Below are 60,948 nucleotides of genomic sequence, written 5' to 3'. Positions count from 1 at the left end.
GAGAACTTCCTGCGCAGGCTGTGGGGTAGGCTCTATGGAAGGCTGAGCCTGGGACACTGGTGAACAACCCCCCCCCACTTTACTTTCACCTCCGCTAACTAACTGGGAATTAACCCCAGTGGTTGGAGGGTGTGCACTTGGGGAGGAGGCAGTGTCTACTAGAGCCCTGTTGAGGGTCAGGGCAGAAAGTGGTGACATTGCCCTAAGGCCTTTCTGCACACACTTTGACTCCTACTCCAAGGGCGGGTGGGGAGCCTGGAGGGAGGAGCACACTGGAGCACAAGCAGGCTGTGTGGTTGGACAGCTCAGTTGTTCTCCCGTTGCCTGGATCTCTGCCCCCTGCCTTCCAGGACCACAGGGACTAGTGCAGTCCCTCTTCTGTATATGAGCCTGCTGGATGCTTGAAGGCAGCACCCCCCTCCCAAAAGACTGGCGATAGTTTTCTGCAGTTTACCAGGCCTATCATCTCCGACCCTCACAGCTCTTCTGTGGAGTGTGCATTATTGTTGTTTCTATTTTACAGAAGGAGAAATAAATAGACTCGGAGAGAAGAAATATATTGTCCAGAGTCATACAGAATTTTAACCTAAATCCTTTTCAGCCTTGTCTTCCCCTGTCACATTCCCTTGAAACTTGTCTTCCTCAAGCTAAAGGAAGTCAGCTCAATTCCTCTTACTACCTTGACATATCCCTCACTTTTTCCTCACTGTGCCAGGATGAAAGACTCAGGATGAGAGATCTTGCCTTCTGGGCGGGGAGGAGCAGAAGCCAAAATAGAAGCTTGTTCTTGGGAGAGTGAGGCAAGATGGGTGCCATCAGGCTATAGAAGCTGCCAGATGCCTGGTGGAGTGAGGGAGGGGGGTGTAAACAGTAGTTCATTCTGGGAGGAGTGTGCAAATGAGGGGGGCTTTCCTGGCACAGGAGGGTGGGGGAGTCCCCAGGGAGAGGTCACTCCATATCGGCAGACTTACTGGGTACAGGCCTATGGGAGCAAGAGCAGGAAGTTGGTCCTGAAAAGGCATTTGGAATGGTGTGGCTGGAAGATACTTTGTGGTACAAATGGGGAAAGTAGGTTTTCCCAGACACAGAGAAGGGCAGAGACTTTCCCAGACACACAGCAGGGCAGGTGCCTAGGTCTAGCCACAACCCAGCTGCCACCCGGAGTTAGATGAGCCGCAGGCTCAGGCTGTGCAGTAGAAGAGAGAATGTCCTCACCTTGGTCCTGGATGGCTCCCACCACTCTTCAGAGGCAGGGCCTTATTTGAGCCACTTACACTCAGGACACAGTGACAGGGACCAGTGCCTGTCCTGTAGGGTTCCAGCATGCCATCAGAGAGGGCAGGAGTAACCTAAGGTCACACAGCTAATATGTGGTATAGCCAGGACCTCGTTCTCCAGGGTCTGGGTCTTAGTGCCTGCAGAGCCTCCTGGAAGAACACAGTCTCTCTAGCCCAGACTGAGAGCCAGAGGAAGAGGGTACAGATGTTTGAGGGATCTGGGGTCATCTCTGGCTTCTCCCAACTCTTCCATCTGCCTCCCATCCCACCTGCCAGCCTGTCAGCTTGTATTAAGGCAGACACCAGGGAGCTCTGCGGATGAGCTGGGAACTTCTGAAGTGCCTTCAGAATGGATCATTTCTATTTCCCACAACCTAAGAGTCTGTGCTTTTCACTCTTCACCAGGCAAACTCCTGCCCATCCTATAAAACCCGGCTCGGAGGCACAGCAAATAACCATGTACAAAGCCACAGAGGGAGTCACATCACATTCCAAAGAATCTTATAGACTGTGATCTCCAACCACAATGCAATATAATTAGAAGTCAACAAGAAAAATATAAACCTCCCATAGACTGAGAAACTAAAACCATACTTCCAAATCATCCATGAGTTTAAGAGGAAATGACAATGAAATTTCAAAATACTTAGAACTGAATGATAAGGAAAGCATAAGCAGTTTCTGTTTCCTTTGTGAAGTCACTGTCTCTGGGCCCACTGTCTCCATTGCCTCTCCAGCTACACTCTGTATACTCCACACCCTCCTCCCACCAGCTCCCTCCAGCTTTAGGCCCCTGAATGCCCACCTCTATGGGCTGCATAGACAGTCCCTGGTCCAGGGCTTCCATCGGATTTACCACCCGTCTTTTGCACCAGGATTGCTCTGAGCTGGATATGCCGGTGAAACAGGCCGCAGCTCCAGTCAGTAGCCCCCTGCTCATACCCCCCACCTTCACACCCTCCCAGCACCCCTTCACTAGGGATGACAGCTTCGGCCTGGGGTAGATAGCTAAGGACTGCTCTTGCTAGCCCTTCAGTGATATGCCAACCCTGTGGTTTCCCTGCACCCCGACTCCACCTCTAAATAGTGCTTTCTTTAAACTCTCCCCAAAGGGCCCAATTTGAGTATTCCATGTGCTTCCTGTGGCTAACCCCACACACACAAAGTGCTCGCCAGCAGTCCCTAACCGTCCTCTCACCGAGATGAGAACACGGTTCTGTGCCGGTTTTGTGATGACTGAGCTCTGACCTTGTGTTATCTCTCTGTGTGTGTTGTCCCTACCACTGACTTGTCGGCACCTGAGGTCAGCAACAGGGTCAGCTTCATCACCTGCTCCTCTTTCAGGGCACAGAAAGGGTATTGATTAGGATAGCAAACAGATGAAGGACTAGATTAGAATTCCTTCTGCATACACGAGAGCATGTAATTATTCACTTATAGGGGATTTGGGGCAGAGTGAAGACTCAGACATCAGGAAAAAAAAAGAGAGAGAGAAAATTGGACTTTAGACTGGGGCAAAAAACTAGGTGCTTAACAAAAGAATGAATCTTCAGTTCTATTCTGTTCTCATGCCATCAAGCAAACAGAAGATCCAGACACAAGAAGAGCTCAGTGGGGACATCAGTGCAATAGTAAATGTCTACCCTACCCCCACCCCACACCTGCTCACCTTCTGCACCCCTCCGGAGTGACTTCTGTAGCCTGTCTCTCTGCCTTGGTCCTCCCACCCTAGAAGGCCTCTAACCTTCCCTCCCATCCCAGGACAGAATCAGCCAACTGATCTCTGGGCCTAGCGGCTACCCTGACTTGAGTACCGGTTTGGGATGTCTGTCTGCCCCCAGGGGAGGAACATAAACTGAAAAGAGAGCAGATCACGTCTTAAAGGTTTGGATTTGAGAAGAAAGGTGGTAAATAAGATATTCCAAACTGGGCAGACCTAGAACAAAGGTTTCGTCAGGGGAAATAGGGTGACTTTGGTGAGGAGAATCTGCCCAGCCTGAGCGAAGACCCCAGCCCTGGTCAGGTGAAAGTCTGTCACCTGAGCACTCTTCAGGGCCCGTCCCTTCAGTGCTGGGTGAGGGGCTCAGCTTGTGTTTCCCAAAGCCTTCATGTACTCAGCAAATGGGCATTAAGGGTCTGCTATGTGCCAGGCACTAGGCCAGGATCTGAGGGTATGGGAGCGGAGAGGGCAGCCCTGATACCTGATTGAGCTCAGGAACAAATGGGCCACAGATTATCCTAGGAGGACAAGGAAACCACCATTACTTAGCAGCCCCTTTGCTTCTGCTTCACACACGGGCTGGATCTGTTCCCATTTTACAGTCGAGGAAGCTGAGGCTGCCTCTGTGGCAAAGTCCGAGGAAATACTGCCAGGGCCGTCTGCTCAGTCAGTCCTTTGCCCAGAGGGAAGCTGGGAGCACTCTTCGGACTTTCCGGAAAGGCGGGAGTGCGTCTGTGCACTGGGAGGGGGTCGGGGGTGTCCCCTTTCCCCGCCCCTTCCCCGCCAGGAGGCCGAGGCGCTGCCTGGCCCGGGAGGGCGGGGGCGGAGCCGGCGACGCCGCGGGGGCGGAGGGCGACCGCGGCCCGGCCGGGCGGGCAGGAGGACGGGCGGACAAGAGAGAGAACAGGCCCAGCCGGAGGACCGGAGAAGGCGACCCGGCGCGCCGGGGATGTGACCCTGCGGCCAGAGGAGGACCGAGGCGGTCCCAGTGAGTGAGCGCCCGCGCCCCCGCCGGCGCACGGCCCAGCTTCGCTGCCACTTTCATTTCTGCGGCTGTCCCGGCGTGGCCCCGTCCGGAGGCGACCTCCGCCCCAAGGCAGGCTGGCCGCGGCGCTCCGTCCGGGGTCCGAGGCTCCGAGCTCCGAAAGTCCGGGTTGGGGGTGGTGGAGTTGGAGGGGGGCGTGTCTTCGGGAGCGGAAACGTCAGGTCTGCGCCTCTGGGTCCTACCACCGGCCTGTCCCGGCAGCTGGGCGAGTGGGGGTCAGGGGGTCCGGGAGCGGCCTAGGGGTGGACGCGGGGGACCGAGCGCCGCTGGACAGAGTCCCGTCTCTACTTTTCTCTTGGATCTCTGCCCTCGGGGCGCACGCGCACACTCACGTCGCGTAGGCAGAGGCTGCATTCTTGGTTCAAACTGGGGCCAGACCTCTGCCAAGATCTTGGGCCAGGCCTGGGGAGCGGCAGGTGTGGCCCTGGCGGGGGGGGGGGGGGCTAAATGTCAGAAACAGGTAGGGCTACTCTGGTCTTAATTTGGGAAACCCAGATGCCCACCCAGGGAGTGAGCCATCCCTGGGCACTTTAGGAGTATAAGGACACCCAGAGTTAGGAAAGGGGCGGGGCTAAGAGGCAGAAAGGGCCCTAGTTTAGGGAGGGAACAGAGGTTTTTTTGAAGGACGGAAACCCAAATAAGGGCATGGGAGTGGAAAGCGAAGAAACAAGTGGCAAGTTGCTTGTAGAGATTACCCCCTCCCCTTCCTGAAGCTTGGGGAAAGACCCAGGGAAAAGACCCAGGTCTTGAAATTTTGTAGCCAGATGGTGGGAGTCTAGCTCACTGGTCAGGACACTCAGGGTGCTGTGGGGGGTTGGGGGAGGTTCAGCATGTGAGAGAACAGGAATTAGGTTGGTCTAATTGGTGGGAACATGCTTCCCCTTTCCAGTCACTTCCCTCTTTTCCCCTTACCTCCACCAGACCAGTGACCAGCCAGCACAAGAAAATGGTCCTTTACTCATTGTGATGGGCTGAGCCCCACCTTATCCCAGTTCCCAGTTGTGCTGTTGGAGATCCCCCGCCAGTAACTTGCTTTGTGAATGGTGGCTCCTCAGAAAGAGGGCCTCAGTTTCCCCATCTCTGCAAGAAGTGGGTTAGTTAGTTGATTTCTCAGGGCTCTTGCAACTCTGCAGTTCTGGATTCTAAGCTTTACTTAAACCCTGAGCATCAACTATATGCCAGGCCCTGACCTAGGCTGGAGGCTGGGTGGAGGAGAGGGACAACAGTGGCCAAAGAGCAGCCTCCCCCGCCCCCCAGGTGAAAGATATCTGGGTTTGGTAGAGGGGGTTGTGGGAGGAGATAACATTCAACCTGACCATGTATAGTCAGGTATATAGACATATATAGACAAAGAGACCAGTGTGACAAAACACACAGTGGCAGGAGGGTGGGGATAGGTTCAGGGATCACGCAACAAGCAACAGCACTGAGCTGGTGGAGAGGGGGCTCTTGGAGGAGGGAAGTGGGCAGGAAAGATAGGGTGAGGTGATGATTGTTGGTAACTGTCCCTAAAGGGGGCTGTGCAAAGGAGGAGAACCAGGAACCCCACAGAACCACAGTAGGAGTGGTTTTGGAAGCACCCGCCCCAAGCAGAGTTTGGAATACAGGTGGTATATGAAGTGTGGAAATCTCCTCTGGGGTCAGGAAGCTCAGCATCCACACTGGGGACTTCTCTGGGTAGAAGTCAAGGATCAAGGAATGGAAGAGATGATGTTCCACATATTTGAGGGATCTTTTCAAGAGGACAAGATCCTGCCAGGAGACCTGCCCCTGCTCTCCAAACACCTGTCATTTACTTGACCATCCCCATCCTGGCCTGCCTGTTATGGATACAAGGAAGATTCCTTGTTCCAAACTTCTCCACTAGCTTGACTTGTTGTCTGACATGACACCTCCTTCCAACTGTCGCCTCGTTCCTTCCCCTCCATCCTGCCCCAGCATTATAAGAGATGTGAGAAGGTTAAGTGCTCCTATGTCAGGTCTGAGGTTAAGGCAAGGCTTTGTTTGTGGCTGTATCAGCCTCAGTTTAGGGCTAGAGTCAGGACTCAGATTGGCCAGGGTCAGGGCCAGGTCAGAGGTCAGCGGGGAGTCACAACTCAGTCCTTATCCTACAACTCAGCCCTCTGTCTCTGGCTAAATTCTGGCCTCAGCGGGTACCTGGGTCCACCTTTCCCAAGGGCTCACACACCCACAGGGGAGGTGAGATGACTACCACATGAGTCCCAGAAAACTGGCCTCTACGTGCCTGACCCAGGACATTGTATGGGTCAGACTTGTGCTTGCTCTGGTCGTCACCCGGCCATGGTAGAGCTGAGACTAGAATCTAGGACTCCTGCCTCCAAGCCTGAGGCTCTGACTGCTGTTCCGAAGTCTGTTCTGAGTCTGGGATCCCTCCATCTGAGAGGCAAAACAGATTTGTCTGAATTCTAGAAAGGCCCAGCTGGGTAGATCTGACTGCATTCTCCTACCTCCCCATGTCAGGTGCGTCGTCAGTACTCACAGAACATGTACTGTCCAGAGCAGGGGGAGAGGCCACTGGCTTATTTTGGTTTGGGGCTGGAGGAGGCTGGCTTCATGGGGAAGGATCTCTAGCCACTGTCAGAAGAAGTGGCCCCCATCTGGACCTGCCACCTCCCCCTCTCTTCCAGGGCCTGTAGCCACACTCAAAGGTCACCCAGCTGGCCCTATGAGGGCCCTTTCCTCTTTCAGGGTAATAAAAGGAAAGTACATTTTTGGTAGAAAAGTCCCTCCTGCTCCCTGGGAATCCCCGGTGGCCGGATGGACTACGGGATATCCCAGAGGAAGCTGAAGGCGGGGCCTTGCCCCTACCCCGACCCCCAGCACAATGCAGCCATGCTCTCCCACGCTGCCATGGGGCAGCCCCGGGGTCGTTTCATCCAGGCTCCCACCTCCTGGTGGCCTGCAGGAAGCCTCCCCACACCTCTCCAGTGGGCAACAAGAAGTCAGATGAGCACCTGTTTGGATCCCAGGCCCAGACCTCTGTGAGATGCAGCGAGAGGGGAGAGGAAACAACATGAGCCAGGAGAGCTGAGGCCACTTGGCAGGGGGAGCAAGGGTAGCCTGGAGACAGGGCAGGAGCCCTGGCCCTGGGGATGGGGAGAGTTTAGACTCCAGGCAAAGGCTGTAGAGACAGGCCCAAAGCTGAGGGCATGAGGGAAATGATGTGTAAGGGAGTCAAAGCTTCTCCGTGAGGACCTGACCACCACGCTCCCTCTGTGCCCTTGGCCCTGGCAGGCCATCCACAGGTCCCACCCCTGGACACCTGGCCAGCCGCCCAGCCCAGCCATGGCACTGTGCCTGAAGCAGGTGTTCGCCAAGGACAAGACATTCCGGCCTCGGAAGCGCTTCGAGCCCGGCACACAGCGCTTCGAGCTATATAAGAAGGCGCAGGCATCACTCAAGTCGGGGCTGGACCTGCGCAGTGTGGTGAGGCTGCCACCAGGGGAGAACATCGACGACTGGATTGCTGTGCACGTGGTGGACTTCTTCAACCGCATCAACCTCATCTACGGCACCATGGCCGAGCGCTGCAGCGAAAGCAGCTGCCCGGTCATGGCCGGCGGGCCCCGCTATGAGTACCGCTGGCAGGACGAGCGCCAGTACCGGCGGCCCGCCAAGCTCTCGGCGCCGCGCTACATGGCCTTGCTCATGGACTGGATTGAGGGCCTCATCAATGACGAGGACGTCTTCCCCACTCGTGTCGGTGAGTAACCCCCGGCAGGCAAGTCAGGCCCAGCTGGGGAGGGAGGGAGCCCCCAGAGCCCATTCTATAGATGAGGCATTTAGTTTGCCATAGCAGTTCTCTAAGGGGTTGGGGTTGAGGGGCAGTTATGATTTTCATCCCCGTTTTGTAGAAGAGGCAGCTGATCCTCAGGGAGGTTCAGTGTCTGCTCAAGATGGGGCATCTTGAGCTGGGACTGCCTGACTCAAAGCTTGGGACTCTTCTTATCTGAAGCTTAAATGTCCCTCCAAGAGCCACCCTGGCCAAGACCACTGTGATTCTTAGAACCTTCTTGAAGAGGTGCATCTAGGTGCTCCTAGCCCATCACCCTGCCTGGGCTGACTGACTTGCAACCTACTGTTAGTTCTGACTCTTCCCTCCAGGAAAGAGAAGGGGGTGGGGATTGGGAGGGCCCAATTAGATCTCTATCTCAGAGGAGTCTGAGGGCAGAATTTTCCCTCGTTAGGCCCAACCCATGGGGACTTTTCTTATCTCAGCTGGGCAGCCTGGTGAGGGTGGCGAGAGTGGATGAGTGATGTTACACCAGCCTGGCTTCCCCATCCCAGGGCAGCAAGAGCAGGTGTTGGCCCAGGAGCTGAGCAGGCATGACACCGTATCCATCACAGCATCGTCACCCCCACCTGGCCCCCGTTCCTCTGTGTTAAGGCTACAGGACTCAGAGATGGGTGGGGCAGGGTGGGCAAGCCCAGAGGGGAAAAGTGTGAATACGGAGGGAGGCTGGGCACTGAGTCACAGTTCAGTGCTCACAGCCCCTCCCCATCTGGGGCCTGCCATTTCCTGCACTATCAGGCCTGACAGTGGGCATCCGCCTTTCACACAGGAGGAACCGAGACCAACAGAGGGACCGTGCACTGAATCGGTGATTCAGAACTGCACCTCGGATCTCTTGGGGTCCGGGCCCCCACGTCTAGGTGGTCAGGACAAGTCTGAGGATCCTGGACTGGGCCTGCAAGGGCTCACAAGGAAGCAGGGCTCCACCCCACCTGAGAGCTGTGAGGCCCTGTGTGAAGCAGGGTGAACCAGTGTGGGCCCGTGTCTGGGCTCTTATTCCTTTCTAGCCTTAACCCTCAGGCCTAGGACACCTCAGGTGTCCATGCCTTAACCCTGCGGATGGCTCTGCCATAGCAGAGAAAAAGGCATAGTCACCAAGATCTCTACCCTGAGTGCAGGGGACTGTGCAGAAATGGTGCCTTTTTCACAGATGCTCGAGCTTCTCCCAGGCAGGGCAGGGGCTGTGGTGTTTATCTCTGCAAGTAATCCTGCCTCCAGTCTGTACTAATTCCTAGTATGGCCTTGGGCCAGTGGGGTCACAATCATGCCTAGAAGGGTTTCCTTACCCATATCATAGGAGGCAAAAGATGCAGAGGACCCAGCACAGGGCCCATATCAAAGATGGAAGGTTCTTTGTGTTATTGAATAGTTAAAGCGATGAGAGGTATCTGAACTAATTCTTGAGGATTTTGTAATTCTCAAGATGGGGAATTTGGGGACTGCTGCGTGAATGGTATGAAGAGGAAGGAGTTGGGGTGGAGCTGGCGAAGGAGGTTGGGGTCAGATCATGAAAGGCTTTGAGCAGGCACCATGCTGTGAAGTTAGAACTTAGTCCCAAAGACCTGTGTTTTTAAATATGGACCAGAGACGTTGATAAACTCCCCTTGGAATTATATCCAGGATATCACTGGGCAGCACCTATGGACACACATATTTCTGTGGGGAATCTGGGCATAACTTCCACTGTAGTCGAAGAAAGATTGGTCAGTGATCCCCGTATGATTGCAGGGTCTGGCCCCGGGTGATGGGAAAATTGGGAGATGATTCTTAGTTCAAAGGGGAAAGGCACAGTGGGATCTATGCTTTTAGAGGGGAAGCAGGGAGAAAGGGGACCCTGATCTCTCCGTCCCCTGCAGGGTACTGGCAATCCTAGGTGAAGGGTGCCTGTTGTGGGAAGGGCAGGGTTGGGCAGCGGTTCATCCCTAAGATGGTGATCCCCCCACTTCTGCCTGTTCCCACCTCCTAGGAGTTCCCTTCCCCAAGAACTTCCAGCAGGTCTGCACCAAGATCCTGACCCGCCTCTTCCGGGTCTTTGTCCATGTCTACATCCACCACTTCGACAGCATCCTCAGCATGGGGGCCGAAGCACATGTCAACACCTGCTACAAGCACTTCTACTACTTCATCCGCGAGTTCAGCCTGGTGGACCAGAGGGAGCTGGAGCCGCTGGTGAGGCCAGGCCCCTGCTGCCTTCCCCTCCTTCCCAGGGCTAGCCACCAAGTTTTCAGATCCAAAGGCTACCTACTTTCAGAAAACCCAATACCCACGTGGATAAATTAGGGGAAGGCAATTCATGGAACCATGGATTCTATACTTTATTTTTTTTTAAGATTTATTTATTTATTTGACAGACAGAGATTACAAGCAGGCAGGGAGGCAGGCACAGAGAGAGGGGGAAGCAGGCTCCCTGCTGAGCAGAGAGCCCGATGTGGGGCTTGATCCCAGGACCCTGGGATCATGACCGGAGCTGAAAGCAGAGGCTTTAACCCACTGAGCCACCCAGGCGCCCCATACTTTATTTTTTTTTTTAAGATTTTATTTATTTATTTGACAGAGAGAGAGATCACAAATAGGCAGAGAGGCAGGCACAGAGAGAGGGGGAAGCAGGCTCCCTGCTGAGCAGAGAGCCCGATGTGGGGCTTGATGCCAGGACCCTGGGATCATGACCTGAGCCAAAGGCAGAGGCTTTAACCCACTTAGCCACCCAGGTGCCCCGATTCTGTACTTTAATAGAGAATTCATTCTAGTCTCTGTTTATAGACTCAGATCTGCATCCTGGGGTTGGGGTGGGGGAGGGCAGGAAGGGGCTGGATTCAGGCAGAACAGCCAGGCCTCATGGTTTGGGAAGGGGCTGCCTGGTAGACAGAACTCTGACTGAGCCCTACCTACCTTCTGTCTCTGCAGAGGGAGATGACAGAGCGGATCTGTCACTGAGCCCAAGCCTGGAGTTGTTGCCTGTCCTGTGGATCATCAGAACACAGAGTAGCTGGGGAGAGGACCCTCAGGAATCGGTGGCAGAGGAACCTGAAGTCCCTGGGACCCCTCTGCACACACCAAGCCGCTGGACTTGTGGTTCTCAGGAGTCTGCCCGTATGCTCCCTGACTGCTTATGAATGGAGAAGGAGGGGCAGAAGGAAAAGGACAGAAGGAGCTGCACCTCCAGATGAAGTCTAAGGGTGGGATGGGCTGGGTTTCTGCCCCAGTACTTGACCCTTCCTTGGCGGTTCCCGTGCCGGTGTGGGGCATGTGGGTGTGGCTGAGCAATAGTGAGAAAGGTACAAGAGCGTAGGCACACTGTGTGTGAGTAAGCGCAGATGACTCTGTGTGAGTGTGTGAGAGCGTGTGATTTTCACTGTGGGATGTGTCTGTAAGAGCCAGCTGCCTTAGACCCTCCCTGGCACATACTAGACCTTCCATAAATGTGAGGTAAGTAGAAGAACGGAGGGAAGGAGGGGTTAGGACCACCAGACAGTGACCACTGTGCAAGTGATGGCAGGTCAGTGGTCTGACCATGTGTGTGAGTGCACAAAATATGACTGGAGATGTAGCTCTTTATTTGAACCTTCATATTACCAGCTTCCATAAGCATGAGTTCTGGGGAGCCGTGGGGATGTAAGAAAGGAGTTCTGCCCTGAGTGCCTAAACCCTTGGCCCACCACAGACACAGGTTCTGATCTGCTTAGCCAGAGATGCCCAGGAACTGTCATTTTACTCATCCCTTTACCTCCAGGAAAGCCTGATTATAGACAGCCTCCAGAGGGCTGGGGATGATCCCTTATGCCTACATAGGTCCTCTAGTCCTTAAATTGGGAACCATACACTCCAGTCTAGCTCCCAGAATCTGTAGACTTGGGTCTCAGGATCTGAAGCCCAGTGCAAGATAATCCCCTAGCCCAAGGAGCTAGAGGAACTTGAATTCGGAAACCCTGGAGATTTGTATCCCATCCTTGGACAGGGAAGATGTATTGCTAGCGAATGGACTCCTCCAGGCTTGGAAAGCCCCCTATCCTGCAAGGACCTGCCTCCTGCCTGAGCCATCCCTGAGACATTCCAGCTGGTTGGACAGCTTTCCACAGAGAACATGGGATGTTCATTTGATACTCCATTACTCCATACCGCCGTGCCTAGCCCTGTGCCCAGACCCACCAGACTCTAGTACACTGGGAGGCCAGCATGGAGAGCCAGAAAGGGTCTGGGAATCATCCAATCTCACAGAATCATCTCTTTACATAGGAGGAAGCTGAAACCAGGAGGAAGGGAGAGAGAAACTATCCAAGACCTCCCTGCGAGGCTTTTGTGGAGCTGGAGTAGAAACCCCGGGACCTGACTCCCACCCCAGGGCTTGCAGATTGCTACATAGGGAAATGAACTGCATGTGGAAAGAGAGTTTGACAGCCCCTCTCTAGAGCACAACTGTTCCTGCTTTGAGCAAGGATTTCCAGTGATGTCAGAGTGCCCCACTGCCCCTTGGGTCTGCTGGGGCTGTATGCTGAGCCAAGCCTCCAAAATTAACCCCTCTCCATGGCCCAGCAGCTGCCTGATCTCTGAGGAAGCAGATGGGGCTCCTAGGCCGGCCAGCTGACCCCACACTGCTGCCTCTGGAGAAGTTCCAGAGGCAAACACCGACCCAGCAACTTCACCAGAGGCTCTGGGGTAGGGTGGGGTCCAGGGATCAGAGATTCCCTTGGGGAGGACTGTGGATTGGAAGATGGGTTCCAGGCTGTGGCCAGTGCTGACTGCAGAGGGGGTGGGGAGACGGGAAATCTATTTTTGTGAAACAGAGGGAAGAGCTTATTATTGTTATTTTTGGTAAAATAAAAGAGGCAAACTAAAGTGGCCCTGGTGGGAAGCTGTGTGGTCTGGATGCCACATGGCTCCTGGGCAGGCTGAGAAGGGAACTGGGCCAGAATGGAGAAGGGAGGGTTTTTGTTTTTAAAATTTTTTTTTTTTTATTTTCAGCATAACAGTATTCCTTGTTTTTGCACCACACCCAGTGCTCCATGCAATCCGTGCCCTCTCTAATACCCACCACCTGGTTCCCCCAACTTCCCACCCCCCGCCCATTCAAAACCCTCAGATTGTTTTTCAGAGTCCATAGTCTCTCATGGTTCACCTCCCCTTCCAATTTCCCCCAACTCCCCAACTCTGAGAAGGGAGGGTTTTTTGTCCTGAGATCCCAGGCCATGGGGAGGGCTGGCTGGTGTGGTCATGTCTGGCCTAGCTCTCCAGGGTGGAGATACAAAGGTTTTCCCAGGACTCTGGGAATTCTGGACCCAGAATTTCTGGCCTCGTTTAGGAGTAGGGAGGGCTTGCCCTTGCTTCGTGGAATTCAGTCTCTTGGGAGTCTTTCCTTGTTTCAGCTCAGGTTCCCTGGCATGGCTGTTCTCACCCTGAGTCCTTAGTCTGTGTGGTTTATTGGAGCAAATGGGTCAAGGGACAGAGCAGAAATATAGTCCTAGTCCTAATCACAGCAAGGGAAGCCTTTCTCAAGAAAAGGCTATTTGTTGGGTGCTGGTTAGAGCTTAAAGTGACGGTGTTAAGACATGGGCTGACTTCTGAGCTTATTCCTCAGGAGACATCTGAGCCCCTTAGCACAGGTCTTGCTGTGATTCCACTGTCCCTCACCCACCAGCTGCCCAGACAAGAGTCAGCAATGGGCCACCTAGAGCCCTTTCCTCTCCCTATGAGGGAAATAGCCTGGCTTTGTGCAGTGGCTCTCCTGGGAAGTAGAGTCCAGTCCCAGTCTGTTTCATGACCAGGTGTGGAAGTGAGGGACTGACTGACCTCTGAGCTCCTTCATTACTCACAGTCTGTGGATCATTCACAGTCATAAGAGTAATAGCTAACACTCATTATGTATCGGGCACAGCTCTAAATGCTTGACGTGTCATAGCTTACCAAATCAGGTCTGTCTTTGGCTAGCTGCCTGGTTCCCTTCCTGGTGCCCAGTATCTGTGCTTTCACTGCTTTAGAATCTGGAAAGCCCTCCACTCTGCCCTTCTTTATTCTGGCTTACCAGAGGAGGCCCAGCCTACCATCCTAAAAGGCGGCCCTGCTTGCACACCTCCTGTGCCAGGTCACCATTACCTCCTGAATGGCTGGACAGTTCAGGCTCAAAGTTCAGGCTCTGCACTCATAGTTGTTTTGGAATATACTGTGGCAGGGAAGGTAAATTTATCTCAGAACCGTGTGACCAAGTCCTGCACTTAAGGTGGGAATGTCTGACTACATCAGGAAGACATCACAAAATTGCTTTGAGAAATTCAGAGCAAGATGCTCCGAGAAGACTAGACAGAGGTGGAGAAAAAGGAGGATACACGAATAGAGAGTTGGGCTTCAGTAAGCCAGAGGAAAGCAGGCATTTCCCCTACCCCACAGGGCACAACTTAGCAGGAGAGGGTCCTGTGAGAGGCAGTGTGTTGGGGACAGAGGGCCAGTTTGGTTGGGCAGCCACAGCAGAAGGCTTTGTTTTCCTGTTTGTTCAAGATCCATAAAAGTATTTAGAGCAGGGAATGAGGTGGAAGCAAGGCACTCTTCCCATTTTGGGGTAGAGCATCTACCTTTGAGTAAAGGATACCCCGCCATCCTTGGCACTGATGAACACTGTAGCTGCTTTGAGGTTTCCTGCTGCCATTCCCACTGTCCCACCCCCAGAAGCTGTATGTAGTGCATGGTGAAGGGAGCCACTGAATCAGTGGAGGTCCACCTGATTTGGGGGAGCCCTCCTGGAGCCCTTCCTTCTCTGAATCCTCCAGAGCCCGCATCTAGTATTAACTGAACTATGTACTTAGAGACAGAGCAGTTTGAAGAACCTGGACTGAAATATAGGCCTGAGAGACTCAGGACCAGCTGGCTATTTCAATATTCAGGAAACGGAGAAGAATAGGCCAGCATGGCCACCGAAAGACATGAAGCTTGAGTGGGCCTAGAAGGTGATGGGTGGGAGAGGTCAGGATATACAGGGGCCTTTGGATTGGACTGAGGGATTCTCTAAGTGACTCAGTACAGAAGCTTGGGAGAAGGCCCCCTCTCCAACCTTCACCCAGACTGAGAAATGTAGCAAATTCCTGAATGTTCTCTCAGGTTCCAGACCCCCTTCCATCACACAGATGAGACTACTGAGCCCAGAAGAGGAAAGGAACAAAGCTTTATCAGGATGGTGGAATGGAAGTCTAATGGGCTCTATCAGCAGTGCTCACCAAACCCACATAACAATTCTGAGACAGACAGGGAAGGGATATTTTACTTCCATTTCACCAAGGAGGAAACACTCTCAAGAGTCAGGACCTGAATTAAACCCAAGTCAGCACTCTCATTCCCTCATTACACTTGCAGCCTGGGGGAGCAGAGGGGGGCTGGTTGAAATACTAATTTAAAAGCAGTTGTTTTTCTCCAAGAAATGAACTTTTAAGTGTTCGATTTTGAACTACTGGGGGTAACGCTTTGCCCAAGAAAACTCTTACGGTGAAATGACAGCTACACAAACATCTGAGGAAATTTTACAGAATTAGCCCTCGTTTTAGAAAAGACTGGCATTATTTTCCCATATGCAAAAGGCACTTTAAAACTTCCATCCTGGCACACGGAAGCTCTCGGAAGCTCTCGGTAAATGGTAATTACACCTGCCGCTGCTTGGCTGCCCCCATCCCGGCGCTTCCCCGACCTCCCGACCTTCACTAGAAAAAAAAAAATAACTTCAAGAGGAGCTAAGTCCCACCCCCCGCCCCAGCAATCTTCCCGCCCCTCTCTAGCACTTCTTCCCAGTTTACTTAGCTCGCCCCCACCCTTTGGCGGGGCGTAGCCATTAGGGCGCATGCGCAGCTCCTCCCCTCTCTGGTCGGGCCCGCCCCTCGGGTCTAGTACCGCCTCTTCCGCGTTCTCGGAGCGAACTGCCAGTGGGTGCGCGCGACCGGTCCCGCGGCTGAGGTAAAGGCGACACAGCGAGGTATCCCTCCGAGCGAAATGGGGCGGGGGTCTGTGAACGAGTCGGTGTGCCCGGGACAGGGCAGTTAGGGCCTTCAGAGTGGCCCGAGGTCACGATCCGAGCGTGCGGCGGAGGGACCATGGAAGGGGACGCTTCTTTAGAGCTCTCCTCAGGAACCCCGTCTGTGACCTGGCGAGGTTCTGTCAGTGGCGAGCTCAGGATGCGGCGTGTGTCCCCGGACGGGGCTCAGCTGGTGCCTGGGGTGAGGATTAGGTCGTGACAGGTGTCCGACGTCGGAGCTCCGTCGGTGGCCAGTTTGAAATCAGTCCCTAACACACCGTATGGCTGGGCTCAAGGCTCAAGAGTCCAAGATCACGAATAGATTTCACGTGAGGAGTTTACATCTGTGTACACTGCCTTATGTTAAAGTTAACTGTTTTCATCCCAAAGCTCTTGACATGTGTGGGTTCGCTGTACAGTGAGGAGAGATGATGCCTGGTGTATTCTCTTTTTAGGGAGTTTCCAGGCTACCTGTCAGATGGTCAGTGGCAGATGAGAGCCCAGCTCAGTTGACACGAATGAAATGTTGGAAGTGCTTGACTTTGGGGTAGGTAGTCTTGGGTTCAGATCTCACCTCTGCCACTTCCTAATTGTGTGTCCTTGAGTCATTTCCCCTCTCAGAGTTTTGGTTTGTCTTGTATAAAAGGGACACAATAAGGTCATTGTAAAGGTTAACTAGGATTACATGTGTCACCTAGTATGGCACCCATCACAGAATGGGTGCTGAAGACATGGCAGCTGTGATTTCTTCGAACTAGGTCATTTTGGTTAGGAGTACTTTAGAGAGGTCCCTGGGGAAGAGTTGAGGTGACCTAAGTCCTGAAGCCTCCTTGGGCTTTATAGGTGGAACTGACCTTGCAGGATGGGAAGGGAACTAGTGCTTGTTGAACATGGCTCATGTGCCAAGCCCTGCACTGGGCCATGGATGTATATTGTTGCACTGGATCCTCAGCCCTCGGCCTGGTGCTTTCAGTCTTACTACCTTTTGCTTTAGCCTTTCTAAAAAGGACGAGGCTGGAAGTGATGTAAAGAGGAGACCAAGGGATTGGGTTTTCATATGGAGCTGAACCAGCTGGAGACTTTGGTGTCCCCTTCCCCAGTTTCTCCCATCTCAGCTCTTCCCTTTTGTGATCCCAGAGTTAATTGGGTTCTTGACTTTGGGAAACCTGTTACTCTAGTATCTAGCCGACTTTAGTGGTTTGAAGGCCTGGCAAGAGAGCACCTCTCTAACTTAGACTGCATGAAGCTGAACCTTGGCAGAGAGAAGCTCTGTGAATAGGACCTGTGGATTCCAGCCCAAGCTTAGAAGTATAGGTGGTCTCATGCTATGTGGTCCCATAGTAATCTGGCCCCTTTTGCATCATTTTCATGGGTGCCCATGTGATCTTCCTCAAACAATGGTCTTCATCATGTTTTGTCTCTGCTCAGAAACCTTGGCAGGCTTTCTTGCCTACTGTATAGAGTCTGGACTCCTCAGCCACATAGAGGAGTTCCCCCATAATCTGTTCCCAAACATCAATCCTGCCTTGCTTCCCTTTGTTCTCCCAAACCTACACCCTGTGCCTCAGTCAAAATAGCTAGTTTTTGTTCCTCAAACACTCCCTACATGTTCCTTGGCTTGCACTCTCTTCCTTACATTCCCTCTTCCTTCTAGTCTTTCAAGGTCAGTGTCTCATGTGACCTTCTCAGGGAAGCTTCTCTGATCTTGCTGGATTAGTTGCCCTCCTTCCCATCTTCGGTAGCAGGGCCTGAACTTCAAATATAGCTCTGATTACTATCTACCTTGGGCTTTGTCTCCCCATGTGTATTCTGAGTACACTGGTAGTAAGGGACCATGTCTATTTCATCCCTCCTCTTCCTGGCACATAGTAGGCCTTTGCAGTGTTTGTGGTTGAATGAGTCATTAACATTTTTTATTTACTCACTTTGGTCTCTGTTTTATGAGCTTTCAGGTTCAGAGTGGGCCTTTGTGTTTTTCCTTCTCTTTGTGCCTAAGGAGAGCCCTAGTTTAGATTGATGATGCCCTGATTTCCGGCATCAAAGGCAACAAAGTGCAGGAATTCTGTACAAGGCAAGATTTTTCATTGCTATTATTGTTCTCTTGGCTTTGCTGTGAGTTTTGTTAGAAGGAAGGCGGTGCTCTGTTCAAAGACCTGAACTGAGTGTGATACAGTTCATGCAGGGGAAAACTCACAGGTGGTTTATTAATCTATTGTTCTGCCTTTGGCCTTGGCCTTAGGGCTGGTCCTTCTCATTTGGGAACCTGCAACTACAAATTCGTGTTTTTCCTTGCCTTTCCTTTCCACAGCTTCTGTGGAACAGAAGGCTCTTTGATGATCATAGGAAAATACACATTGTTGATAGTAGAAGGAGCTTGGGAACCATCTGGTTCTACCTCTGATTTTACAGATGGGGAGAGGTCCCAAGAGAGGAGGGACTTGATTAAGACTGCACAAGGAATCAGTCAGTGATGGAGATAGTACTAGAATAAAAGTGAGATAGTACTACAAGTGAAAGTCCTGACTCTTTTTTTCGGTTCACTACCTTTTATTTATTTATTTATTTATTTATTTATTTATTTATTTAAAGATTTTATTTATTTATTTGACAGACAGAGATCACAAGGAGGCAGAGAGGCAGGCAGAGAGAGAGGGGGAAGCAGACTCCCTGCTGAGCAGAGAGCCCGATGCGGGGCTCAATCCCAGGACACTGAGATCATGACCTGAGCTGAAGGCAGAGGCTTAACCCACTGAGCCACCCAGGCGCCCCAATCCACCACCTTCTAAATATCATATCTAACACTGATTGAGCACTTATTATATGGCAGATACTATTTCCGTGCTTTATGTGTAACACCTTAAAACTCTGTTTATAGACTTGGAAACTGAGGCTGATAGAAATCATTCAGATTTACTTTCTGATTCCACAATTCTGATTTTTAATATGGTGGAAATGGCAGCCATCTCCTCACCAGTGGATGGAACAGTTCTCCAAAGAGCTTGCTCCCAGATTGTGCTACCTCTGTGAATGAGAGCTATCCTCCTGGCGATGTTCCCCCTGTAACCTGGGGAGATGTCTTGAGAGGAATCCAGAGTGCTTTGAAAGAACTGACAAAAAAAAATGAAGGAAGCCTGTGAGTATTCGTTTATCATGTTTATCAAGTCAGATAGTAAATACAGTTTTAGAATAAACGTAGTCCAGGATCTTTCTGTAAAGATTCCCAGTCAAGGGTGGTGAGCCTGAATTCAATAAACACATACTGAGCTCTTGTTAAGTACAAAACCCTGGTATTGAGAAGTATACACAGAGGAAAACAACACATTTCCAGCGCTCCAATAAGTAATTGTCTTCTTAGAGCCTTCTCCCTCCAGTGTAGTTGGAAAGATAGAGAATCACATAAATAACTGGAATCAGACTGACTGTGGTAAATGTAGTAAGGAATGTAAACAAAGTGGGAGTTTGGGAAAAGGAGAAATCAATCCCAACATGACCAAAGGGAGTCTAGAAAAGGATTCCTGAAGGTGGAAGTTTATGCGGGGCTTTGGAAGAAGTTCATTCCTATGCGAAGCTGCAATTTGAGCAGTAGTCTAGAAGTGGAAAGGAGCAGGTGTTTGTGTGTGTGTGTGTGTGTGTGTGTGTGTGTGTGTGTGTGAGAGGAATGGACTTGGTAAGGAGAGGAAATAAGCTGAAATGGGGTGTGTGTGTATGTGTGTGTGTAGGAGAGGAATGGACTTGGTAAGGAGAGGAAATAAGCTGAAATGGTAGATTGTGGCCAAAATGTAGAGGGGAGTTGGGAAGAAAACATTAACATTTATTGAGGGTCTACTCTGCACTGTGGCTTGCAATATGTTAAATGCTTTACACATTATGATTTATTTGATCTTCACAGTCCTACAATATGGGATATTTATCCCTGATTTAAAGATGAAGAAGCCAGACCTCAGCAAGATTTTTTTTTTTTTAAGATTTTATTTATGTATTTGACAGACAGAGATCAGTAGGCAGAGAGGCAGGCAGAGAGGGAGAGAGGAGGAAGCAGGCTCGCCACCGAGCAGAGAGCCCGATGCGGGGCTCGATCCCAGGACCCTGAGATCATGACCTGAGCTGAAGGCAGAGGCTTTAACCCACTGAGCCACCCAGGCGCCCCATAGACCTCAGCAAGATTAAAGTGATTTACCCAAGGTCAGGTAGCGAGTAAGTGGCAGAACTTGGTCCAAACTTAGAAGTGTTGGATTTCAAAGACCTGTGTTCTTTCCATTATGCTGCAAGCCTCCTAATACCATCACTAGGGCTCTGTTTACTCTGGCTTCATAATGGAGGCTAGTCTGGAGCAAAGAAGGTCCCAGAAGGAGGACATCAGCGAGGAGGCTGTTGGAATAGTCCAGTTCAGGCTTAAACTGTGAACCACCAGCCTAACATGGAAGCTGCTTGGTCCAGGTCTGCTTGATTGTTTTAATGTGTAAGTATTTCTGGCAGCTGCTGTAGCACAGTCAACCAAGTGCATTGGCATCCTTTGCTATTAGAATCTCAGAATCAGTTTACAGAGGCTGCTGGCATCCTTGTGTTTCAGGCATAGGTTCTATTGTGAGATTAGCAGCTCATCACAGAAATGTCTGGGGAGGGAACCCACTTGGCAGATACCATTCCTTCATTTTCTCACCCTCAGATTCAGCAAGAATCTATAATGGAAGAAAGAGGTCCCCACTCAAGACTTATTAGGCTGCTTCATTCAAGTCCTTGTTCTGCTCATTATCATCTGTGAGTTCTTGATCTCAGCTTCTTTGTCTGTAATATTGGGTCTATATGGGTTCACTTCTGAGATCTCTTCTCTTGCTATTGTCATGTGGTGCTTTGCTCTTCCTGGCTTGGGGTGGTGTAAGGAAGTGGCCAGGAATATGCACCTGGATTCTGAGAGATTAGGCTTTAAATTCCAGCCTTTATGTAACTAGATTACATAAAGATCCAGAATTGGACTGGCTAGGTTTGAGTCCTGGCTCTATCACTTGCTAGCTGTGTGGCTGGGGCAAGTTATTTAACCTTCCTGGTTTTCAGTTTCTTCATCTGTAAAATGGGGATACAGGTATTACCTACTGCATAGCATTGTTATGAGGATTGAGATAACGTCAAATACTTAGCACAGTGCCCACCACATAGTAGGTGCTCAATGAATGTTAGTTTTAATAGTAATCATATTAACAATTATTATTAATGTCCCATTAGCTATTGTTTCTATCGAAGGTGTATTTATTGGGTGGTTTTCCCTACTGTCTTACTCTGACATCGCTGCCTTCTCTTGCCTTCTTCCATTGCTTCATCAGGAAACTTTGAAATAATACATTGTTCTATTGCAGAACTGCAAAGTGTAACATGACAGAAAGTGCCTACAGGAGAAGGGTCAGTTAAAAGTCAGTGGCTCATTAGAAAATCTTACCTGACTTGTGTTTTCACCCACCTCTCTCCACAGTAAACAGGAACAGAGCAGCATACTTACTCCCTTTTGCACAGCCTTCAACAAAAGTGCTAAGTAAGCTTCAATTCACTTGCCAAAAAGTACGATAACAGTATCTCTGGAAAAGTGATACCTAATTTGGTTCTTCTTTCTCTCCAGCTTAAAACCCTCTGACCTTAACTTAAGCCATTTCTTCTTGTTCCATTTTCCTTGAATATGGAAAATTTCCTTCTGATTATAAAGGCAGGATGAGATCAAGATTTTCTCATGAGAACCTTTTGTGTACTTAAAGCCAGAATCGAGTTAGGCCTCCTCTTCTCTTCTCCAGACTAAGCAGCCTTAGTTTCTTTTACCTCACTCTTAAAACCTATTTTCCGTGGCTTGGATCACATTGGTCATGCTTCTTTTCTTTCTTTTCAGTTTTCCTACTTCCCGGCAGTGACCCAGACTGCTTAGTCTGCTCGTAAGAGTCCAGCTAAAACAATATAAGGGAAGAATAACTTCAGGTGTTTTCATTCATGCATTAACATTTATTGAGTATTTGCCCCATGCCAGGCCCTGTGCTAGGTGTAAGTACCCAGAGAGAAATCAGACATAGTCTTCACCCTGTCCCCAGATCACAGGCTAAGGGGAGATGTGCAATCACATGTGACAGATGCTGTGATTGGACTATGCACAAGTGTGGAGAGCTGGGAATTGTTGAAGGCAATTAGGTAGAAACAGATCATCCATTCTGCCTGGACTGTAGGTCAGGATTTCTGTAGAGGAATGGCAGGACCTAATGCAGGAGGGGTAATCTGGGGCAAGGTTGTGAGCCCCTGAATGACAGCACAGAGGCCTGGTTATTCCAGTGGAGTGGACCACCATTAGAAGTGTTAGAGCAGGGAAGTGACAGGCTCAACTTTGACTTGTGAACCAAGGACAGATACCACAAGCCTGAGTCTTATCTGCCCTTCATGGATGTTTTCATATTACTTAAAAATAATATGATGGATTCCTTGTTTTTTAATAGGCCTTTTTTCTCTAAGACTTCTATAGAGAAACTAGTTCTTGAACTCTGGGAAAATTTCATTCCATATACACGTAGGAAGTTTAGAAGAAATGAGGGAATTGGGTGCCCCACCCGTCTTAGACCCAGTGGCACTCCGCTGTGTGTAGTTGTGGTCTGGCCTCATTCATCCTTTCCCAGCCCTATCCCAGGAAGACCTCCAGGAGGGAAGGGAGGGCTCCAGGGCTTATTGGGGTATTTGGTAAGGAATGCTGAGAAGATGCAGGCAGTGTGAGAGTCAGAAGTTCTTTCTGAGGAGGAAAAGAGACCCAGGAATTTGAAATGGTGCCAGAAGGAATCAGGGCCAACCAGGCACTTTAGAATCCTGGGTCATGAATCTGAAAATCTTCATATTCTCTCTCTGTGCCTTTGTACTTTGCTGTCAGTTTATTCCTTCTGGCTGCCCAGTTGTGGTTTATAGAGCGTGTTCTAGGGCCTCAGCTGATCTGGGGAAGCCATATCTCAAGCTAGAGTCATAATTGCTGTTTTTTGAGTGCCTACTCTGTGCCAGCCATTGTGCCCTGAACTTGAAATACATTAGCTCACTTAATTCTCACAACAACCTTACAGCGTCGGTGTTCTTGCCTCCATTTTAGAGATGATGACAGTTAAGTATTATGTCCAAGACAACTTATTAGTGAATGGGAAGCCTGGAATCTGATTCTAGGCCCTCATGGCTCAAAAGCCCATGCACTTTTACCTCCGCAGCTCCTGAGTAGTTCTAAACAGCAGAATAACACAAAATCCATAAATAAATTCTGAAGGTTGTTTTTACCGAAGGCTTGCTAGAGGTGGGAGCAAATGGAGGTGTGTTTGTGTGCCTGTGTGCATTGTGGGAAGGGAAGGAATGGAGTTGGCGAAGAGGGGAAATAAGCTGGGTTGACAAACATGGCCTATAGGCTGTATCTGGCTCATCATCTGTTTTGTATGGACTGCAAGCTAAGAATACTTATTACATTTCTAAATGGGTGGGGGAAAAATTCAAGAGAAGATTAATATCTGTGATGGGAAGATTATCTAAAACCCAAATGCTAGCAGTGCCTGGGTGGCTCATTTGGTTAAGTGTCCAAGTCTTGGTGTCAGCTCAGGTCATGATCTCAGGGTCCTGAGACCGAGCCCCTCATTGAGCTGCATGCTCACCAGGGAGTCTGCTTGAGATCCTCTCCCTCTCTGTCTGCCACTCCCCCACCCCCTGCTCCTGTGTTTACTCTCTTTTTTCTCTCAAATAAATAAATAGATTGAATAAAGCGGCACCTGTGTAGCTCAGTCTGTTAAGCATCCGACTCTTGATTTTGGCTCAGGTCATGATCTCAGGGTTGTGGGATCAAGCCCTGTGGTTGGGCTCTGTACTCAGTGCAGAGTCTGCTTGTCCCTCTCCCTCTGTTCCTCACCCCACTCACGCTCGCTCTCTCTCTTTGTCTCTCTGTCTCTAAAGCAAATAAATAAAATATTTAAAAAGAAAGACAAAGAAAGAAAGAAAATCCAAATTAGGCTTTATAGAAACATAGCCACAATCATTTATTTACATATTGTCTATGGCTGCTTTCGTTCTACAAAGGCAAAATTAAGTAGTCACAATAGAGATCATGCAACATAGAGAAAGCCTGAAATATTTACTATCAGGCTCTTTGTGGAAAAAAAATTGGCCAACTCTTACTATAGGCAATAAGATGGAACCTCTGGCAAGACTAAAAGCAGAGTTATAGTTCAAAGGTGTTCCAGGTAGTCCCTGGAAATGTGGCCTTAAGGAGAGGGAGTATAACTTGAGCTTCTCTGGGGCCTAGAAATAGTTTCATTGGGCCACAGAGATTTGTTGGGGAACAAAAAGCACGATAGGAAGAATAATTATGTATGCTAACATTCTCTATTGAACAATAAAGAAATGTTTTCTGGATGAAGTAATGTAGTCAGATATTTCCTAGAGCCCTTCTTGAGCTAGATACTGTGTTAGATAGTAGACAAACATGAAAAAGATCCATCCCTGCCTTTGAGGAGCTTACAGCCTAGTGGGCGAGCCATGTATGTGTGTGAATACCCAGCTCTGTGTATTATCATTGCGTGCCGTGGATGTGATGAAATGCTGGGTGAAATAGAAAAAGGTTAGGGACTGCTGTAATTTGTGGGATCACCTTCAGTAGTTCCTGAGGAGCCCGGAAGGATGAATATAAGTGTTCTTTTCAAGAAGCAGCATACCAGGCTGAGGGAAAGCCTGAGCATGTGAGCATTTGGGATGACAAGATTAGAGGAGAAAGAGATAGTGGAAATGATTCAGATGATCTGTGGCTGGGCAGCTGGCAGGGTGGCAGAATCTGATAGAGAAGAAGGGAAAGGAGGAAAGATGGGGGTTGGGATAAGTCAAGTTTGGGACACATGATTTGAGATCCTGGTGAAACATATCCGGCTTCCAGTTAGAAGACCATTTTAGAAATGTTAGCACAAGGGCCCATAATTCAGATTTTTTTTTCAAGATTTTATTCATTCATTTGAGAGAGAGACAGAGCACGAGAGGGAGGAGAGGCAGAGGGGAGAGAGACAAGCAGATTCTCCACTGAGCATGGAGCCCGCACATACGACACAGGGCTCCATCCCAGGACCCTGAAATCATGACCTGACCTGATCTGTAGTTAGACACTTAACTGATTGAGTCACCCAGATGCCCCAGAACTCAGATTTAAACTGCATGCTCAGAGCTTTTCCACTGGGGAAAAGGGGAAATAGATACTCATTTTGTAGAGAAATTGGCAAATCAGCTTTGACATATGATAGCCAGAGTCGCAAGATTGAAAATCGCTGTGGACATATAGAAGATCAAATTATCACATGGAAAACTAGCAATAATTATGCATTGGGCTTAAAACCTTTTTCATAGTTATACTACCTGCTGCTCTCAGCATCTACTTTATCTTTCTGGCTGGGTTGCCTCCTGCCTATGACACCTGGACCTGGCCACTAAGAGATTGAGCCAGAGTTCATTCATCTCTAAAATCATGGGTGACAGGGGCACCTGGGTGGCTCAGTCAGTTAAGCATCTGCCTTTGGCTCAGGTCATGATCCTAGGGTCCTGGGATCGAGCCCCACATCGAGCTCCCTCCTCAGTGTGGAGGCTGTTTCTCCCTCTCTCCTTTTGCCCCTCCCCCTGCTTATGCACATGCGCATGTGCATGCACTCTCTCAAATAAAATCTTTTAATAAAATAGAATAAAGGGGCTGCCTGGGTGGCTCAGTGGGTTAGGCCTCTGCCTTCAGCTCAGGTCCTGATCTCAGGGTTCTGGGATCAAGTCCCACATCAGGCTCTCTGCTAGGCAGGGAGCCTGCCTCCTCCTCTCTCTCTTTCTCTACTTGTGATCTCTCTCTCTGTCAAATAAATAAAATCTTAAAAAAATATAGAATAAAAACATGGATGACAGAGAAGTGTCAGATTTTACCTTCCACAGGACACTCCTCAGTGAACAGAGCTGTCCAGATCTGTCCTCCAGGTCCACATCTGGACTCCCACAGCGGAAAGAGAATCTGAAAACTTCTACTCAGACCCTCATTACATCTTCAAATGCTTAGTGTCAGCATTTTTAAATGCTCAAGAGCCAGATTTTAAAGATGGGAAATCTGTGATGGTCTTGTATATATCTACTTACTGGTGTGATGCATAGGCTGGGGGACATGTAGGGTGTGCTTTATTTTCACTGCTCATTTTAAAGAAGTCAGATTTTTATATCTTTTCTATTTCTGCTTTTTTAAGATTTTCATGAAGCCAGAGGAAGCAAAAGCCGGTGAGGAAGTGAAGAATGCCTGTTACCTCCAGAGACTGTTGAAGCATTTCCTGTAGCTGGAAGACAGCAGCCCTCCAACAGGAGCATTATTTCATTATTTCATTTCAGTTTACAGAGGATTTACTTCTCAGAAGTTGGGCAAGGTAAGATTGGATGCACATTTTGCTTAAGCTTTTAGGTTGCTTTGGGTTGAAGTTATCTGATACTTCAGAGGAAAGGGTGGATAGGAGATTTCGGTGTTCAGTTCAGCTGGGATTAGCTGAGCTGTCTGGCGTGCCTAAGACAGTTACATAGTAAGGACAAGCACATTTCTACCAGAATACAATGGCAAAGAAGGTCAAAGGGAGATTGTGCAGTCAGTAAAACATATTTATTTACTTGTAATTATTGAAAGTAAAACAATTGTGCCATAAATAACAAAATCAAATGCAACAGAGGTATGAAAAGTATAATTCTATACCCCCCCCAAGTTTCGTTCTCCCAAAGTAACCATTGTTAATAATGGCTTGAGATGTATCTTTCCAGGTTTTTGTTTTTCTTTTTAATTTGCCGTATTTGTGACATATACAATGCTCTTTTGAAGTGTTCTTAAATGCCTGTGGCTCTATCATGCCTGGCAGGTTAGAAATAATGCCTTAGTTGGAGATGGGGTCAAATGACGGTTGGGTGAGGATGGTTTGAGTCTGATCTGTGAGCTTTTATACTCCTTGGCTACTGTGTGTCACCCTTCTTCACCTGAGGCTTCCCAGCGACACACCATCTTCCCCGCTTCCCATTACCAACCAGCTCCCCTTCCTGAATTCTCCCCTTCCTTAATGGTACCACTGCTCTTCTGGTTACCTGACTTTAGTTCATAAAAATATATTGAGGTCCCCCTCTGTGCTGGCTCTCTGCTGGGCAGAGGGGACAGAGAGATAAGAGGCCCCATCCCTTCCTTCAAAGAGGATGGGCATCTCTGACTCTTCCACCATCTCCAGTCCCTCGGCGAAACTAATGCCAGTTCCACCAGTTCCACCTCTAAGATTTCATCCCATCACCTCTTTCTCTTCCTTCCCATCCCTGCCTTAGTTACAGGCCTTCCTTGCCTTCCTGCCGGCCGCAGTAGCCTCTCCTTGCTCTCCCAGTCCCCAGCCAGCCTCCAGTTGCTTCTGCACATCGCAGCCAGTTTCACGGCCCAGTCCCGCTCCACTGCTTAGAGCAGTGATTCACAAGTGGGCTATGTGGACCTTGGGGGTCCTGGAAACCTTTTCAGGGTATCTACTAAGTCAAACTATTTTTGTAACAGCATTAAAATGTTACTTGTTGTTGTAGAGCAACAGTGTGTAGAACTGCTGGAACTTTAGCATGAATCAAGGCAGTGGCCAGAACAAACTGTCCTTGCAGTCATGGTATTCCTCTTTGCTACATCTCAGGGTTTTGTTTTTGTCTTGTTTTTGTTTTTAAAGAATGTCCTGGGGCGCCTGGGTGGCTTAGTCCTTAAGGGTCTGCTTTCAGCTCAGGTCATGATCCCAGGGTCCTGGGATCGAGCCCCACATCGGGCTCCCTGCTCAGCCGGAAGCCTGCTTCTCTCTCTCCCACTCCCCCTACTTCTGTTCCCTCTCTCACTGTGTCTCTCTCTGTCAAATAAATAAATAAAATCTTTAAAAAATAAATAAATTTTAAAAATAAAAAAAATTAAAAAAGAATATGCTGATGAAGCAGTAAAATTGCTAATTTTAATGAATGTCAACCCTCGAGTACACATCTTTTTAATATTCTGTATGACAAAGTGAAAAGGCTTATAGAGCACTTGTGTGCATGCCAAAGTACGGTGGTTGTCTCAGCGAAAAGCATTTGCGGGATTGTTTGAATGACGAGCTGAACTAGCCAACCTTCATTTTTGTTTGGAAGAATGACTGAGGCCTGGTGAGGCTGCGGAGCAGATGGGGATCAGACGTTAGAGGGCCTTGTGGTCACATTAATAAGCTTGGGTGATCTGGCTTCAGCCTGCCTTTTTCAGCTTTTTATTCTGTCCTCTTGCTCACACAAATACAGTCCTTTCCTCTCGCTTACTCTTTGTAAAGCACACACTTCCTTTACCCGCTCCATCCTTCCTCTGATCATTCCTTCCGCCAGGAGATGCAGGTGACAGCTTTGAAGGCTGCTGTGATCCCAGAATCAGAATGGAGGAAGAAGATGGGCCTGACTCCAGACCTTTTCTCTCTGGAAATCTTGGTGTCCCAGCCTTGTTTGAGGCCTGTTGTGACTCACCGCCCTGCCGGCACCCTAGTGGGCCTCAGACTGCCCACTCTCCCCGAATTTGAGTGAGATGCTGCAGTCTGCCTAATGCTGACCAGCCTCACTACACACAGGGCTCTTGGGAAAAACCTGTGAAATAGCCTAGTCCCTCGGAATCACTCACAGACTGGCCTTTGAGTGAACTGATTGCACAGGTGGTTCCTTTCACCCATCGTGCTTTAAATATGAGTAGCTTCTGTTTGAGTGTACTTTTTCCTTGACCTTGGCCCCTATGTAGTAATGATACCATCAGAAATGACATCAACCAACTAATACGTCAGATAGAAGAAGAATGTAGCCTTGTGCTTGATACCAGAACTGCCACGAAATCATGTGGTTGGACTAGTTTGTAGCTCATCCTCCGTAATATGCCAAAACGCAAAATACAGTTATCTCCAAGTAAGACAAAGAAACTTCTGTTTAATCAGATTTCAGATTAATATAATAATGGTAATGTGGTGATAATGCCTTTGTATTTGTGTCAGCTAGAGCACACGCAGAAAGTGCCCACACAGAAAATGATGTTCTTCAGCCCGGTGAGAGGATCAATATCTCATTCACAGTGCCTCAGTAGGGAAGCTCTGTGCTAAGGGTTCTAAATAAAAGCATTCTTGTTGGTTCCTGGCTAACTCTGACTGGGCTACCCCTCCTGCCTTCCAGCATGAATAGCTCAATAGAATATTAATAATATTAGATATATGAAATAATATTAAATATACTACTAGTAACATAATAGTTAAAGGCTTGAATTTTAAGCCAGTCTGTCTCAATTTAAATCCTAGCTCTGCCACTTACTAGCTGTGTGACTCCGGGGCAAATTAATTTCTTAATCTCTCTGTACCTCAATTTCCTCATCTGTAAGATGTAGATAATAATTATTCTTATCCCCTAGAGTTGTGAAGATGAAAGGAGTTATGTAAAATGTGTTTGTGAAATGCTTAGGACCTTTTGCCTGGCATCTGGTGAGCACGGTGTAGGTGTGCGTACTGTAGCTGGTAGCACTGCGCCTGTTAGTACTACTCCTTCAGAGAAGTCAGTGTCCGGGCTCTGTCTTCCCAGGCCCCTCCTCATTGCTGCCTCCTTGACCTCCCATTTCTCAGTCTTGGCTCTTCCTTAAGAGAGTACGCCCTCTTTCCTTTTGTCAGTTCTCCATCATTTGAGGGCTTCCACCAGCTGGCGACTGAGGAGGCAACACCACACAGATAGTTGTACTCCTCAGCTTGTTGTCACCACTGTTCCTTCTCTGGAAAGCCTTTGTGACTGAGGGAAATAAATCTTACACGTTGGGAAGAGGAGGGAACCGTAGACTTTGAAAAGAACTCTCGAGTACTCAGAAGAGGAGCATGAACTACATTTGCTGAGCTGAGTTAGCCAGCAAAGTCATGTTCTTAGAGGGAAAGCAATCATCTTGGGTATCACATTCCAGATGCTGGAGCTGCTCGGTTCTCTGTAGGCTCCACCAAAGCATGGAGAACATATCTGCTGCTTTTGGGGGCAGTGTGGCTCCTAAGACTCTGGAGAAGTGACAGTTCTTTCAGAGGTGGGCCTGGGGGTCACCTGTGGGGAGAACAGTGGATGAAGGGTACTTACCTGTTGGAAATAGCTGTTGCTCTTGCGGGCCCACCAGGTGAGACTCCTCGGCCCCCACCTCAACAGCTCTGGGAATTCTCCCCAATTCACACTGACCAGCCATGCCTGCTCTCTTCAGCCTTAGCACATGCTCTTTCTCTGTCCTCCCCAGACCCCACCCTGGCCAGTTCCCTCTCATCCTTCAGATGGCAGCTTAGCTGTCCCTTCCTCTGGTTACTAAACTGAATTTGATGCCTGTCTTCTGCTTCACAGCACCTGGTACTTGCCTGTCACATGGCCCTTGTCCCACTCTACTGAAACTGTTTTATATGTCAGTGGATTTAAATTTCTAAGGGCAGAGAGACTATGTCTTCTCTTGTAGTCTTACCATCTAGCACTGGACAATCCATAGGTGCCCAATAAATACAGTATTTGTTGAATGAGTAAGTCATCAGCACTTTCACACCATGTCTTCTTTGACCCTCACCATAGCCTCGTGGTGCAAGCAGCCCAGGCCTCACTCTGACCTCTCTCGGTATATGAAGAAACTGATACTTAGGGAAGCTAAGCAAGCTGCCCGAGTGCACTCTGTGGTGGGAGCCAGGATTTAAACCGGTGTCTTGCAGGCTCATTACATCATTTTGTTTTTTACAAAGTTTTTCCTTTAAAAACAATAGCATTTAAAAAAATAAAAATTAAAAGAGTGTGTTGTTTTCCAGGTGCCAATATTCCTGAAACGTTTTTTCCTCACTTATTGTCGAATTTCAGTGTGGAGAAATCTAGATATGATTTTAAATACTCTGTATATAATCAGATTCTGAATTCCAGTGTGTGTTGGAGAAAGAGTATCGTGTATTTTATTGAAAATAAAACTTGGCTAAAATAATAATAACATTAAAAAGTAACACATTTCATTGTATAAAATTTGGAAAATGCTGAAAAATGTAAAGCAGAAAATAAAAATCACCCCATCACACAGAGGAAACTACTATAGATTAGAAATGTCCTGGACACAAAAGGCAGCACTGAGATTGAAGCCCAGTTAAACCACTAACTAGATGTTTGGTGTTTGGTAGATTTTTTAACCTCTGAGCCTCAGTTTCTTTACCTTAAATATAGCAAAATATTTACCTTGTTGGATTATTGTAAGAATTAGAATTACTGTCATGTACATAAAATATGTAGCACGGTGCCTGGTATATACTAGGCTCTCTTTCAAATTGTTGTAGTATTAACATTTTTGTGTATTTCTGTCTAGTATGTCTATATACCTATGCATACTCATAATTTTTAAGATGCATTCATTATTTTAGAGAGGGAGAGCCAACAAGTAGGGCGGGAGGGGCACAGGGAGAGGGAGAGAGAGAGAATCCCCAGCAAACTCCCTGCTGAGTGTGAAGCCCAATGCAGAGCTTGATCTTAAGACCCTGAGGTCATGACCTGAGCTGAAATCAAGAATTGGACACTTAACCGACGGACCCACCCAGGCGCCCCATACACATATGTTTTTCCTGCACATTTATATCAAGTATATCATTGGGTCCTCACAGGGTTGCTGGAAAGGGCAGATACTAGTTTAAAACCTGTTCTGTAGATGAGGAGGCTGTGACTCTAAGAGGCAGAGTAACTTGGCATAGGCATAGCCTATGTCTAGTAATATCTGAGCTGGGACTTTCTCTTTGGTCTCCTGATGCCAAGCTCATGTCCTTTCCCTGCCAACACTGTGCTTCCTCTCCAGCTCCACCTCCACCAGTACACGGATGGTAGACCACCGAGCCCTGACCAAGGGGAAGGTAAGGGCTGGAGGCCGTAGAAGTACTGGGAGTTTCCACACCAGCTGGGGTCTGTCTGAAAACTTAAAAGAAGTGCTCGTTCCCGCCTCTGAAATAACAAACACATTGCCCAATCCTGCAGCAGAGACCACACTTCTGGCTAGGAAGAACCTTCCAGGCCACAGGGCTCTTTCTGAGGAAGAGTTTGTCAGAGAGCTCATAGAATGGACTAGCCCCACTCTGCACAGTCTGTAGGGCAGAGGTGGACCTGCATTTCTTTCAGTGTGTGCACTTGTTACCGAAAGGGCCTGGGTGTCAGGCACAACACCTAACGCTAAGTATGCGCATCATTTCCTAACATTTCATTTCGGGGCCCATTTTCTGATGGCTGATGTGGATCTGACACTGTGCCATGGCTTACAGGAGATGCAGAGATGAACAGACAACAGTCTGGCTTTTACGAACACTGCAGGGAGAGAGCTCAAGGCCAGATCCCATCAGTGCTCCAAGTAGAACTTCTGGCAGGGTATTTGGGAGCAGAGGAGGAGCACTGTTAGTTCTATGCAGTAAAGCCATCTGTTTGCCTGGTACCTGATTTCCAGAGTGTTTGTACGAACTGAACTCATTCAGGTGGGTGGAGACTTTGAGGGTGTGGGGAGCAGAGACTTTTGAGCTGGGTTGTAGTGGCTGAGAGGACGTCTCTGGCCAAGGGAAAGAGGTGAGCCAAGGACCAGCGTGATTATGGAGACTTACGCCCCAAGGAAACTTCCATCCAATGTTTACATGCTTAATAAATTAAGGTCCCCCAGACCCTGCCAGTGGACTGTCTGCAGTAGAATAGAGATTATAGACAGGTTCCAGGTGGGGAACCTATCAACCTGTTGGTAAGATTATGACACCTCTCCCTCTCCCCTCCCCCCATGTCAACAGGGAAGTTAAGCATGGTTGTTTTTTGTTTTTTCTTTTTTCACTTCACTGCCTTCCTACATTTTTTTCTTCCTAGTTTCAAAAACAACTCTCCTTCAACAAGTTCTGTTTCCAAGGAAAGTCTTAACCATTTGTCCCTTCTGGCGTACCCTCTTCCATTGAAATCCATGCAGAATAGACCAGGTACTCTATCTTTTTGTGTGTGAAGCCATAAAATCTAATATTACGTATGCGGCGGTGCTCAGAGGTATGATTCTTCCACAAGAGGCTCCCTCAGCCCTGCTGTGGTAAAAACCGACTATAAATTGCCACTAACAGGGTTTTCTAGCTCGAGTCGTAAGTATGTCTGGGCATCCCCTGTGAATTATAATGCTGCCAGCTCTCTTGCTGCTCCTCTGCATTGCCTGCCTTTTGGCTGTTTTGCTTGTCTTCAGGCCCTCCGTCTGAGAGCAGGCAGAGGAAGGAGAAGGAGAAGGGAATCCAAAATCGGTCCACTCTGCACTTGCCCCTCAGCACTGATAAGAAAATGGATTGGCCCTGGACTGCACACAGGGCAGGGCAAGAGGGACAGTGGGCCCTCCTCCTCAGCCTGCTGTCCCAGTGGCCAGTACCCCTCCCTGGGCTCCTGAAGAGCCCCCTGAGTTTCATTTCTGTAGAATTTCTCACTGTGTTGGGCAGCTTTTTCCCTTTAACTTAGCTTGGTGAGGGCAGATATCGGGTGCCGATATTTAAGTTGGATTCTTTGAATTCATAGTGTGTTGCCATCCCCAGATAGATCTTGTGCTTGAAGCTGTTGGCCAAGTAATATTTTGAGATCCTCTGTGGATTCCTTTTATCCACGTGTTTATCCGTTCTCTAACGTATAATTGAAAAATCTGCTGTCATCAGATCCAAAAATGGGAGGAAGAATGCACTTAAACCGAGCCGTCAGACACTTGGCTGTCTAACCAGGCTTTCTGGATTATAGTGGAAAGTACCACCATTCTGTGTGCTCTCTCCTAATAGCCGTGTGTACTTGCTCCTGAGAACAATGTAGAGACATGCATCGGCCCTAATCAATCTTCCCGGGCAGACTTGCCATTTTTCTGACCGTGTTCAGCCGGGGTCCTCTGAGAAGAAAGTGGGCCTTTCCCCTCAATGGGCAAAGAGCCAGCTTCCATTTCAAAATCTCTTAGAAAAAAAAAAAAAATCCAACAAGTCAGAGCCTGTGTTTATTGAAGGTTGGTGTAAAAGTCTCTTACACTGAATGCCCCACCAGCACCCGAGTGCCTCTATTTTAGAAGGATGTAAAGGTTTAATCACCCTGGTGGGGATTTAGACCCAGAGACTTCAGAGAAATCTTATTATTTCTAACTGCAGGCAAAGAGTATTAAGGCTCCGCTCTGGATCAGGGGCATGACATGTTCTATAAGTAATTTATCTTTAACAGGAGAAGGCCCTTACTAGAGGGTCTTAGAAACAGTGCCCTGATTGAGTCCTGGTTCCCTGTTCCTCCTTTCTCTTTCCCCCTCTCAGTCTCCTGCTTATTCTTTCCATCCCTACCCTTTCCTGCCTGGTGTGCCCAGTGTCAAAATGTCTGCCTCACAAATCTGCCATTTAACGTGGGGAGCCTCCCTTTAACCTGCTGGCCAGTGAGAGATAATAATGTTTTTGCAGTAAATTACCTCATCCAGCAGCCCAGTGGAGACCTGTCAGCTGTAGACTTCTCAGACTTCTGAATAGACCCTAACTGCATCCTCTCAAATAAGGAGCTAAGGGGAAGGGGAGAGGATGCTCAGAGTTGCATAGGAACTCAGGTGTGTGTTCCCAGACATGAAGTAATTTAGGGCCATCCTCAAAGCCGTCCCCTGCCCTATTGTACCCCCAGGGGCAATTCCACTGAAGGCCTGTAAATCTCTGCGTACATCCTCTCGGATGTCACTGAGCATATGATTTCATTTGCTTGGGCCCCTCCCAAGCTCACGCCCTTGCTTAGCTTCCTTGGCCTTGCCTTTCTGGCGCTGAGGCAGGAGGATGTCACAGGTGGGATTCGGCTTGTGGATTCATTGTTTTTGTTGGGACCTACAGTTTGACTGGTGGCAGATCTAAATCCACGTGCTAATGAGCTTGGTTAAAGCAGGCTCTGCTATCCTCTTTTTTTTTTTTTTTTTTTTTTTTTTTTTTTTTTTTTTTTTTTTTAAAGATTTTATTTATTTATTTGACAGAGAGAGATCACAAGTAGACAGAGAGGCAGGCAGGCAGAGAGAGAGAAGCAGGCTCCCTGCTGAGCAGAGAGCCCGATGTGGGACTCGATCCCAGGACCCTGAGATCATGACCTGAGCCGAAGGCAGCGGCTTAACCCACTGAGCCACCCAGGCGCCCACTGCTATCCTCTTTTAATCTAGCCTGTCTATCTGAGTTCCTTTCCACAGTTAATGATCTCCAATAATGGCTTTGCCTTTAGTTTTGCCTCCTGGGTCAAACAAATCAATAGTCCTCACAGATATTTAAAAACCATCAGTGTAAAGCTCCTGGGTCCCCCTGCTTCTGGGTGAACTTATGCCTTGATCAGTATAGTGATATTTCCCTTACATCTCTTTTCTCCCAGAGATGGGCAGCAGTGAACCCTTTCCCATTGCAGAGGGTGACAAGAGGAAAAAGAAGAAGCGGAAGGCCCGGGCCACTGACTCCTTACCAGGGAAGTTTGAAGGTTGGTCACACGACTCCTCAGATCTGGGCCTGTGGCTCCCCGAGCATGGGAGGAGCATCCAGGTAGCCCACAGGTCTAGCTCTGAGTGTGTGTATCTGAGAGTCAGCTTGTGCTGATCTGTGTGAGGAGGGTGAAAGGTGGGATGACAGAGCTCTCAGATGGTGCGGTCTGAATCGTTTCAGCACCTGTTCGGGGGTTAGAAAGACTGATCCATCAGACTTGTATGGAGTGAGATTGCTTGGTGCATTTCAGCCCTCATCCGATGTGCTCTTTGCCCTGACTGTTCCTGGAGGGGCTGCTGAGAGGTAGAACGACCATGTAAAAGGATGAGAGAACACCAAGGCCACAGCTCCAAGTGAAAGTTAAATCTTCTAGAAACAGAGGATTTGACGTCGAGAAATCACAGCTACTTGTGCTGTATGAGTTTGACTCCACTTTAAGAGTGCATGCTGTGTTCAGGGGATACGATGTTGGATCATCAAAGATTTTGAACACTGTGGGAGGCACCGGCTCAGCGCTGGTCCTGTCATCGCTGGGCATACGATGGCATGAAGTGACTCATCATACACTTCTCCAAGGGACTGAAAGCGTCAGTAGCTACTCCAGGAGTGACGCACCCCCTTCACCTATGGTGTTTCTTTCACTGTGAGACCTAAAAGAGCGTCCCCTCATGGTCCCTCTTTGCAACATCGCAGACAGACTAGTGAATCAGTTGTTTTGTACAGTGGTTCTAGTAACAAGCCCTTTATGAATCGGAGATATTGGGCTTCCAACCACCAACCTATCCTGAGGTGCACAAAAGGCTAATACCAAAGTGTCCATTGCCAGAGACGCATGTCATTTAAAACACTTAGAAACAACAGTGTGCACGCTTATAAACAGCTGCAGGACCCAAGAAGGTAATTAGAGTAGGGTTTGTCTCTTTGTTTGTCTTTAACTTAAACAGTAGATATATGTGTAAAGGGGTGGGATGGAGGGATGGACAAAAGTCTCGAGATCTTCAGAGGAGTTTCCAAATCAACAGGTCTTGCTCTTTCTGTGAACATGAGAGTATTTCCTGTTATTCGAGGGTGGCTTGTGCAATTATGGGCCTTCACGCTAAGAGTGATAAAATCTAATTTCATGGTTTAAAAGTGTTTTGCTCACCCTGTGGGTTTAAATGCTGGGTTGCCTCAGGAGGGAAGAACTGAAGAGTGGAGGTCAGGGGAGGAAGAGGTCAGCTTGACAGAGACCATGATGGAGCTGTGGCTTCCTTTGAAAGGGGCTCGAAGAGTCTGTGCCATTTGTGAGCTTGGGCAGGTCACCTAAATGTTCTTTCACCCCAGCCTATTACTCTGTGAGAACCACCCTGAGTCAGCACCCTAAAAACCTCAAGGCATCCGTTTGTATCCTACTTCTGTCTCCTATTTCCTGTGACTGACTTCTGGAAACTTCTCAGAAACCTCCAGTCACTTCTGTGTGTAGTACACAGTGAAACAGTGCTTCGTTCCCCTTTGTATCACCAGTGCCAAGCACAGCTGGGCACAGAGCAGGTGCTCCACAAATGAGAAACCTCCAGTCACTTCTGTGTGTAGTACACAGTGAAACAGCTTCGTTCCCCTTTGTATCACCAGTGCCAAGCACAGCTGGACACAGAGCAGGTGCTCCACAAATGAGTCATGATGTCCATTGAAATCACACTCCTTCTGTGATGATCCCTTAGTTTCCCTACACAGATTTAACCTTTCCTTCCCTCTGCTGTTTTTTGGGGTTTTTTTTTTTTTTTTTTTTTTTTTTTGTCCTGTGTCTTGTCCTTTTATGACAGTACTTACTATTGCCTGGTTTATTCTGGGGTCACTAGTCTGCATGTCTGTCTTCCCTACCTGACTGTGACTGTCAAAGGGCAGGAACTATATTTTATTCCTCATTCTGTCCCTATTATGAATTTAATATGTTGTGTGGCACATAGTAGGTGCTCAGGACATGTGGGCCAAATTAAAACTCTTCCACTGACCTCATCTCTAAAATGAGGAACAGGGTGCCTTTGATGTGGTCTAGCTGTTGAGAAACGGAGTCCTGTGATGGCGGGAAGAGTTAATGGTCTTCCTTGTCACTGAGCGCTGCAGAGTCACTGTGTATGCCCTCGCTGTTGCACCAGGGAGGCTGAGTGACAGAAGCTCTTCTTTCCATCTGAGCTTGCAAAGGCATGACTTACCTTGTTATTCCTGTCACCCATTTCACCTCTAGATACGTACAAGCTGACCTCTGAATTGCTCGGAGAAGGAGCCTATGCCAAAGTTCAAGGTGCTGTGAGCCTGCAGAATGGCAAAGAGTATGCGGTCAAAGTGAGTGTCTCCTCTGGATGCCAGACTTAACTTCGCACGCAGTCACTCCTAGCTGGCCTAAGCCAGATACGCTTCATAGTATGCAATATGGCAACTCAGTAAAAATGAGGACTCCGAAGCTGGACTCACTGGATTCAACTCTTTGTTTCTCTTTTTACTTGCTGTGTAACATTGGGCAAGTTACTTAACACTTCTGTCCTTCAGTTTCCTTCCCTGTAAAATGGGTGTAATTATAGAAGCTTTAGAGCATTGACGTAGGGATAGAATATATGTAAAGTGCTTAGAACCATACCTGGCTGATAGTAAGCTGCTATGTCTTATTCTGAAAAATGGAGTAAACTTCAGGGAGTAGACAACCAGATTTGGAATGAGAAGGCAGACCCATATCTCTGTTTTACCAAACTACTACCTGACTTTGGGCAAGTTGCTGAATCTCCTTAAGCCTCAGTTCCCACATCTCTAAAATGAGGATAACAATACCCAGCTTTCCTATTTCAGGGGAGTGGTTATGGAGATGAAAATAAAAATGAACTGGTAGAAGTGGAAACACTACCAGTTGCACAATGCTGTAAAGTGATGTACAGTATCATAATGAGGGCTGAGCATCAGCTCTGGAGCAGGAGAGGTGGCTCCTTGTGGCATGACCTCGAAGTGGCTCACTCTCCCCGTCTGTGCTTCTGTTTGCCAGCTCCACACGGAGGAAGAGATGGATCTGGAGCACTGGTTCTCAAAGTGTGGTTCCTGCACCAGAAGCGTCAGCATTGCCTGGGAACTTGTCAGAAGTATGAATTATCTGGCCCTATCCCAGACATACTGAGTCAGAAACCAGAGATGGGCCCAGCAATATGATTTTAGCCAGATCTCCAAGTGGTTCTGACGCTTGCTGAAGCTGGAGAAGCCCTGATGTGGGGCCGCTTTACATTCAGCATGGATCAGAATCATCTAGAGGGCTAATAGCACAGAGACCCAGTTTTCTTGATAGAGGGTAGAGCCTGGGTCTTTGTGTTTTTACCTCGTTCGCCAGTGATTCTTACACCCACCAAAGTTTGGGAATCACTGATCTAGAAACAAGGTCTCATTAAATCCAAGGAAGCAAGTCAAATGTATTTCATATCTACCTGAGCCCTCAGGTCTAAGCACTGCCTCATACAGGCAAGCCCAGCCAAAGTGGCTCCTGAAAGAAGTGTTTCTTCTTTTAACCAACTGGTCATAGTCCCAGCTATGGATTAATAAAGGAGAATACTTCTGCTAAGTCACATTCCCTTTTTTGCTGGAGTTTTGCTTCATATGGTAACAAACAGTACTACCTCAATTCCTTTTTGGAAACTTGAGTATAAATTACAAGTAATTTTTTTAAAATATGCTTAAGTGTAGTAATAAGCTACAAATATCAGTTGATTTTCAAAGGTTTGGGGACATTTATACATCTGTCCAGACCTATTTCTTTTTTTTTTTTAATATCTTATGTATTTATTTGACAGAGAGAGAGGGAACCCAAGCAGGGGGCGTGGGAGAGGGAGAAGCAGGCTCTCCGCTGAGCAGGGAGCCCGATGTGGGGCTCGATCCCAGGATCCCTGGATCACGACCCAAGCCAAAGGCAGACGCCCAATGACTGAGCCACCCAGGCAGCCCCTGTCCAGACCTATTTCTTCAGGTTTGGATCATAAGAGGAAAACCTGGCCCTCTGTGCCCCTGGGCATTTTTGGTGCAAACACAAACCCTGGCTTTGTAATTCTTTGATTTGAGCAGCCCACATCTCATATCTCTACTGTCCTTTGGAAGCTCCCTAAAAACGGGCTACTTCACCCAGCATGCCCTCACAATATTTGATTTTATTAGGGCTTCCCTATAGGCATCCAAATGATGAATCCTAGAGTCTCAGGGTTGAAGTGGAACTTCAGGATGGTCCTGAATTTCTTCCAAATCTCCTCAAATAATTGTCCATGTTCTGCTCCCCGACCTCTGATAGCAGGAGTCCATTACTTATGCAGAGAAAATAATGCCATTGTTGAAGAGCTTACCTGCTAGAAGGTTCTTCCTGACTTTGATCTGAAATGCTAGGTAAATGAAGTTAGAGATCTTCTGTGCCCCAGCTCTACACTTCTCTGACTGCTTAGAATGTGGGCCCACTGTGGTTTTACTCCCAGACATGGAATTGTTTAGAAAATTACACCTGGTCGTGGGCGTTTATGCTGCAACACATGGGAGTGGTTTGAAGTATTCTACACAGCAGTCTGGGAACAAAGGAGAAGGGTGTTATCATCTGTGCCGCCCACTCCGTACGTGGGGCCATAAGGCAGAGCCAGCTCTGCAGAACACTTGCCGCCAGACTCTACTCGCAATGGTCTGGGGCTGTTAATGGGTCCGTGGAGATGTACAGAGTTAGCCAGTCCTTGCTTAAACCACCTGCTCATCTGTTGGCTCACACATGCCTTCAGTTCCTGCTTGCCAAGCATCTCCAGGTATATAGATGGGAGACAATGTCTCTAGGTTGTCTGAAAGAAGCTGGGTGGAACATAGATAGAGGTAGGATAGCAAGGGCTTTGAAGGCAGCGCTGGGCTTGGATGCCAGCCCTGTCACCACTTATCAAGCTGTGGGCAAAATGTTTGACCTCTTCCTGTCTTTCGGGATTATGTTGTAAGAACTGAGACTGTGTATCTGAGTTACTTAGTACAGTGCCTGCCAAAGGGCGCGTTCTCTGCAGAGCTGCTGGGGTGGGGTCTGAGCCGGGTCCTGGAGCTCTAGTTCCTCTCTGCTGCCTCCTCCAGCCCCACTGCTCTTCCTCCAGCCCTGGAAGATCCTTCGGTGGGGGTTGTAAATCTCACCCTTACAACAGGAAGAAATGCCCTTGAGGTGGGAGCCAGGTAGAGGTAGTTCTGTGTCTTCTTGCTGGCTGCCTCGGTGTCCCCATAGACTTCCACAGCATTTGCTTAGCCAGAGTCAAAATAGGCCTCAGCCAGGCTGGACAGCCTCGGGTTGGTCTCCTGTGCTGCTGGCGGAGTCACAGCGCCGGTGTCACCAAGGTCTATTCCACATTTGTGCTTGAAACCAGACGTGGGCTGAATTGGGCCTTGCATTTGCCCAGAGGGCTCCTGCTGAGAGGTGTTTCAAGGTCAGGTGGGTATAACAGATTTTATTCTTTCCACAGATCATCGAAAAACAAGCAGGGCACAGCCGGAGTCGGGTATTTCGAGAGGTAGAGACGCTCTATCAGTGTCAAGGAAACAAGTGAGTACAGTCTTGGGTTACTTGCTGCTTCTCTTGGGGGGATGCTTAGCTGCAGAAGAGGTCATTTCTCACCACCTCCGACCCCAGCATTTAGCTCACGTGCCTTGGCCACAACCGTAGGGGATTCCTTCTGTCTTTCCATGTTTAAGAGAGTGGGGAGAGGAGATGCAGCTGCAGCCTTTGCTTCTGTTCAGGCTGAAGTATTTTGAATAACAACCCAGGCAAATTGGAAGAGTGAGCCCTCTGAATGAGGGGCTGGGAGAAGATGGGGTTCCCTCCTTCAAGTGCCCTTGGGAACAAGGCTGACTGAGGGTTACCCAGTACACACTGTTCGGGCCCAGCTTTTGTGACTAGATGAGGACAGTGTGAGCTAGCACGGGTACTTGCTGTGTCCTGCACCCAGCACGTTAGTGGATGTGCGGCCGCCACTCAGGCTCCGGAAGCCCGCTCCAGTACTCTGCAGGCCCACTAGGCCAAGGTGGCCTCCCGCCCCGCCTCAGCCGCCTCACCACCAGCTCCAAATGAGTGGTTCTCCCGCGGTGGCTTTAAATCAGGGTCACCTCTAAGACTCTGCTTCCCCCTCTGCCTCCCTGCACAGCAGGGTCAGCGGGGAGCCAGCGGCCAGGTATTGATGGCTTTGTCATTAAGCTTGGAGGATGGGGGCTGCTGTTGATTTAACTCCAGGCGCTGCCTCCACAATCTTCTTTCAAATCAGGCCATTTTAGTCATCTTATTTGGACGCCTTCACACTAGTAAAAGCCTGGCGTCTCCCAAAGTGGTCAGCATTTTTTTATGAGGGACAGATTTTTATTTTCAGCCCTGCAGCTTCTGAGTTGAGCATCAGAGCCTCTACTTGGTTTATTTCGTTCTTTAAAAGAAAAAAAAAACCCCAACACCTCCGATATCCAGGCCGGTGGCTTCGCTCCTGAGTTACAAGACGACCTTGTTGGCAGAGCACGGTAATGCTCAGGCAGACAGAGAGTGCTCACCGGGGAAGGCCACAAGTGCTACGGCGGCCAGTAACGCGGCCGTTTCATTAAGCAGCGCTTAGCAGTTAGGGTCTAGCGGTGCCCACGTTAGGCCCCAAGTCTATTTGACAGATGTTTCCATTTTCTCCAGGCAATGTAAATACTGCCCCGTGATTTATGGGCAAGAGGGAGGGCAAGTAATTATTTGCTGCTTGCCTCCAGGACACACACCTACTATTCAGTGTTATTAGCCGCAATTGCTTCCAGTCGGCTGCAGATTTTATTCAGTTTAATGTGACCGGGACTTTTTTATAACTCTACCTAGTGGGTTTTAGGGTTGGGGTTTGACAGCACAGACTTGGTGAAAACACCAGAGACTGAACATTATGGAAAGATAAGGTGACCTGAGTCTTGCTAACACCATTGGCTACTTCTCAGACATGGGTCTTTAATAAGCATTCTGATTTCAGGTTGATTTCTGCCCTGCTACAGGGCATTGTATATTTTTTTCATTGTATATTTGTAAGTGGGCTTTAATATATAATACCATTTCCCTTTTTTTCCCTTTCCTCCTATTTTTTCCTATTTAAGGAACATTTTGGAGCTGATTGAGTTCTTTGAAGATGACACAAGGTTTTACTTGGTCTTTGAGAAATTGCAAGGAGGTACTTACTGTTGAGTATGTGTTTGGACTTCTGATTAAGACTCAGGGTGGTGATCATCCATCATGAATCCCAGAGACTTCTAAAATGAGTCAAGCTAATAAAAAGGATGAAGGACTTAAAACTGCCCTTGATTTGGGAGAAGGGAGGCCGGAGGGAAAGATGATAATTAGCATTTTGCAGAACCTAGAATGTCACCTGTGTGGGCATGCTATAAATGCCTTCTCCCTGTAGTAGGACTCATATAGATACATTTAGTCATCAATTTATCAATCCATTGTTTTGACCTGTTCACTGTTTAAATTAATTATGGGGTAGAAGCTCTTGCATACATTATGAGGTCCAGAAAGGCTCACCAGGGCAAAGGAGGGTCCCATGGCTTAGGACATAAACCCAGGATACAGAGGAGGTCTGAGGATTTGTGTCCTTCGGATGGAAAGATGCCACTCTTGACTGTCACCACTACTGCTGTCACGCACACACATGGCCACTGGAACGGGTACTGAAGTTGTTTTCCTGACGCAGAGAAGGGGCTAAACAGCCCTTGCCTTCACCGTCACTCACCCAGCCCAAGGATAGATTTGCAGGGTGCAGGTTAAAGAGGATATCCGGAGCTGAGTGGAGGGCCACATGAAAGGGTTTGGTGGTTAAGGGAGCATGCTCTAGAAACCAGCAAAGCTGGGTTTAAGTGTAGCTCCATCCCTTTCTAGTTGTGTGACCTTGGGCAAGTCATATAACATTTCTAAACAGTGTTCTCATCTATAAAATAGGGATCATGACAGCACCTACCTTTTTCGATAGCTCTGAAGATTCAGTGAGATCATTTAGATGAAATGCTTGGCACAGTGCCCCATGGGCACTAAGGGTTCAATAAGTGTCAGCTATTAATATTATTAAAACTATTGGGTATGCCGAAGGCTATCTTAGAAGTAGATAGGATATTACTCTCTATCTGCCCTTTTAATAAATTTGGAAGCAAGAGACTCACTACAGTAAAGCAAATGTGAGACCTAGCCAGGAGCTGGTTATCTGGGAATGATCCCTAGCATGCTGGGATCCTTTCATTGTTTAATCTGGCAAGTGAAAGATCTGTCATCCCTTCCCCATGCCAAAAACCAGCAATAAGTAAATTTGTGCCATTTTTTAAAAAGATTTGTTTATTTGAGAGAGAGAGCGCGCGGGGAAGGGGCAGAGGGAGAAAGAAAAACTCAAGCAGACTCCCAGCTGAAAACAGAGCTCCATCTTATAACCCTGAGATCATGACCTGAGCCGAAATCAGGAGCCGGACATTCAACCGACTGAGAGCAAGTGCCCCTGTGCCATTTTTAAGATGCAGAAACGAGGGCCCCTTGGTGGCTTAGTGGGTTAAGCCTCTGCCTTCGGCTCAGGTCATATTCTCAGGGTCCTGGGATCAAGCACCGCATCGGACTTTCTGCTCAGCAGGGAGCCTGCTTCCTCGTTTCTCTCTCTCTCCCTCTCTGCCTACTTGTGATCTCTCTCTCTGTGTCAAATAAATAAATAAAATCTTAAAAAAAAAAAAAAAAGATGCATAAGTGAGCCCTTCAGCCCAGAAATACTGACTTCCAGTTGTGAGCAAAGAGCGCATGGAGCCAGGCCATGTGCTCATGCCTGTGCCATAAGTTCATGCCCCTGCCCTACCACCACCAAGACGTTACATTTAAAATGCTGGGGGTTGTCTGTAAACGTATTGCTTAGAGTGCAGTCCTGCTGAGGCCAGAGCCACTGCAGTAGGTAAGGAGACTGTGGTTGGCTTAGTGCAGCCCGTGCCCCCAGCAGCCAGACCACATGTCCAGCTGAGGGGTAGTCTGTACAGGTTCAAGGCCAGACTCACTGGCCTTAAGTCCTGATGCCTCCACTTATTGGTGTGTCATCTTGAGCAAGTTGCTGATCCATTCTTGACTTCAGGTTCCCCATCTATAGAACCGGTATAACTATTTTGTACAGTTGTGGTGAGGCTAAGATAACCTATTTGAAGATTATTACATAGTGTCTGGCACATAGTCACTACTCCATAAATGTTAGCCGTTGCTAACAAAATAATACTATTATTAATAAGAAATAGGAAAGTCAGAGGGAAAGCACTTTTCCCCCTTTTTCTAGACTTTCCTAGACCTTTACATATTTGTTGAAGGCGTGGCACCTCTGTTTGAAGGCTTGAGCTCTTGTTTGGATTTGAGATCAGAGCCAAAAGAGGAAGTGTTCCTGTGGTGAGGCCCCTGCCCAAACCTTATGTGGATTCACTTTAATTCTTTCTTACTTCAAAAGCCAAATCTGCCTCAATGACACTAATATTTTTGGTCGTGCATAGAGTTGTTTTTTCTCCCTTCTCCTTTTCTCATCGTGGGTAGGTACAGAAGATGACAGTCCAGTTCTGTTCAGTCCAGTTTTTTTTTTTTATATTTTATTTACTTATTTGATGTTGAGAGATAGTGAGAGAGAGAGAACACAAGCAAGGGGAGTGGCAGGCAGAGAGGAAGGGAGAAGCAGTCTCCCTGCTGAGGGAGAAGCCCAATGTGGTACTGGATCCCGGGACCTGAGCTGATCATGACCTGAGCTGAAGGCAGACACTTAACCAACTGAGCCACCCAGGTGCCCCATGTTCATTCCAGTTTTGTGCTGGCACCTCATTTGTGCCAGGTACTACACCTGGTGCTGAATGAATAAGGCTCCATCCCCACCCCAAACTTGAGCAGACTTGACCTCTGAGAAGTTATGCTTCCTAAGGCCTGAAAAGACCATACCTGTGTGTCTCCTCTGCTCCCCAGGCTCCATCCTGGCCCATATCCAGAAGCAGAAGCACTTCAATGAGCGAGAAGCCAGCCGAGTGGTGCGGGATGTGGCCGCTGCCCTTGACTTCCTGCACACCAAAGGTGAACCAAGCCTTTATCTTGGTGATTGGGTTGGAACAGCCAGCCTCAGGGGACTGATGGAGAGGGGCAGGCCAGGCAGAGAGCCAGGCCAGGAGCTGGTGTACCTGGCAGCCCCACCCATGAGGGTGAGCAAGCAAGCCAGGATGGCCCTGGGCTTCCCATGTGGATGGTGGGCAGATGTGGCAGTCTTAAGAAGGGCAGGGACAGGGGAGAAAGAGCAAGGGGGAAAAAGAGTACATTTCATGATGAATAAGATGAGTGGGTGTGTGAGTATGGGTGATCTCCTTCTCCTGTCCTAGGAGGATGCAAGCCTCATCATAATTCTATTCTGGTGTAAATATTTGGGTGTTACTTTTTCTAGGTTTTTGGTGTTTTTGTTTTTGTTTTTGTTTTTGTTTTTTAACTCAGGACCTCTGATCAAGACCTGAGCTGAGATCAAGAGTCAGACACTTAACCAACTGAGCCACCATGGTGCCCCCTTTCTAGTCTTTTAAAATATGTCGCCTATATCTTTCTCTTTCAAAATCAGCATGATAGTATATATCTAGTTTTGTATCTTGTTCACGATAAATGGAAAAATGCATTTTTCTACTAACGTGGTTAAGTTTGAGGTGTCTGTTGAACATCATGATGGTAGATTGCAGGCTGCTGTTGTCCGATTTACGCTCAGTTTACAAGGCCCTTATCTAGGACCGATTAAGAATTTTTATAGTGAATTAAATCTTTTTACAAATTGTTTTTGTCTTTCCAAAAATATATCTGATGGTTACCTTTTTAAAACGTGCCTTACAGCAGTGCCATGGAAAAATGAATTCTGGCGTTACCTTTTCATCAGCTGTGTGTTCTCTCGGTAGTAATGTCTACCCCCAGAGTTAGGGTGAAAAGAGAGAGAATTATGTCATCAGTGGTAGTTAGTGCTGCTCTGGTTCATGTGCAGCACTGTCCTCACTCGCTTGTGGAGCCGTGTAGGCCTCTGGATGAATCGTGTGTGTATAACACAGTTGGGGCACAGGGCCCGGCACATAAAAGCTCTGCAGGAGTGTTCCTTCCTTCCTCCGCCCTGATCCCCCCACCAAACAGGAAGCATTTTCATTCCTAGTATTAATACTCTTAAAATAAAGCCTTCTGTCTGGTGAGGGGTGGGGGTGGATTGAATAGTTGGTGACTTAGCTCTGCTCCCTTCCGCATTATGGATATTGGCCGGCCGCATAGGTTGTGAGCGCTCCAGACCACTTGCAGGCATGGTGGGCGCAAATCTTGCCTTGGGCCAGCAGCGCAATGCACGCTGGGGGAGGGGGGCATGTGTGTGGGGAGCTCAGCCTCGCTGGTCCTACGTTGTTTCCTCCTGCTGCTGAAGGGACACCTGCACGCTGACAGTGGCCGTGCTGGGCGCCTGACTTGCACATGGGACGAAAGTTCCTAGAAGGGGTGTCTGTACTTTCCCCAGCATGATGAATAGCACTAGTTCTGTTTCTGAAAGCCAGGATGCATGTAGGTAACACCTGCTTGACAAAGATTTACAACTGTTCCCTGAGCTGCCTCTGCAGATTGCAAAACTGGGTCACACTTTTAGCAAGACCCATACCTTAGAGGGGGGCAGAGGCAGTTTTATTTTTTATTTATTTATTTTGTAGAAGGCAGACTAAAGGGAACAGAGCTGGTGTGTGTGTTAGGAGTTCTGAAGTGCTTGCCAGCATCTAGCCAACCAGGTGCCTCTGTGACTTGATGTTGGGATGAAAAACAATTTCTAGCTGAACTTCGCTGTTTTCTAAATAACTTCACACTGGGAAGATGGATTGGGCAGGAATGGGTCAGCCTGGAAACAAGTTCCACACTTTTAAATACTGGACACGCTGCAGCTTAACCTCTGGGAAATGAAGCAGAGCAGCTCGATGGCCGGTGTGCTCGCAGAGGCAGGCCCATTATCCCAGCATGGCGCTCAGTTCTCAGGCTGGGGGACAACTGGGCCATCAGCACCTATTTGGAGAGCAAGGCTCCATGTGTGGCTCATGATCCTTCTGTGGGAGCACTTGCTGTAATGGAAAATATCTTTCACTTTTAGTGCAGCAGGCTGCAGCCCGACTCAATTTGTACAGCCTGGACTGAGTTGCTCTGGGTTCTTACTCAATTAGGTGACTGATGAAGTTACTTAGCCTGCTGGAGCTCGGGTTTTCCCTCCCTGGCGAAGTGCCTCCTGGCGGGGAATCGGAGGGAGGCCTGAGAAGTTGGTCATCGAGGGAGTTTTAGGAAAGCAGGTTCTGCTTTTCCCTGTGACTCCATGAAAATTCTGCTACTTTGTAGGACTTCTGAGCACTAGCTGTTTGGTTCTTGCTCAACCTTCCGGCCCCTCTGTCGCTGCACTGTGCATTCTGCAGGAGGCAAGAGGGATGGAGTGCCAGTGTCCACCACACTTTATGAGTTGGTTCTCTGTCCCTGTCTTTGGTCAGAAGGTGGTTCCCCGCCCCCAGGGGCCTTCTTGGCCAGGTTACCAGCTTTTAACCCCTCATGGAGTAGGCTGCCGTCTGCAGGCTCCTTTGGGAGGTCTGGTCAGAAGGCAGGAGAGGGAGGTGTCTCTTAAGAACAGCACCCTGGAGCCAAAGCATTCCTTGCTGTGCTTCCGACAGGACTGTCTTGGAAATGCAGAGCAGGTGCGGAGGGGATCGGACAAGCTTTGGAAGATTTTTAACTAACGCTTGGTCCTCTGAACATGCAGGGAGTCCCACCTAGGGAATCCTTTTTTTTCTAAGTCGGCCACACAAGAAGAAACGAGGTAGAGCAGCTTCAACCCCCTGAGATGCTCTTAAACAAGGCACTGATTATTTCTGCACTGCAGTTCCAAGCATGGCCTTTGGCAGGGCTCTTGGCTCTGTTTCATATTAGGCTTCTTATTCTTGGTTGTCACTGCAGTGCTAAGAGGCCAACTAGCTGGGATTCATTTAGCCCTCTTCTTATTCCTGCCTGACTTGTAAAGCTTCGGCTTCAAAAGAACTTGCAGAATCAACTGTGCTTTTGGTTCGTCTCTGGTTACTTCTGCCTCCTGCAGCTCGTTGATTTTTTAATGTACCATAATTGGGAATTAATCTGCGAACAACAGCATTTGGAAAAAATTAATTGTGTGTGGAATGTTTGATAATTATGTGCGTATGTTAACCATTTCTTTGCTCTCTGTCATTTCAGGCATCGCTCACCGCGATCTGAAGCCAGAAAATATATTGTGTGAGTCTCCAGAAAAGGTACTTAAGGCTGACTTGTTGGGGTACACAGTTCACACCGAGGTGGGGAAGCCACGTCTACTTTCAGTTAGGTCGTTAGCAGCTCTCCCAGCTGCAGGTACCAGCCTGCCCCGATTATTATGGACACGTGAGAATGTCAGACCAAACGTGTAGTGTTTCCGCATTCCAAATCGGGTTAATCCCTGTCTCTTCTTTGCTCTTTATCAACAGTGTGATTGGCTTATACCTAAGAGTTTGTAAAATACATGAGGACTGCACAAAATGAATGTTTTCTAGCCCAGTGCACCTGTCTGTTGAGCAGTTGGTGTGAGTCATAGACAACAACTCAGTCTTCTGTGAAGTGCATCTTTGCCTAAAAAAGATGTTTATGCTATGGTATATATGCCAGCTGGTACCTAGCACTTGACATAATAATTAGGAAGCAAGTTCCTGGAAAGGGTTTCTTGTTTCCATTTTTATTTCCAAAGGTGCCCATTAAAAAGCAAACATGGATACTGGGTGTTAAATAGATGCAACCTATTGTAAACTTTACCTTAGCCTCCTACTAAATGGAAGTGTCTGTACTTCCATAAGCATGTAAGAATTTGACAAGCTCTCTGTTTGTTTGGAGGGTTTGAGGCCCTGCTGGGTCTGCTGGCTGTGTGTGTATGTACACGGGCGCGTGTGTATGAACACACCCTGTCGGTCTGAATTAAGGGACAGCCCATAAATAGAAACGCCTGCAAGTGAATGTGTCAGCTGCTCCTTACAGCTCTTTTGTGGGGAGTAGTAATTCATTAGCTCAAATAAGATCTTGTGACTTCCTGTCAGTGGCTCTGGCATAAGACTTTATAATTTGTCACCATTATCGTTATGATTATTAATAATAATTATAGTTAACATTTCTTGAGTGCTTACATTGTATTGTGCCAGGCACTTAGACTTATTTTATCAAGTATTTATAAAATCTCATGAGGTAGGTCCTATTACTGTTCTCATTGTATGGATGACAGAAGTGAAGCTCAGGTAGATTATGAAGCCTGCCCAAAGGCCCTCAGCTGGTAAGTAATGGGGTACAGATTAAAACTAACGTAGTCTGATGCCAGCACCCTGCAGACGCTCTGATCTTCTCTCTTGCCTCCAGTTCACAAGATGCTTTTATGGCTTTTGTCCTTTCATTTGATCTTATTGGCTCAGGTTTACTGCCCCTTTTCTGTGGTTGAAAAACTAAAACTAAGAGCAACCAAGCATCAAAAGACATTATCCAGGAAATGAAAAGATAAGCCACAGAATGGGAGAAAGTATTTGCAAAGCATATATCTGATAGAGGTTTAATATCCAAAATATAAAGAACTTCTAAAACTCAACATCAAAAAGATAACCCAGTTTTAAAAATGGGCAAAATGGGTGCCTGGGTGCCTCAGTCGTTAAGCGGCTCATGTCATGTCATGATCCCAGGGTCCTGGGATTGAGCCCCACTTCGGGGTCCTAGGATCAAGCTGCACGTTGGCGTCCTGGGATCAAGCCACACATCGGGCTCCCTACTCAGCGGGAAGCCTGCTTCTCTCTCTCCCACTCCCCCTGCTTGTGTTCCTTCTGTTGCTGTGTCTCTTTCTTTCAAATAAATAAATAAAATCTTTTAAAAAAAATAAAAATGGGCAAAGAACTTGAATAGACATTTCCCCCCAAAAAGTATACGAATGACCAATAGCATATGAAAAGATGCTCAACATCCTTGGTCATTAGGGAAATTGTTGTTCAAAACCACCATTAGGGGCATGTGGGTGGCTGAGTCGGTTAAGCATCTGCCTTTTGGCTCAAGTCATGATCCCAGGGTCCTGGGATTAAGTCTTAACATTGGGCTCCCTGCTCAGCCGGGAGTCTGCTTCTCCCTCTGTCCCTCCCCCCGCTCATGCTCTCTCTCTTTCTCTCTCTGTCTCTCTCAAATAAATAAATAAAATCTTTAAAAAAAATCATTAGACACCACCTCACAACTGCTAGGATGGTTAGAATTATAAAAAGAAGAAAAAACTAGAGAAGAGCAAATGCTGATGAGGCTGTGGAGAAATTGGAGTCCACTGCCGGTGGGGACTGGAAATGATGTGGCCACGGTGGAGCAGTGTGGCAGCTCCTCGCCGAGCTAAACAGGATTACCACACCACTCAGCAGTTCCACACCTATGTATATACCCAAAATAATTGAAAACAGAGGCTTGAACTTGAACATCAGTGTTCATGGAAGCACTATTCACAACAGCCGAAGCTAGAAACAACCTAAGTGCCCATCAGCAGGTAAATGGATAAACAAAATGTGGTCCCCCCGTACAATGAAATATTGTTCAGCCACACAACAGTTGGAAGTTCTGATCCATGCTACACCATGGACGAAACTTGAGAACAGTATGCTCAGTGAAATAAGCCAGACACAAAAAGCCAGATACTGCGTGATTCCACTTAATGAAACATCTGAAATGGCCAAATTCTTACAAATGGCAAATAGATGAAATGTTACTGGGGAGAGGGGAGAATGGGGAGTTTCTACCTCATGGCTTCCTTTTGGGATGACGGAAAAGTTTTAGAAACAGATACTGGGGATGGTTGTAATTAGTGCCACAGAATTCATACATTCAAAAATGACTAAAGTGGATTATTTTACGTTATATATGTTTTATCACAATAAAAAAAAGAGACTAAGTGAAAAAGAAGGGTATAAGAGAGAAAAGGAGGAGGAAGGGAGAGGGGAAGAAAGGAAGGAAGGAAAAGAAAGATGGTCGGCTTCCCCAGCAGGGCGGTGGTTAAGCTGGCACTCCCACAACCAGCATGTTTGAGGGGCTCACTGTGCTTCTTCCACCACGCAGGCTGTTCCCTGGCAGGCACGCGAGGTACCCTCCCACTCGGCTCCAGAGATGACTCGTGCTGTCTGTGGTTTCAGGGGCAACATCCGGTTTGGGTGACTAGCCCTCCCAGGTTGCTGGGGCTCAAGGGGTTTCCCAGGATACTCCGCTTTCAGGGCTGCAACCAACAAAGTCCCAAGCAAGCAAAGATGAGTTGGTCACTCCAAGCCACCTGAGGTGGTGCCCCCCACTGAATGGGCCACCAGGAGTCTTTCAGGAATACATACATACTTCTCTGATTCTGCAGCCTACACCGTCATTTGTCATTTGTGGGCAGAAGTTCCATAGGTTTGCTGCTCATTTTACTAAGTGCACAGCGGTCTGACACCATGTAGCATGCACATTTTCTCTTAGGAAGTGAGGAAAGAATGTCGGGCAGAGGACACCTTAGGATAAATCCTCAGGTGATTTCTAGTTAACCCAAGGAGAGTAAACATGACATGGCAGATAAAGCTGGGCTTTGGCATGGCAGCCATAGAATGAAAGCGTGCGAGAGAGTGTGTGTGTGTGTGTGTGTGTGTGTGTGTGTGTGTGTGTGCGCGCGTGCGTGTGCACACACGCGTGAGCAAGAGCTATTGAGTGAGAGGGGAAGGAGTGAGGGATGGTGAGTGACTGTGTCACACTCACATTGGTCTCCTCTTGCCCTTGGGTTTCTTATATTTGTAACCTTTGCTTTTTGCTGTCCTTTTCAGGTGTCTCCAGTGAAAATCTGTGACTTTGACTTGGGCAGCGGGGTGAAATTGAACAACTCCTGTACCCCCATAACCACACCAGAGCTGACCACTCCAGTATGTATGGCTGAGCTCCCCATACCACCTCCTTCAGGGCTTCTGTGCCCTTGGAGTACCCCCAACCCAAGGCTGGAGTCCAGAACAGAGATCTAAGGAAGGAAAACCAAGGGTTTCTGCCTGAGTTGTCATCTGGCCCCTGCTTTGTGAGCCACCCCCTCCCCGTCAGTGCTTAGTTGCTAATGAAACTGACATGAGAGCTTTTTGTTCAGGGCAGGTCCTCTGCCAGTAATGAGACAAATTGTATCTGTGGCACAGGCTGAGCCCTGACTCCTGACCCAGGTAAAGACAGACAATATCCCAGGCCAGCCCTTTGCACGTGAGCACGCGACAGCTCTGAGTCCCGCCCTCCCTGGCGGTGTCTCAACGCATGACCCTGTGATAGAGAGGGGGAGTATGGTCTCTCTGTGGCCAGAACTGAGAGGTCTCAGCTCTCTACGTGTAGGATCACTTGCCTAAGTTATCCTGTTGCTTCCTTCACTTCATATTTCATGCCCAGATGTGCAGCTGGGAGCTGTTCTTCCTAAGACAGCTCTTGCACATACCCGATGTACTATAATTATTATGAATCTTTTGACATTTGCATGCTTCATAAGTGAATTTTCCTAATAACCTTTTTTAAAACATGCATTTCAGTATGCTCATGTCTTACTCTAATTGACATTATTAGAAATGTTTCTGTATTAGCTTCTACTACACTGAGGTACCTTGTTCTCAAAGTCATTAACTCTAATTGCCAATAACACGGAAAATGTCCTTTCTCCACTTCCTGTCTTCCCATCTAATTAGTTGTGTATGTTGGGGGCCAGGGAGGTATCTCTTGGCAAGCCTGCAATAAGGAAGATGGGAGCAAAAAGAATTTGTTTTGTTTTTATCAGCATCTTCTATGCAAGGATGGAAGGAAAAAGTCCTGAATGTACTGGGTTTATCACTGGTGTGCTGGAACCAGATCCCCTGCCCCCTCCTCATCCTTGGTTTTCCCATCTATAAATGGGAGAAGCAGGGAGATTGGATTTGTTCTAAGAGCTCTCCCAGGTTGGACGGACTCTTAATTCTGAATCCTTATACCTCTTTTACCTCCTTAAACCTCCAAGTTGGCAGAGAAGCTTGGCAGGACTTCACTTTTAAGAACTCCTTCTCTTTTGGGGGCACCTGGGTTGCTCAGTCAGTTAAGCATCCAACTCTTGATCTCAGCCCGGATCTTAATCTCAGGGTTGTGAATTCAAGCCCCGTGCCGGGCATGGAGCCTACTTACGATTTAAAAAAAGAAAAAAAAGAAAAAAAGAACTCCTTGCTTTTGGGATCAGATGTCCACAGAGCCCTTCCCAGAGCCGTGCCCCTGGTCCGTTGAAGCCCCCCTGTACATGAAGTGAATGCAGAGAGCTGAAGCAGAGATTCCTGCAGCTCCTTGACCTGGAGCCTACTGGAGAAGGACCTGGAAAGATAGGAAGGTGACCTGGAACTGGTCATGTGGACCGTGGGGAACGCTAGGACTCCGTTTACAAACACTCAGTTAGCCCAGCTTCTCGAAGTGCATTGGTGGTATCAGGCGAACCCTATGGCTGGCTTTCCTGGCAACTCCTTGCTCTGCGGCCCCATGCTGCTCAAATGCCATCATCACATTCTGCTCTTAGCCATCTCCTCTCCCTGTGACTAAGCCTCTCCCTTCTCTGCCATTTCCCCTCCCAACCTTGGCCCCCACAGTGTGGTTCTGCAGAGTACATGGCCCCGGAGGTGGTGGAGGTCTTCAGGGATGAGGCCACTTTTTACGACAAGCGCTGTGACCTGTGGAGCCTGGGCGTGGTCCTCTACATCATGCTGAGCGGCTACCCGCCCTTCGTAGGTCACTGTGGGACCGATTGTGGCTGGGACCGGGGAGAGGTCTGCAGGGTGTGCCAGGTGAGTGCAGCTTGGGGACCCGCTGCACAGGGCCTGCCGGCGTTGGCGGGAGTTGGGGGGCAGGAGTGGTCAGTGGTGCTTGGGGGGATGCCCAACAAGACGGATGAGGCTGTTCTGCTCCAGAAGAGGGTCCCTAATGCCCCTTCCCCCTTCTGTCCAAAGGCTGACGACAGGCTGAGAGAGAGACAGGCTTAGCTGGGAGTTTAGGGGAGAGTTGTTAGAGCGGAACCTGCAAATTTGAGTCTTGCCCAAGAAATCCAAGCAGGGGTGGCCACACCAGCCAAGACAAGGAGGTGTGAGACAGCTGCATGGGTACAAGGAAGAGGAGTAGAAGTGTAAGGTTGGCGGTAGGGGCAGCTGAAACCTTACAGGATGCCAGGGGCCCATTTGTGGGGCCCCCGTGTGAAGGGCTGAGGAACTGGGGCTGTGTTCCCTAGTTGGCATTTGCCACGAGTCACCCACCCTCCAAGTAGCATAGCCATCCCTGCCCGACGGGCATTCTGTGTGGTCTGATGACTGAGCAGGGAGTGGGGAGCTGGGGAGGGTCCTGGCCTCTGGCATCCCCGAGCCATGAGCTACAGCTCCAGCTGAAACCAAGGGGACCCAGGGTGACCAAATCAATGGCAGGTACATTCTGCTTATTTCGTGGTAGTGTGGCTTCAGGAGGAATCTTCTTTACCTAGAACAAGCTGTTTGAGAGCATCCAGGAAGGCAAGTATGAGTTTCCTGACAAGGACTGGGCACACATCTCCAGCGAGGCCAAAGACCTCATCTCTAAGCTCCTGGTTCGAGATGCAAAGCAGAGACTGAGTGCTGCCCAAGTTCTGCAGCACCCTTGGGTGCAGGGGGTGAGTAACCCGGGGAGGGGCGGCAGTCCACCTCCCCAGGCCTGTAGCGTGGCGGGGAGGAAGCTTTTAGAGTAGCAAGTACTAGACAGCAGCCCAGGGGGCTGACCTCAGCTGGAGGGAGACCAGCTTCAGTTCCTGCCCATGTAGAGTGAACTGGCCATTGACGTAGCCCCTGAAGGATCCCCTTATGGGTCAGAGACTTGGCGTTAACCTTGTCTTAGGACTAGGCTTCTAACTGACCCATGCTGCTCAGGAATGAACAGAGGCCTCTGGGGGATTTGGCACATGCATCCTACCATTGGCAGAGGCACACAGGCTTGGAAGCAGCCTGGTATTGGCATTTGGGGCCTGTGTCATTGGTCTGCCAGGCCCTAGCCAGCCTCAGTGGCCCTTTCAGTGGAAGGAAGCAAACATTGCCAGCCCCATGTTACAGTGGGAGACCCAATCTAGAAACCTCTGAGTGGCTGATTGCTAGCCACCCAAGAGCTGCTAACTTTACTGAGCACCTACCCCATGCCAGACTCTGGCAATACTGGGATGATTAAGACCCAATCCCTGTCTTCTTACTCTAATGGGGAGAGGGAGACAAGGCAGTAAATTATGGGATAGTGTAACAAAAGATTATCAAAAGTGCTGGGGGCACAAAAGGATGAGATTCCACCTCTGCTTGGACAGGGGTAGGGAGGTGGCAGGGGTGGGAGAATGAATGCTTCTCAGAAGTGACCCTCGAGCTGGGTCTCAAGGATAAAGAAGACTTTGCCAGGCAAAGGGAGTGAGTCTCCTGGCAGAGTCAGCTGGGCTCAAACTGTCCTTTCTTGCTCTCTCCTTGGAGGGTCTGACCCTGCAGGCAAGCTTGGCCAAGTGTCTGTGCTCGGCCAGGAATCTCTAGTAGCCTACCCACTCTGCACTGGTGTGGGTCAGGCAGCTCCTAAAGAAGGGAGCATTGCTTACCACCACATCTGTCCTTCCCATTCTAGCAAGCTCCAGAAAGGGGACTCCCCACGCCGCAAGTCCTCCAGAGGTAAATGCTCCAACCACACCTGATGCCCTTCTTTCTTTGGCTTTGACTTTCCCTCAAACTCTCAGCCACACTGGGGTGGAGGTGGGGACAGGGAACCTAACTCTAGGCTCAGGTGTCGTCCTCCTGAAAGGGCTCCCCAGCCTACCTTCTTAGCGAGGCCCCTCCTCTCCCCTCCCGCTCCTTCAAGGCCCCTCAGGTGCTGTTTGCAGGAGAAGAAAACTGTTTCCATATCCGCTTGCATCTAACTAGAAATCACCATTTATAGCCCAAAGACCTTATCTGTAGGTTATTCACCCCAAGGTTCCTTCCTGCTGCTGCGGGTTGGTGTCCGTGGCAGGAGGGGTCGCTGTGAGGCAGCTGGACCAATTGTCCCGTCACCCCTAGACAGTAATAGTAATGGCTCCTCTATAGTAAATGCATACTACGTGCCAGATCCAGTGCTAAGGGCTTTACAGAGCTTCTATTCATACTCTTTATGATCAATTTAAAAGAGAGGTGTTCCTATTACCCCATTTTATGGACGAGAAAACCCAAGAATAGAGAGATTGAAGTTTCTCCCTCAGGGCTGCACAGTTGCCTTCGGGAGTTGGACTTTGAACCTGTATCTGTTTGACTCTAGTGCCTTTTAACACTAGACCATACTCCTGGTAGCACTGCCCTATTCCCAGAGGACTGAGGTACCACACAGTGGGAACCCTGCCAGGGGGCCACCTCATGACGGGGTGCTGGGAAGTCTTACATATCTGTAGTCGCCACTGGGGTGAGCCGGAGTGCTGCTGCCCAGGGCAGCCCTACCTGACTCTAGATCCACCTTATGAGATGTTTTTGGCAGACCGCAGTGCCTGCTGTATGCTTGCCCTGGGCTGGGCCCCAGGGATACAAACACAAAGGCACAGCCCTTGCTCCTGGAGCTCCCTGCCCTGATGGGAAAGGGGGGTACATGGGTGGGCGCTTCATGTGCCCGGCCCTTTGGGAGAGCTGGGTGCAGAGCATGGGAGTGCGGAGGGGGTGCTCTGAATAGAAGGGGGCATTTGTCCCAACTCCTAAGTCCAAGGACTGTAGATGAGGCTAAAAGCCATTCCAGCCTCAGTGAAATCAGATTCCAAACCTGGGCAAGAACGACTTCCCTGCGGGAGCAGCCCAGAAAAAGCCTCCAGGGTCCAGGAGAGGGCTGGCCAAGCCAGGGTGCTGAGCCCCGCTTCCCTCTGCTCTGTGCTACCCGCCCCTGTAGAAATAGCAGCACGATGGACCTGACACTCTTCGCGGCCGAGGCCATCGCCCTCAACCGCCAGCTTTCTCAGCGTGAAGAAGACGAGCTGGCAGAGGAGTCTGAGTCCTTGGTTGAGGGCCTCTGCTCTGTGAGGCTTTCCCCCCCCTGCAAGTCACGCCTGGCCCGCCGGAGGGCCTTGGCCCAGGCAGGCCGCAGTGGTGACCCAGACCCGTGCCCAACTCCAGCCTCACTCTGACCCGCCCCAGCCACGGCTTCCCCAACCACGGCCTGCCCGGGAGTGACCAGAGTCTGCAGAGTAAGCCGAGGAAGCTGCTGTGTGGCTCCATCCTGTCAAAGGCCCTGAGGTTCCCACCCAACCCCCCCTGTCTCCCCAGAGTCCTCAAGGAAAAAGCTCCATCCAAAGGGGTTGTCTTTGAAAAGGAAAGCAATCACTTGTCACTTTGCATAATCGCCCGCGGCAGGGACATCTCTCCGCTGGGCTCCTGCCCACCTGCTCACCCGCCTGCAGATCCAGGATCCTGCCTGCTCTCCCGGGCCGCGGCCAGTGGCGGCAGCGGCTGGGGCTGTGGCCCTCGGGGAGCCAGCCTTTGAAAAGTGGAGGTTGACAGAGGCTCGTTCCTCTCTCTGCACTGTCACCCCCCCACACCCCACCCCTTCCTCTGTCCTCCGGATGTCCTCCCCTGGGCTGAGCAAAGCCATCCACTCAATTCCGGAAAGGGCAGGGAGCCTTCTGCATTCAGAAGGCCAGATCAGTCTTCCAGTCTGCAGCGCAGGAGAAGCGCGGAATCTTTGCCGGGACCGAAAAGTGTCCCCTCATTCATCATCCTCTTCCTTGTTGGGATTGCTGCTGAAGTCCGTATTAATTCGTTTTAAAAAAAAAAAAAAAATGTTTGTTTTTTTAACCATGCACTTCCAGCAACTATGGGACTTCACACTCCCACTGCAAGCTGGTGGATTTTCCAGAACATGTCATGGCTTGCTCTTCCTTGAATGACCATGCATGTGAAAGGTTTTATTCCATTGTTTCCTATTATTCTAACTGGTTTTAAGCTGTTAAGGTGACTAGTGACTCAGAGGCTGTGTCTGCTGGAGGGCAGCACCAGTCCAGGGCAATTAGAAGGGGCTCCGTGCCTGATGGGGGCCCAGACCGCGGGCAGCCCTGGGTCCGAGCCAAGAGCTGCCTGGAGCCAGAGAGCCTGAAGGCGCATCTGGCCTCCAGGAAGCTGAGTGCCCAGCTGCCTAGAGAACATGGGTCTGTACAAGTCAGACGGACACTTACACAACACGACAGTGCTATTACACGATGTGCTTGTTTTAATAAAACTGTTTTAAATTCTAGCTGTGGCCTTTCTGGTGGTCCTTTCTTCCCCTGTAAACCTGAGAGAGAGATGGCCTTCTGGAGAGGGGCCAAGTGTAGCCCCGTGGGGAGAAGGTGCCCCTCATCGGGACCATCTAAATCTAGCCCCTCGTTGGATCAAAACAAGGTGAAGGAGAGATCATTGCTTTTCTTTTTTAGGGGAGGGAATGAAGTTCATCAACATTTGCCAGTCTCCTATTCCATGGCAGGACCCAGAGATGAGTGAGAAACAGCCTCTGTCCTGTAGGGTCTCCCCATCAGGTTCAAGACTGACATCAGCAACCATCACACAAACCGGCTTCAAAAAAATGCCTTAGTAGGTGTGTCCTGTGCCCAGGCCAGCCACGCGCCCAAGCAGGAACGAAGGTCCACTCTGTCCAGAGCAGCACTAAGCCTTTCTTGAGGATCCGTTGTGTGCCCAGGACTTACCAGAGTCGGAACAAAGAAAAATGGTGCCTCACAGCCACAGCTGTCATGTTCATCGTGCAAAGGGCTTCCCTGTGCTTTGTCCCGTGTCACCCTCAGAACTACACTGGTGAGGGCTGGGGTGGGACGGGGGAAGTTCCCAAGGAGGAGCAGGAGGGAGGTCTGAGGACCAAGGCAGTGGAAGAGGTGCTGCTGGCAGCTTCTCTGGGGAGAAGGGAGGTGGGGTCAGGGGCTCCTCACTCTAGGAGCCATCCTGAGGCATCAAAGCCTCTGTGTTGACGCTGACATCCTTTCTGTTGACAGTCTTCCCTTTGCAGCAACTGATAGGTCCCCCAGTGATAGGTCCGTGATCAAAGGAGAGAGACTGATACAAAGCGAAGGTCAAGCAAAGCTTTATTTAGAGCCAAGCATCGAGAATCAAACCAACCGTTCAGGGCCGCCTCTTACAGAGAGGGCGACCCCTCCCTGCCTTACAGACTGACTTTTATAGAGCAAAGGCCATGTGGTTGGGCCTGGCCACACACAGGTGGCCAATGAGATTGTAACACACCGAGAAAGCTGCACAGTCATGCTAGGTCACACGCAGGTGGCCAATTGAATTACAATTCACCCCATAGTAGCTATTTGAACTAGCCTATCACCTTGGTCAAAATTGGCGCCCAAAAGTTACCCAAAAGGCGGGGTCCACACTCCCTGGTGGCTAGGGAGACAGTATGCGTGCCCCACTGATTGGATGTTTCCACCTGACCCAACTCATCCCTGCATTCGGCCTCACACCCCTTGTTCTCCCTGGAGGGGAATGGGCTAAAACAGGCCTGCAGATTCTAAGCCTTTTGGCCCAAAGCCTCCCAGTCCCTGGGGACTTGGAACCAGGGTATGAGTTTAGTCCTCCGGGTTGGCCAGCTGAAAGGTGATTTCCAGGGTCTTCCTGGGCCAAGTGTCCCCACCCAGTTCTGGGTGCAGCTCCAGCTGGCTCTCAGGCCTCTGTGCCTTTGCTCAGGCAGCCCACCTCTACCAGCCCACCTCTCCACCCCGGTCCACCTGGCAAGGCCCCTGTCATCTTTCATGGCTCTGCCTTAGTGCTCCAGTGTCTCCTCTGGGTTTGTTAGCATCGTCGTGCACTAAGCAACAGCTGCTGGCAGAGAAATGTCCAGGCGTTATCTTGCTTAGTTTCTGTAGCCATCCCGGGAGGTAAGTCACCCCACTTAGAAGAACTGAGCAGAGAAAAGAGAGAAAAACCCTGATGTACAGGTAGGAAGACAGAACTGGGATTCTTCCCAGAGACACTCGGGACCCAGAGCTAGGCAGCCCGGCTTCAGATCCCAGCTCTGCCACGTAACTAGCTTTGAGCCCTGGGCAAGTTAGTCAGTGTCTGAGAGTGGCAGTTTCTTCAACCCAAAATCGGGAATACTAGTGCTTACTTTATGGTCCTGTTGTGAAATTACGGATTAATAAACGGGGAGAGGTTAGAGCAATTCCAGGCACACACAGCCAGTGCGCCATCGAGGGTTGGCTATGGCTGGTCCTTCTTACTCCTGTCTCCTCAGGGCGCAATCCCTCTACCCGGAGCCAGTGAGAGAGACAAGTTTCCCCCCCTTTCCTTCACTTGTGTGGGTGGAGATAGGTCTAGACTTTCCAGATGGGCCTGGCCTCCAGCCCTTTGTGGGGTTCTGCTGCTGCCTGGTTGCTCTGCCCCTCTGGGCAGGGGTCTCTGTCCCCAAGAGGCAGCCATAGTGCCAGGGGCAGAGTCTGCGTTTAGGGATCAGGGGTCCTGGGTTCTAGTCCCTCTGCCACTCTTCACTGGGTGATCTTGGGAAGTCCCCGGCCCTTTTTGAGGCCATGGGCCTGGCTCTGCTAGACAG

General features: G+C 49.1%; 2 protein-coding genes across 8 annotated transcripts; both read left to right on the top strand.

Annotated features, from left to right (window-relative positions):
* The first annotated feature begins 3,889 nt into the window (after positions 1 to 3,889).
* MOB3C (MOB kinase activator 3C) lies at positions 3,890 to 11,134 on the top strand. 2 transcript variants are annotated; one of them, XM_032877686.1, is made up of 4 exons: positions 3,890 to 3,985; positions 7,298 to 7,766; positions 9,823 to 10,025; positions 10,761 to 11,134. In XM_032877686.1, the coding sequence occupies exons 2-4, from the start codon at positions 7,349 to 7,351 to the stop codon at positions 10,788 to 10,790; spliced, it is 651 nt and encodes a 216-aa protein (XP_032733577.1). In that variant the 5' UTR covers positions 3,890 to 3,985; positions 7,298 to 7,348; the 3' UTR covers positions 10,791 to 11,134. The 2 variants fall into 2 exon arrangements, with proteins under 2 accessions (XP_032733577.1, XP_032733578.1); XM_032877687.1 differs by lacking the exon at positions 3,890 to 3,985 and adding an exon at positions 4,018 to 4,093.
* A 5,161-nt stretch (positions 11,135 to 16,295) lies between these two features.
* Positions 16,296 to 58,641, top strand: MKNK1 (MAPK interacting serine/threonine kinase 1). Of its 6 annotated transcripts, none has more exons than XM_032877683.1 (15): positions 16,296 to 16,387; positions 26,073 to 26,246; positions 31,688 to 31,742; positions 32,725 to 32,831; positions 35,236 to 35,337; positions 37,564 to 37,661; positions 40,811 to 40,890; positions 42,450 to 42,523; positions 45,307 to 45,411; positions 48,589 to 48,644; positions 52,209 to 52,304; positions 54,009 to 54,203; positions 54,887 to 55,051; positions 56,029 to 56,072; positions 57,678 to 58,641. In XM_032877683.1, exons 4-15 carry the CDS (start codon positions 32,816 to 32,818, stop codon positions 57,892 to 57,894), a joined length of 1,248 nt encoding a protein of 415 aa, XP_032733574.1. In that variant the 5' UTR covers positions 16,296 to 16,387; positions 26,073 to 26,246; positions 31,688 to 31,742; positions 32,725 to 32,815; the 3' UTR covers positions 57,895 to 58,641. The 6 variants fall into 6 exon arrangements, with proteins under 6 accessions (XP_032733574.1, XP_032733571.1, XP_032733572.1 ...); XM_032877680.1 differs by having other exon boundaries at positions 57,304 to 57,789; XM_032877681.1 differs by lacking the exon at positions 32,725 to 32,831 and having other exon boundaries at positions 57,304 to 57,789.
* The last annotated feature ends 2,307 nt before the right edge of the window (positions 58,642 to 60,948 follow it).

This window comes from Lontra canadensis, unplaced genomic scaffold, assembly GCF_010015895.1.
Source record: "Lontra canadensis isolate GAN:19392208 unplaced genomic scaffold, GSC_riverotter_1.0 scaffold60, whole genome shotgun sequence".
Classification (NCBI taxonomy): Eukaryota; Metazoa; Chordata; class Mammalia; order Carnivora; family Mustelidae; genus Lontra; species Lontra canadensis.
Note: the sequence above shows the minus strand (reverse complement) of the source record. Positions and strands in the feature narration are given on the sequence as shown.

Bases quoted from the DNA above. Each gene is read 5' to 3' on its own strand.
- MKNK1 (XM_032877680.1), top strand. The intron at 54,204-54,886 runs GTGAGTGCAGCT...TTCTTTACCTAG, and splicing joins AGGTCTGCAGGGTGTGCCAG to AACAAGCTGTTTGAGAGCAT. The intron at 56,073-57,303 runs GTAAATGCTCCA...CCGCCCCTGTAG, and splicing joins ACGCCGCAAGTCCTCCAGAG to AAATAGCAGCACGATGGACC.
- MOB3C (XM_032877686.1), top strand. From the start codon at position 7,349: ATGGCACTGTGCCTGAAGCAGGTGTTCGCCAAGGACAAGACATTCCGG. The intron at 7,767-9,822 runs GTGAGTAACCCC...CCCACCTCCTAG, and splicing joins CGTCTTCCCCACTCGTGTCG to GAGTTCCCTTCCCCAAGAAC. The intron at 10,026-10,760 runs GTGAGGCCAGGC...CTGTCTCTGCAG, and splicing joins AGAGGGAGCTGGAGCCGCTG to AGGGAGATGACAGAGCGGAT.